This window comes from Papio anubis, chromosome X, assembly GCF_008728515.1.
Source record: "Papio anubis isolate 15944 chromosome X, Panubis1.0, whole genome shotgun sequence".
In the NCBI taxonomy this organism is placed as follows: Eukaryota; Metazoa; Chordata; class Mammalia; order Primates; family Cercopithecidae; genus Papio; species Papio anubis.
In genome coordinates this window covers 93,428,922-93,500,150 of record NC_044996.1, presented here as the reverse complement: position 1 = coordinate 93,500,150, position 71,229 = coordinate 93,428,922, and the positions used below count along the sequence as shown (strand labels likewise).

Sequence of the window (71,229 nt, the reverse complement as noted above, 5' to 3'; positions counted from 1 at the left end):
CGATTCCTCTAGGATCTAGAACTAGATGTACCATATGACCAACCATCCTAATTACTGGGTATATACCCAAAGGATTATAAAATTATGTGCCGCTCTAAAGACACATGCACACGCATATTTTATTGCAGCACTATTCACAATAGCAAAGACTGGAATCAACCCAAAACCAACAGTGACACAGATTGGATTAAGAAAAAAATGTGGCAATATATACACCATGGTAATACTATGCAGCCATAAAAGGATGAGTTTGTGTCCTTGTAGGGAATGGGTGGATGCAGCTGGAATCCATCATTTTAGCAAACTATCACAAGAACAACAGAAACCAAACACCGTGATGTTCTCACTCATGGTGGGTGGGAACTGAACAATGAGATCACTGAATTGTGGAAGGGGAACATCACACACCAAATTTTACTATGATAAAGGGAGGAATGTACCGGGAGTTATAACACCTGATGTAAATGACGAAGTTGATGGGTGCAGTAATAATTAACAAGGTACAAGCAGGCGATGTAATAAACCTGCACGTTGGTGCAATATGTAACTAAACTGGCAACAACACAAACAAACTTTAAAAAAAATAAAATAAAAAAAAAAAAGCCAAGCTGAAAAAATGCTAAAAAAAAAAAAAAAAAAAAGAAAATGCGCCACACATACACCATGGACTCACTATGCAACCACATAAAAGGATTGAGTTCATGTCCCTTGTAGGACATGGGTGCAGCTGGAAAACTATCATTCTTGAAGCAAACTATCACAAGAATAGAAAACCACCACCCAGATGTTCTCAATTAGGTGGAAATTGAAATAAATGAGATCACTTGGATTATGGTTGACTAATTACACACTGGATCCCATTGTGGGGAGGGGGGGAGGATAGCATTAGGAGATATACCTAATGTAAATGACAAGTTAATGGGTGCAGCACACCAACATGGCACATGTATACATATGAAACAAACCTGCACGTTGTGCACATGTACCCTAGAACTTAAAGTATAATTTTAAAAATTAAAATTTAAATAAAATAAATAAAAATGATTTAAAGTGGGAAGCAGGATTTCTTTTAGAAATACAAAAGAGAAAGCTTAGCAGTCCAAGTACATTAAAGGCGGCTTCATAGAGAAGATAAGACCTGAGCAGAGTAAGGGAGAGTAAATGGGAGTTACTCAAGTAAAGAAAGAGGGGTAAGCACATTCTAGGCAGAGAAGACAATATATATAGACAGGGAGGAATAAAATAGCATTGTGCGTGGATGAGAAGTATGAGCAGTCCTTGACAATAGAATGCAAAATGAAAGGTGGAAAGTGGTGGTGATTGAAACTAGAAAGATCACAGGAGGGTGGGAAAGAGAGAAAATTTTGTATGTCATGTTGAAAAGCTTGGAATATATCATACAGAGATATAAAACCAGTGGTAACTTTTGAGTGATGGGGTTCAGGACACACTACCCCAGAATATGGGGGTATTTAGAAAACAGCAGAAACAGGAAGGTAACTCTCACCTTCCCCCAATTCTTCTCTCCTGAAGCAGGTCATAAAACCCTCATTTGACAGGTGCTGTCTCTATGCCCAGAGGAAATGGACATCTGTATATCTCTAGAAACACAAGGTCATTGGCAGCAATCTGAACAAACAGGCATAGCTGAGTTCTCCCCAATTAACTATCATCAGATCATGCATTTTTATCCAACATACTTTTCCATCACTATCCACTTCTCCATCAAACCTAGAATAAATATACACAAGTTTTCCTGTTTCTTTGTGTTTTCCTTTCCCTATGTAAAACTTATATTAAATAAATGTATGCGCTTTTCAAAAAAAAAAAATGAGGTTTGGTGCTTCTCCCTCCCTGGCTCTTAATAACTTTTAAAGAAAGGTCAAATGTGTTTGCAGGAGATGTCGTGGCATTTTCCATAGGGATTGAGGCATCAGTTCTTCTCTCTGTGTTCCCACAAACTATTCCAAAAGACTTTAGTATTCAAGTTATATTGTTCTGTAGCACCGTAAAATAGGTATGTTATCATTACTTTTTTAAATGTTTTTGTATCAATGGTTTCATCTCGAAACGCCTGTTAGCTCTACGTGCCATATTTTGGGAAACACTTCCTTCAAGAAAAGAACAAAGCCTTTTATCTTGAACAATGAAAAAAATATATATTTTATATATTACCACAGATTTATATAAAAATGAGATTACCACTGAAGTCAGTATATGCAACACCAGTTCTACATTCAACGCTGTCAGAAGCATTTGCTCTGAGAAAGCGCAGACTGTGAACTTAGAACTTGAATCCCCATATCTGCTTTTTACTAGAGTCATTTATTGTAAATTTTATCAAAACTCTGACTCACCTTTTTAAAGGATTAAATGAGGTCAGAAAAAAACGAAACGTAGCTCAGAGAAGTGGCTAATGGATAACACATACTCCATAAATGCAAGTTATTATTATTCCTGTTTTTCTTAAAGAACTCAATAAATGTAGCTATTGTTGTAACTATACACAGCTTTGGTTAGTCAAACCATTCACAGTCACATACCACAGATCAAAATCATGTAGGCAGGCCTGGCATGGTGGCTCTCACGTGTTATCCCAGGACATTTGGAGGCCAAGGAGGGATGATCACTTGAGCCCAGGAGTTTAAGATCAGCCTGGGCAACATAGCAAGAACCCATCTCTTAAAAATCTTATGTAGGGAAATTAATAGAATGGCAACTTTTAACTTTCTGTGTACAGGGGTTAATATCAGTACAAAAAAAAAAAAGGAGCAGGTAGTTCTCAGAGTGACAGCATCATTAGAGGGATCATTGGAGGAAAGATGGCCACCTTATAAAGTTCAAAGGCATAGGAACCTAGATCTGCTCGTTCCGTCTTTAAGTAGGGTCCAAAGGTAAAAAGGAGATTCAATCTAGAAACAAAAGAACATGGCAAAGCCTATCCCCAAGTTATTCAGTCTTGCAGAGATTTCAGTTCCAGAGAATAGAAAGAGGACTTATACCCAGGAGGCGGAGCTTGCAGTGAGCCGAGATCGCGCCACTGCATTCCAGCCCGGGCGACAGAGCGAGATTCCGTCTCAAAAAAAAAAAAAAGAAAAGAAAAGAAAAGAAAAGAAAGAAAGAAAGAAAGAAAGAAAGAAAGAAAGAAAGAAAGAAAGAAAGAAAGAAAGAAAGAAAGAAAGAAAGAAAGAAAGAAAGAAAGAAAGAGGACTTATATCCCAATTCATTTCATGAAGCTAGTGTAACCTAGATACCAAAGTCCAACAAAGAGAATACAGACAGCCACGACTTACGATGCCTCCGCTTAAAAGTATTTGGCTTTATGATGGCAGATAAAAGAAATGCGTTCAGTGGAAACAGTACTTCGAATAACCATATAGCCATTATATTTTTCACTTCCAGGATAGTATTCAATAAATTACATGAGATATTCAAAGTTATGATAAAATAGACTGTGTGTTAGATGATTTTGCACAACCGTAGGCTAATGTAAGTATGCTGGGTACGTTTAAGGTAGGCTAAGCTAAGCTATGATGTTTGCTAAGTTAGGTGTACTGAATGCATTTTCAACTTACAAAATTTTCAATATATGATCGATTTATTGGGACATAATTCTATGATAACTTGAGAAGCATCTCTACATAAAATAAGAATATAGGCTAATGTCACTTCTGAGAACACACATACAAATCCTAAACAAATTAGTAATACATAGATTCGTCAAAAAGGATAATGTGTCATGACCCAATGTTCCCCCTAGGAATGCAACGTTGGTTTAAACATAGCAACTTACCAATGTAATTCACAATGTTAACAGATTAATAAAGGAAAAAGTCCTGTAATCATCTACATGGATGCATTACAAGTGCTTCATGAAACTCAACATATATTCAAGATAAATAGTCCTAACAAATGGAAAATAGAATGGAGTTTCCTATTCTAATAAAACAGATCTATTTTTAAAAGCATAGCAAGCATGGCAAGATGTTAAAAAAAAAAAATTTCCAATGCCTACTAGGCATATGAGAAAAATGGCCACAATTACTGGTTCTAATCAGCATTGTATTGGGTGGGCCTGTCCAATGTCGTAGAATAGGAAAAAGGAAAAAGGATACTGTTTGAAATGTCAAAAACAAGCTGTTGTTATTCAAAGATGATATGATTGTGTGTGTTGAAAATCAGAAAGGATCTAGAGATAAATTTGGAATAAGGATATTTAGCAAGTTTACTGCATAGAAAAACAATATACAAACATGATACCTGTTGGTTGAATGGAAGAAAAAAGTGTTTTCTCTGTTCTTGCCCTACAACCAGTAACATCAAAGACTTCTGTGACCAGATATGTGGGGGCTTTTCTCCACACACCAAGCAAGCAAACAGTTTTGCGGCATACACCAGCTGGGTATCCTCTCATTCAACTCCAATAGGATCTACCTGGAGATAGCATCAGATTGCATAGGTTGAGGGCTCAGTCCCGCAAGAGGACCCTGCCAATTGCCATGAGCCCTAAATTGTTTTACTGTGTTTCTGACCCACCAGCTATAAACTGAATTTCCCATGACTCCTACTCAAGTTCAATTAATTTACTAACGCATCTCACGACTCAGTGAAACATATACATTTATGGGTTGATTTAAACAGGATATTAGAAAGGATCCAGTTAAAGAGATGCATAGGATAAGGAATGGGTTAAGGGGCAGGGAGCCATGCCCCCTGTGGAAATGCTGTCCTCCATGTGCGGGGCTATCCAGAAGCTCTCTGAACCCTGTCCTTTTGGGTTTTCATGGAGGTTTCCATGATGCAGGTGTGATTGATTAAACCACTGGCTGGCTATTGGTAATCAACTTAACCTTCAGCCCTTCTCCCTTTCCTGAAGGTTTGGGGTGGGACTGAAAGTCCCAGCCCTCTAATCCCCCATCCCAAAGCTACCTAGGGGCTGCTAGGCAACAGTCAACTCATTAGCATACAAAAAGACATCACTTTGTGGAGATTCTAAAAATATTAAGAGTTGTACGCCAGTACAGAGGGTAGAGGACCAAATATTATTTATATATTTCATAATATCACAAGTGTGTATACCAATGTAATCAGAATACAAAATTTCAAAAATGATACTTTTCCTTTTTTTTTTCAAACAGTCTCACTCTGTCACCCAGGCTGGAGTTGCAGTGGCCTGAACATAACTACCCACATCCTCGACCTCCTGAGTTCAAGGGATCCTCTCAATGTAGCCTCAGAAGTAGCTGGGACTGAAGCTACATATATACATGCATACATTCATGCACTCATTCATTTATTTTGCAGAGAGCGGGTCTCACTATGTTGCCCAAGCTGGTGTCAGTTTCCTGAGCTCAAGAAATCCTCCTGCCTCAGCATCCCAAAGTGCTGTGATTACAGGCTTGAGCCACCACACCTGGCCACCATTTTCAATAGTATCAAATATTTGGGAATAAAATGAACAAAAAAATGTGCAAGACTTATTTGGAGAAAGCCGCAAAAGTTTATTTCAATATTTTTAAGTCAAATATCTTAGATAGAAACAGTTTGTGTTGTTTCAGCTTGTCTTCATTTAAACCTGTGGTGGCTTGTCACCTATAATAGAAACATAACAGGAGGGAATATTAGTAGCAGAACTGTATTCAGATGACATTAAAGGTATATGAAGGACACCAAAGTTTTGGTTTTATACCATGGACTAAAACCAGAAGCCTAAGAGTAACCCGATGGCTAACATTCAGTTAGACCTCTGTAGAGACTTTGAAGATAGGCTTCCAAGCATATACATTAGCAACATTTTTAAAACACCTTGTTTTCTGTAGTTCAAGGGAACCAAAACTGTTTAACTTCAAAACGCTTTAAATCAAGTGAACCTATTAAAAGGTGGCCCAAAGTGAAAAGCAAACACTGTGTACAGTTTTAATAAAAACATAACCAACACACAACAAACCTAAGAAACAAAAGGAATTTACAAACAATGTATAATGTAATATAATATTTTGCCTTGAAATAATACTCTGGATGTTCAACAAGTTCCTGGGAAACAGTTTATGTCACATTAGGAACTGCGTAAGTGCAGTGAATTGAAAGGCCAGTACTGCATTTGTTTTTTCTCTGTTGTGCAGAAGTGCAAAAATGTTGCTTGGGGCTAGTTTACCCACCTGTGTTCTTTAAGGTACAGTAGCCATTCTTTTTTTTTTTTTTCTCTTCACCAAAACATGTATAATTTTTATAATTAAAAATAAGCAATAAAAGTTACTCTTCAGAAATCTTGGAAATAATACGGCTCTTAGAACATCAAGTAATTAGAAACAAGCTAAATGTCTAATTACATGGGATTGGCTTAATAAATTATAGTACAGTACAGTAACCATTTTTGTCCAACATTTTTACCTATCATCCTGATGTCAATATGAAGAGTCCCTCTTTTTAAACTTGAAAATATTTCCATTGGTAAAATAAATTACATGGTCAGATTTGGTTTAATCTATCACTATTATTTTTGACATCAAAATGGGAAAGAGGCATATATCATGAGGAGTGGGGCAAAAAAAAGAAATGGAGGGAGAGGAAAATGGAAAAGGACAGTAAGACATCTGGAAAAGCCAAATATTTGTTTCTAAAAGTTGAGTGTTTTTGAGGGATAAGTGGGAAATTTCAGAAGTTTTTCCACAGTCTTTGTGATGTTTAGATATTCAGGTATTACTGTAATATATTAACTAATGTATGTGTTCCTAGAATATCAATCACTTCATTCATATTTTGAAAATATTAAAGTTCAAGAATGTATTCACTTTCGATTCTACCATATATTCAGTATCTGTTAGGGTCTTGTTCATATTCCATGTTGAGCTTTTTCCATTTTCTTTAAGAGTGTGCAAATTATTACTCTATTCATAGCTATTTTTCAAAAGAACAATCTTTTAAATGTATTACTTTTGGATTACATTTCCTTTTACTAATGATTCATACCTGTCTCTTATTAAGTACCTCTTTCCTTTTCCCTTAGATTTATTCTATTGCTCTTTATTATTTTCATTTTGTAATATTTTCCTTTCTCGTGTAATTTTCTATCTATTTTAACAAGATATTCATTTAAGACTATCTTCCTAAGAATAAAATTGAGGCTTGTTCAATGGGCTCCTGGAAATAATTGAAAACTATCTTTCAACATAAATAGTCTAATTGAATGGTTCAGCAGTGTAGAGTAAAAACATTTAGGTAATTTCTTCCACAAACATGGAATGCTTCCTATAAATTCAGAAGCTCTTCTAATTGACAGTCATCAATTTGGAAAATATGTGGAAAAGGTACTTTCATCAAGCAAGTTGCCTGCTCATTTTCTTAGGAACCACGATATCTCAACTCAGATATTAGAACTGGAGTGAAACTGATTGTTATGAAAAACAAATCGTATCTTTGTATTTTATCCAACAGAACATGAGGATGCAGAAATCAACTATAAAACAGATGTTAATACATCTGATTTGCATTTACTATTTTCAATAACAGCCGTGTTCTACAACCAAAGATGGTTGTAGAATTTATGGAATTAATCCAGAATCTCACAAATAATGTTAAAGTTGGTATTAGAATCTGCTTAAGGTGCTAGGATATTTCACACAAACTGGTATTACAAATGCATTATGTATTTGTTAAAATCAGAAATTAGAAAAAAATCTGAAAATTGTTAGTTGTTACGTATAATCAGAAGTAAGAATATACTTTCATATTTGATGATTCAATATGGCTTTGACCCAATTTGTGTCTGTATCTGATAGTGTTTAAGTCTTGCAGTCAGGCAATTGGGGTCTGAACAACCTTTCAAAGAAAGTCTGCATTTGAACTCTGATTTTAAGGGGATAGTAATGTTCTCTCTTATTATCAAAAGTACAATATTGTGGAAAACAGAAAGCACATAATTTTGCATCTTAATGGATAGCATACCTCCTTCTGGCATTTTAAATTCCTCTGAATTTGGCAGAATCTTCCCCTGGTCATCAGGACCATCTCCGCATTCATCCCCAGTCTTTGACTGAGATTGCTCCTGGAGATCAGCTTCCAGGTCAAGCACTTAAAAATACAAAGGTTAACTGCTCAACAAAATAAAAGAGGACACAAACAAATGGAAGAACATTCCATGCTCAAGGATAGGAAGAATCAATTGTGAAAATGGCCATACTGCCCAAGGTAATTTACAGATTCAATGCCATCCCCATCAAGCTACCAATGACTTTCTTCACAGAATTGGAAAAAACTATTTTAAAGTGCATATGGAACCAAAAAAGAGCCCGCATTGCCAAGACAATCCTAAGCCAAAAGAACAAAGCTGGAGGCATCACGCTACCTGACTTCAAACTATCAAACTATACTACAAGGCTACAGTAACCAAAACACCATCGTACTGGTACCAAAACAGAGATCTAGACCAATGGATCAGAACAGAGCCCTCAGAAATAATACCACACATCTACAACCATCTGATATTTGACAAATCTGACAAAAACAAGAAATAGGGAAAGGATTCCCTGTTTAATAAATGGTGCTGGGAACACTGGCTAGTCATATGTAGAAAGCTGAAACTAGATCCCTTCCTTACACCTTATACAAAAATTAATTCAAGCTGGATTAAACACTTAAATGTTAGACCTAAAACCATAAAAATCCTAGAAGAAAACCTAGGCAATACCATTCAGGATATAGGCATGGGCAAGGACTTCATGTCTAAAACACCAAAAGCAATGGCAACAAAAGCCAAAATTGACAAATGGGATCTAATTAAACCAAAGAGCTTCTGCACAGCAAAAGAAACTACCCTCAGAGTGAACAGGCAACCTACAGAATGGGAGAACATTTTTGCAATCTACTCATCTGACAAAGGGCTAATATCCAGAATCTACAAAGAACTCAAACAAATTTACAAGAAAAAAACGACCCCATCAAAAAGTGGACAAAGGATATGAACAGACACTTCTGAAAAGAAGACATTTATGCAACCAACAGACACATGAAAAAATGCTCATCATCACTGGTCATCAGAGAAATGCAAATCAAAACCACGAGATACAATCTCACACCAGTTAGAATGGCAATTATTTAAAAATCAGGAAACAACAGGAGCTGGAGAGGATGTGGAGAAAGAGGAACACTTTTACACTGTTGGTGGGATTGTAAACTAGTTCAACCATTGTGGAAGACAGTGTGGCAATTCCTCAAGGATCTAGAACTAGAAATACCATTTGACCCAGCCATCCCATTACTGGGTATATACCCAAAGAATTATAAATCATGCTGCTATAAAGACACATGCACATGTATGTTTATTGTGGCACTATTCACAATAGCAAAGACTTGGAACCAACCCAAATGTCCATCAATGATAGACTGGATTAAGAAAATGTGGCACATATACACCATGGAATACTATGCAGCCATAAAAAAGGATGAGTTCATGTTCTTTGTAGGGACATGGATGAAGCTGGAAACCATCATTCTTAGCAAACTATCGCAAGAACAGAAAACCAAACACCTCATGGTCTCACTCACAGGTGGAAATTGAACAATCAGAACACTTTGACACAGGAAGGGGAACATCACACACTGGGGCCTGTTGTGGGGTGGGGGGAGGGGAGAGGGATAGCATTAGGAGATATACCTAATATAAATGACAAGTTAATGGGTGCAGCACACCAACATGGCACATGTATACATATATAGCAAAACTGCATGTTGTGCACATGTATCCTAGAACTTAAAGTATAATAAAAAAAATACAAAGGTTATCAATTGAAGCAGGCAAACAAGAAAGATAAATAAGGAAATGATAATATTATTTTCCTCAGTGTTAGGAAATAAAAGGCTGCAGTCGACTGTGGTAATAAATGCGGTGCAAAGATGTCCCACCTTTGTTTTCCTGTATTATGAAATCTTATCTTAAATGACAATCTGAGGAAAAACCATACCACACTTACATTTCCTATACTTTACCATTGTGTATTATAAACAGTGAGTGTCAGCTATCTAGGAAACCTAAAGACTTCCCAGTGGATAGCATTTTAATCATAACTCAAACGTAATTTTCTGAAAGACTAGATGAAGGTATTGGTGAGCCTATGACAAATCTTACAGTCCTGACACTCATTACCTGTTGAGGTAACTTGGAAATTTTTTGGTTAAAATTAGTCAACCTTAGGTCCAAAGGCCCTATATGTAACTTTCCATAAACGAATCCCATTCACATAAAAGTAACAAATATAACAGCAAAATCGCTGTCTTCCACAAGAGTACAGGAACTTGAGTGAAAAAAAAATTAATGGGCATTGTTGACAGTCATATTCTGGAAACCCCTTAACAGTGAATTGCTAAAGTAATCCATTACCCAAATTCTGTCAATGTTTAACTTCAAAATGCTATCTGTTGAAGAAATAATTTCTGTTTTATGATAATCTTATCATACTTCGAGTTTTCTAATTATAAAAGTATATAAACAACTCTTTAAAAGCCCCTCAAAATCATACTAATATAGCTACCTGTATGCCAATGTCCTGAATTATCCAGATTTTACCAAACATACTGTCAAAAATACAGAGCAAGTGATCTCGTTGTTCAGTTCCCACCTATGAGTGAGAACATGCGGTGTTTGGTTTTCTGTTCTTGTGATAGTTTGCTAAGAATGATGGTTTCCAGCTGCATCCATGTCCCTACAAAGGACGCAAACTCATCATCACTTGGACTCAGGAAGGGGAACATCACACACCGGGGCCTATCATGGGGAGGAGGGAGGGGGGAGGGATTGCATTGGGAGTTATACCTGATGTAAATGACGAGTTGATGGGTGCAGCAGACTAACATGGCACAAGTATACATATGTAACAAACCTGCATGTTATGCACATGTACCCTACAACTTAAAGTATAATAATAATAAATAAATTTAAAAAAAAAAAATACAGAGCAAAGGAAAGAGTGGCTGTCATTCATTGAGGTCTTTTCTGGAGGTCTATCCTGCTTCACTGAACTTTGTTTTGTCCTGAGCCAATACTGAAGTACCTTACAGTACAGACACATTCGAGTATTAACATTTCAAGCAAAATCATTCACGTTTTCTAATGTGAATGGTAGGGAGAACATAAACGTTGGAATGAAATATGAATTCCTTCTCCATGAGTCAAGTGTTCTTGGTAAGCCTCCATTTCAGAGCCTCAGTTTTCTTATTTACAAAATAGGGCTAACATCCTTATACAAATGGGCTTTATTCAGGGTGTTACAAGGTAGGGTGACTTGGCATTCTACATGCTATTAAAGGGTGCATACAATACTGTGGACACCTCGGCTAAGAAGATCAGACAACATTCTAAGAAGATCAAAGTAAACTAGTGAAATAATGTACATTTTTGTACATCAAATTAAACAGTTTCATCTGATTTAGCAAGGACTGTATTTTCAAGCATACAAAATATATATATATATATATTTTTTTTTTTTTTTTTTTTTTTTTTTTGAGACGGGGTCTTGCTCTGTCGCCCAGGCTGGAGTGCAGTGGCCGGATCTCAGCTCACTGCAAGCTCCGCCTCCCAGGTTCACGCCATTCTCCTGCCTCAGCCTCCCGAGTAGCTGGGACTATAGGCGCCCGCCACCTCGCCCAGCTAGTTTTTTGTATTTTTTAGTAGAGACGGGGTTTCACCGTGTTAGCCAGGATGGTCTCGATCTCCTGACCTCGTGATCCGCCCGTCTCGGCCTCCCAAAGTGCTGGGATTACAGGCTTGAGCCACCGCGCCCTGCCCAAAATATATTTTAAAGGTAGGAGAAGATTCATTATATCCAGGGACTCTATGAAGCTGCAAACTATACTCTTCACTTGTCCAGCCAACTCTCAGCAAATGTTTGAGATCCTTTCCCAATGTTTTCTTTCCTCCTGTTACTGGTCATGGCATAAGGCATGACGCACACATAGGCCTCCTTCCCTCCCCATAGACATTCTTTCTTTCCCCTCCCAGTACCTTGAATCTCAGCTGCACCCTGATCTTCTTCTCTCTCCTGACCAGGTGTAGGATCCTGACTTTCAGTTAGTGGTTCCGCTTGCTGAGGCTCCGCATCACTGGGCTCCTGGAACGAGGGGTGTGTGTGTGTGTGTGTGTGTGTGTGTGTGTGCAGATAAAAAGTTTTGTTATCAATACATTTCAATAATATAAATATACAGAATACATAGATGTTTCTGATCATAAGTCTAAAGACATTTCTCCAACACTATTCCACATACTTATTTTTCATAAAGTTACTCTTCCCACAGAGAGGTTACTCTAAGACAGTTGCCCTCAAGGGCTTTGGAAGCTGTTTTAATCTATGTTAGGATGAATGTGTGTAATCTTTTGCAAATAAGCATGAGAAGAAAATCATGGGCAAAATCTGGGGAACACAAGATCATCCACCCAGACAACAGGAGAACTTACTCCTCTTGGATTAGTCTTTCCTTCATGAGATGCCATGAATTTTTTTTTTTTTTTTTTTTTAGACGGAGTCTCCCTCTGTCGCCCAGGCTGGAGTGCAGTGGCCGGATCTCAGCTCACTGCAAGCTCTGCCTCCACGGTTCACGCCATTCTCCTGCCTCAGCCTCCCGAGTAGCTGGGTTTACAGGCGCCCGCCACCTTGCCCGGCTAATTTTTTTTGTTTTGTTTTTGTATTTTTAGTAGAGACGGGATTTCACCGTGTTAGCCAGGATGGTCTCGATCTCCTGACCTCGTGATCTGCCCGTCTCAGCCTCCCAAAGTGCTGGGATTACAGGCTTGAGCCACCGCGCCAGGCCCCCATGATAATTTTTATCAGCATGGGACACCTTTATTGGTGTATCTATATTGGTTCAACAACAATTACAAAACAGTTTTGCAACAACACCAAGTTACAAAAATAACTTTCTGCTAATAGAAAACATCAAAGGTTAAGGCACTCACCAGCATAGGCCCAATCAGCTCAGGAGGTGGTACACTTCTCCTTGGTCTAGGCCTATATGTTGATCTTCCTCGCCAAATCATATTTCAAACTGCAAGCAGAATACTGTGAATTGGTAAATGTACTTGAAAAGACAGCTATATTTGACCACTTCCATGACCAAATGTTAACTTGTCGTTTTTTAAAAGTTTGTAAATACTTTCGAACTAAGTCTCAGGGCAAGTGTAAGTGTGTGTGCCTTATGAATGCTTGTGAAGCCATTAAGTTGGTCAAGCTAACTGAGCAATTTCTTAAGGCTCCTGGCAAAAGACACAGGATATTTCCGATAAGGTTTGGTTTCACAACTTAACTCTCCTCTGTGGAGACATTTGGGAAAATACAGCCAGAGAATTAAAACTGCAGTAACTACGGCTTTTGTCACACACCCATTTGCTAGGCCCATTTCCCCCCTAAAATCAAGTTTTGTTGGAACGCAGAGCCCCACCAACTCAAACCTCCACGGTGGAGTTGAGAAGCTGCCACACAGCGCTGGGCCCTCCTCACTGTACACCTCTGCCAGGCGCTCTACAGACCTCAGGGCCATGGTCGCCAACCCTCAGCGTTCCCAGTTCCCTTCCTTAATGCCCACCCTGCTCCTTCCCGGGTCGACACAAAGGAGCCTGGAATCTGTCCTCGGTCGAGGGTTCCAGGGACTCGGATACCTGCCCCAGCACCCCCAGCACTCGCCCCATTTTCACCTGACCCCTCTCAACTGTGCGGCCCATCTTCTTCCCTCATTCTGACCTCACCACAACAAGGCCCACGGCAGTGCCACCTCACGAGCAGAAGGACGAGCACCTTGAGACCCTTCGGCCTCTGAGGCCGTGGACCAATCTGTCCCACGCTCCGGATAGCCACTGGCTCCTCCTCACACTCACTCACACTTCAACTCTTGGGAGGAATGGCTTGTGGACCTACCGGCTGCGTCTCAGTAGGACAGAAAAAGTCCAGACAGCAGGAACGCGACCCTCACACTCTCACAGCTCCAGGGCGTTTACCACATGGGCAAAGGTGCAGAGGGGAAGACGCCCAGTGGACATGCGCAGTGAGGATGGTGCCTGCCTAGTGGGCTGTGGCGCCCCTCCTCGCCCCACCCCATCCCGCGCCGCGCAGTCCTCTGCCCTCTCCCAGGTTCCCACTGAAGACTTCGGAATGTGTCTTCTGTGGGCGGTTTCATATGCCTCCGGGACTCAAATACCACAAATAGTTTCCCCCTTCAAAGCTCACTCCATGTTCACTAGGTCCTCCTCCCCTCTATGGCCCTCCTTCCTCCCCTGTCTGGGACACCCACGATAGCAAGGCCATGGCTGTGTTGCCGCCTGTTAGGAGAAGAATGGCAACCTCAAGGACCTTCCCCAATCGGAGGACATAGACTGCGCCGCGGGCTCCTCCTCACACTCTCTCCCACTTCCACCCTGGGAGGACTGATCTTCGGACCTACCGGCTGACTCCTAGTCAGCAGCACAGAAGGAAGTCACGATGTCTCCTTGCACAGCTCTGCAGGGACACAAGGCAGACAGCAAGGCACATGGACAACAAGGGACTTGGGCAGCAAGGGGTGTGCATACTGAGTCAAGCACATGCAAGGCCAGCCGGGGTTTTCCCACTGTCCCCAGACTCGCATCCCTAAGATGTTTGTAGTAGAAGGAAAGGGACTAAGAGGCTTTGTTCCCTCTCTTGCCCTACAATTCTTATGCATCCAGAAACACTGGGGACAGTCCCATGTCACCATGAGTGGAGGATGTGTCTCAGAAAGACCTTTTGTGACAAATAAATTATATATATATATATATTTATATATTTATACACGCTTTTTTTTTTCATTTATATATGCACGGGTGCCTGCCATGTTGCAGGAAATATCTGGGATGCTGGAAATGTGAAGACCAAGGAGCCACACGTGGTATGTCCCATGGAGGCCACCACACTGTAGTGGGGCAGACAGACAGTTAAACAGAAGAGCAGTTGAACTGCAAAGGAGAAACATGGGGAACGGACCCACGGTAGTAAAGAACAATGAATGTAGTGGCCAAGAAGCAAGGGGGAAAACAACACAGTTTCTCAGGAAGATAATATTTCTCCATTGCCTTTGCACCTTTTTTGAAAATAAGTTTATCATGTCTGTGAACCTATTTCCGGACTCCATTCTGGTCTGTTGATTTTTCCCCAGTACCACGTTCTGGTTACTATAGAATTAACATGACTCTTGATATTAGGTAATGTGAGTTCCCCAAAGTTATAGTTCAGAATCGTTTTGGCTGTTCTGGTTCATTTTCCTTTCTATATAATTTTGAAAAATGACTCCAATGAAGTGGGTTGTATAAGTTCACGCAGTTTCACTTTGAAGGGCAGCAGATAAATATGTTAGTAGCTATAGAAGGACATGGGGGAAGAAGGTAAGTTCCCCCCTTAGGTTGGGGAATGATCCCATTTAGAAGGAGCAGCTGGTGGTTCAGGAGACAGAATGATCATTGCAGGAGCAAAGCCCCTGAGAAGGTGGGAGGTATGGGATCCTGAGCTGAGGTGGGGGGCTGGCTTCAGTTAGGAGCAATTGTATGCAGAAGGGCGGCAGAGAATGAATGCCAGGGCAAGCACAGGTAGACCCGGTTTGGAAAGCTCTAAGAGTTCCCAGCAGATCACTTCTCTCCTCTGAATGCATCATTACGGGAGGTCATTCAAATGGAGGAGAGTTTCTAGCATTGGGTGGGGGGGTGTTTATATAACTATAGAGAAAGTTTCTGTCATCTCAGAGAATACATCCATCATCATGAACAGAATATTCCTAGAAATATGAATGTTGAAGGTGAGCTTTCAGACAGGAATGGGGAACACGGTATTGGAAACATGTGGAAACACAGTCCTTGTAAGAAAGTGGCAGAGAATTTGGCTAGATTGCATTCTCTTAGATGCAGAGTAGAACTTGTAAGTGATGAAATTGCATATGTAGCTAAGAACATTTCTAAGCAAAGTATGGAAGTTGTGGCCTGGTTTCTCCTCGCTGCTGGTTGCAAAATGCAAGGGAGGAGAAATAAATCAATGACAGAATTGCTGAGCAAAAAGGAATCAGCCTTTGATTATTTAGAAGATTCTCAGCCTATCCAGATAGCAAGCTCTGGAAATAGGGCCAAGGGTGTAGCGGGACAACTGATTGCTAAAGAGATGAGGTATGTGAGTCATGGATCCAGTCAACCATCTCAGCAGAATGCAGGGAAGGAGATGCATTTATCCAGGAAAGATCTATGGAGGACCCAGGGACTGTTGGCATGGACGCCATGAATTGCATCAGAGGCCAACATGTTTTGAGGATTTTATACCAAAAGAAGCACAGCCAGCCTGGAATGAAAGGAACAGAAATGGGACAAAATAAAGGAAGAGTGACTTTGATGGGAGAGCTACAGATGCAGAGGTTGGCAAGCTGCCACTGCCTCTATAGGCCCAGACAGCAATGACCTGGGGAACAGGAATCCAGATGCCTCTTCCTGAGCTCCAGATGGCAGAGCCACCTCCTCAATTTCAGAAAACAGGGATTCTGCCCAGGGGTAAGGGAGCAGGGCTAACACTCAGGGCCAAGAGGGCAGAGCTGCCACCCTACTAGGCCCAGAGGACACAGCATCAAGCCAAAGAGGACCATTCTGAAGCCTTAAAATCTCTTAAAGTCTGAAACCTTGCTTGGATCCCATGACTCCTTCTCTCCTTCCATCTTCTCCATTTTGGAATGGGAGTGTTTCTCCTATGCCTGCACCTTCATGCTGTTTTGAAAGCAGATAACGTCTTGTCTGGTTTCACAAGTTCACAGATGAAAATAATTTAGCCCCAGAATACAACATACTCTGACTCTCACCCTTTCCTGATTTTCATGATATTTGAATGAGATTTGGGATTTAGAGTTGATGCTGGAAAGAATTAAGAGTTTCGAGGATGTTGAGATGAGATGAATGTATTTCAGATGTGAGAGAACATGAATTTGAGGTGCCAGATGGTGGACTTTTACATGTTAAATCATGTCCCCTTCATAAATTTATGCAGGCATAAATCATAGATATTGCATGTACTGTTCCAGACCACCACAGTAAAGCAAGTCACACACATTTTTTTATTTCCTAGTGTATATAAAAGTGATGTTCATAGTATGTTCTCACTCATAAGTGGGAACTAAGCTATGTGGATGCAAAGGCATAAGAATGATACAATGGACTTTGAGGACTCAGAGGAAAGGTTGGGAGGAGGCTGAGGGATGAAAGACTACAAATTGGGTTCATTGTATACTGCTCGGGTGATGGGTGCACCAAAATCTCACAAATCACCACTAAAGAACTTACTCATGTAACCAAATACCACCTGTTCCCCAAAAACCTATTGAAATAAAAAAAAATTTAAATAATAATAAAAATAAAATAAAAGTGATGTTTACACTACACTACAATCTGTTAACTGTGCAATAGTATTATGTCAAAAAATGTACATAACTTAATTGGAAAATACTGTATTGCTAAAACATGCGAAAGATAATCTGAGCCTTCAGTGAGTTGTAACTTTTGTGCTGGTGGAGGGTCTTGCCTGGATGTACATGGCTGCTGACTGATCAGGGTGCTGGTTGCTGAAAGTTGGGTGGCTGTGGCAATTTATTTTCTTTTTTATTTACTTTTTAACAAGCTAATACTACATGGAGGGCTGTGGCAATTTCTTAAAATAAGACAACAATGAAATTTGCTCCATTAATGTACTCTTCCTTTCAAGAACGATTTCTCTGTAGGAGGCAATGCTGCTTGATAGTATTTTACCTACAGTAGAACTCCTTTATAAATTGGAGTCAGATCTCTCAAATCCTGCCATTACCTAATCAACTCATCCTTTGCTGTCATTTCCACAGTGTTCACAGCATCTTCACTGGGAGTAGATTTCATCTCAAGAAACTACTTTCTTCATTCATCCGTAAAAAGCAACTCCTCACATGTTAAAGTTTTATCATGAGATGGCAGTAGTTGAGTCACCTCTTCACGTTCCACCCTTGTTCTCTTGCTATTTCCACCATGTTGGCAGGTACTTCATCCACTGGAGCTGTGAACCCCTCAAAACCAGCCATGAGGGAATACACGGTCTGCTGTCATTATGAGGAGCTTTCTCCGAACCTGTCACTTAGATCCAATTAGTCCATGGTGCCATTCAGTTCATCTATATGTTGCTGACTTTTTTCCATTGGTTCTGTCTGATTTGATTATGTATTTTAAAGCTTTGTAGTTGAGTTCTGTGCAAAAAAAGAGGTAATATAGCAGGTCTGAAACGACTATCCTTAGAAAGGCCAGCTTGCAAGACTGGCCCTTGCCTGGCATCTGTGAACTTGATTTCGGGAGGTTTCCCACCATTCTCCATCTGGTAAGAGCGGTTTACTCTTCCGAAATTGTTTGTTCAAGCAATGTGTTTTATGCTGGACACCAGCTTCCCTTCTAGGAATCTGAAATGTTGTTGCCTGCTAGGCAGAGAGTGCCTATGTGACCAGTCCCCAGTAGAAACCTGGGGCACTCAGTTTCTAATTAGCTTCCCTGGTAGATAACATTTTACACATGTTGTCATGATTCATTGCTGGAGAGACAAATTGTGTGACTCCATTGGGAAGTAACTCTTGGGAGCTTTTGCTGGTTCCCACCAGACTTTGCCCAGTAGGCTTTCCCCGTTACTGATTTAGCTCAGTATTCTTTTGCTGTAATAAGTCTTAGCCACGAGTACAACTATACATTGAGTCCTCATAGGCAATTACTGGAAGTGAGGGTGATCTTGGGGATCCCTGACACACTGGCAGCAACAGTGTGATTCACCAGCAAGACCCTGACTCACTAAAATATGATGAAAGCCTTCTTTGAATAAAGAATGAAGCAGCAGACCTGACAAAGCTGTAACACCTGGGAGACTGGATTTGCCCCTAATAGGAAGCAGCAGCCGAGCTGTTGTCTATTGCGAAAAATACATGTACTCACAGCATTTCACAGTAATCCCTCCAATGGCAAAAGAGTTGACCCACTGGATCCCTGAGCCACTGTTCTATGCTGAATAATGCAGGGTGTTGGGAGAAGGTGCGGCCAGGTGCTGACTTTGGCTTTTGTTTTCTCCTCCAGGCAGGAGGAGAAAGGACTCAAATGTTGCCAAAGCTGAACTTTGAATAGGCAAAAATCCTGAAAGTTTGATTGCGCTTTCCTCCAAGTAGGAGAGAAAAAAAAAAACAGTTTTCTGGGCTGGAGCAAAGACTTAGATAAAGGAAAAAAAAAAAAAAAAAAGGAGGGGGCAAATTGGCCATGTGCAGTGGCTCACACCTGTAATCCCAGCACTTTGGGAGTCTGAGGCAGGACTTGAAGCCAGGAGTTTGAGACCAGCCTGGACAACATAGCGAGACCTCACACCTACAAAATGTTAAAAATTAGCTGAGCATGGTGGCACCGATATGTAGTCTCAGCTACTCAGGAGGCTGAGGCGGGAGGGTCACTGGACTGCAGAAGGTCAAGGCTGCAGTGAGCTATTATCATGCCACTATACTCCAGCCTGGGTGAGAAAGCAAGACTTTGTCTCAAAAAAAAAATTCATTGGTGACTTAATAAAAGACCAATGATACTAATATTTTCTGAGCAAAATCATGAGAAGATGGTATCAATTTACTCAGATCCAGAGTCATAGGAAATGGGCAAAGGGGAAAGAGAGTGGAGTGTGGAGGGGAGGTGAAGGTGTGCAGGGCAGGGAGAGAGGTCTGCAGCAGACAGGGGCGAGGAATAATAGGGAAGAGCAGAAAGCAGAAGTTCAGAGATGTGAGAATAGAAGCTCACACTTCTGGATACTTATTCTAGACCAGATGCTTTTTTAGCATCTCTCTCTCTCTCTCTCTCTCTCTCTCTCTCTGTTTCTCTCTCTCTCTCTCTCTCTCTCCATATATATATAAATATATAATAAAAGACTATATTTTCAAATTATATATATATGTATACATAATCACAGTCACTTAGTGCTCATTAGTAACATTAGTGTTACTAATGTTATCATCTCTTAATATAGAACAGGAAACTGAGACACATTAAGAGACTAAGGAATTTGCCCAAAGTCACCTCGCCAGCAAGAGCAGAGTCAGATTGGTACCCAGGCTGGAGAGGGGTGTACAGACACATGCAATCCGACCCTGACATTCTGGAATGCGCTGCAGTGTGGAATGGTCCTCCAGATCACAAAACAAGTGAAAGTGTCCAGCAGCATTCATGAGATGACATTATCTGCGTGTGGATTGAACATGAAGTCTCTTGAGTGCATTCAATAATACGGGGTGACAAGTCAATACCAGGAAAGCACAAAGGCAGTCTCTGCTTTCTGTATGTGTTTGCTACCATGGATGTTAGCAGCAACATCTCTGTCACTGTTATTATGCGAAATAGCTTTGGTAAAATATTAAATAAAACAACAGATGTAGTAAAACACACTACTTATTCTCCAATCTCATAATTTTAAAAAAAAAAAAAAGCATAGAAAAAAAGTCTGGAAGGGAACATGCCACATATGAAGTGTTGTTCTCTAAGTGGGAAACTCTCAATCATTTTGAAACAACATTCCTTTCACTGTTTTACTTGCGTTTTCTTTGCTATTATTACTCAGCCACTGTTGCCATAATAATTTTTAAGATAGATGTTCTGAAGACTCATTCTTTTAGGTATCTTGAAGATTAGGGGTAAAAGGTGTTTTGATATCCTTATCAGAAGGAAAACCAGTCAGTGATCCTCGGGGGCGGCATTTAAAACAGAAGGAAGGTTTGGGGTAGGGTAGAGAGGGGCAGTGGGGGAGGCAGGGTGGTGTGGATGGAAGGTTAGCTGAAGACCCCAGGCATCCTGAAAAATGCCATAGTCGGTACATGTTGAAAGAAACCAAAACACCCGCATGTCTGTAAGAGGAGGCTGCTGTGCTATCGAGATGGATATCTTTATGACGTCTCTTTAGACCTTTCCTCTCCTTCAGCTCCAGCAACACAATTGGGTGGCTCTTGGCCCTGGCAAGGCGCTGCTGCTGGTGAGCTGTACTGAGGTCAAGGCCTGGCCCACCTGCAGCATTATCACTTCAGAGAGTGGCCTGGGACACCTATCTTGGTATCTGGAAGCCTACAGTTTCAGATCAGGGAAACGGAGAAAACACATAGTGCAATAGTTAGATTCAAAGCTCCCCCAATGACGCCATCAGTGCAAAGCAAGAGGCATGTATATGTTGTTGTGGTCATTAGTTTGGGATGAGCAGGGTTGGGTTGGGTTGGTCCCTGAAAGAAGAATTGGGGGAGTGAATGCCAATGTGATCTATAACATTACTAGTGCACAAGTGGCTAAGCTTCTGTTTCCTAGGTTTGTTCTTCAGCTAAAATGATGGAGTGCTCCACTACTGTGGTGAGAAGCTTCCCTGGCCTGAGGTGTGTGAAGGAACGACTGTACCTAGTGATGAGCATTCTGAAGATTCGCCAAAAGCTGTGACAAGGGGGCACTGAGCGCATAAATTATATTGCTGCAGTTATTTTCAACATAACACAATACTTCTGATTCAGGGTACAAGACACCAGTATGATGGTATGAAGGTCCCCCGGCCCTTATCACCCACACACCCAGAAAGCTCTTCAGCCCGGCTGTGCCTCATGCCATGGCACCTTCCGGAAGCTTTGAAGCCGACATCGAGATAAAGTTCCAGTGCCCTTCAGCCTCCTAATGCAGGTCAGCGTGGCTGCCCAGAAGCTGCCCACTGATCTGAATCAGTGCCAGGGGAACATGGGTGTGTGTGTAACAGAGAGGGAGGGCGCACCTGACATAGTGAGAGAAATTGACCAGGGCTTGCTCTGTCTTGCTTCTGACCTGAGGAGCTAACTGCCTTTGCTCATTCCCGCACGTAGGCCAAGCGAACTATGGGAGGAATTTAGTGTAGGGTTTAACTTCAAAGCAAGGATGATAATAGTCCCTTTAAGAACCCAGCCCAGAGGAGATGAGAAGGGTGTACACACAAGCGGCAATGTTGCATGAAAGGTTTATGGGAACACTGTGACCTGACCAAGGACAAAGACGTTTTGCAACCTCCCCGGGCTCCCGTTAACACTTAGATGTCTGTGGTCACCATTCTCCTCCTGACCTCACCCTTTCCTGATTCTCTCTTGCCCAATGTAAAAAGAAGCTTGAGATTCATCCCCCTTAAGATGGATCCACAAGACATTAATCCATCATCGTCTCAGCCTGCTGGCTGTCTGAAATAAACGGGGGGGTGCCAGGCACGGTGGCTCACGCCTGTAATCCCAGCACTTTGGGAGGCCCAGGTGGGCGGATCACGAAGTCAGGAGATCGAGACCGTCCTGGCTAACACGGTGAAACCCCGTCTCTACTAAAAATACAAAAAAATTAGCTAGGCATGGTGGCGGGCGCCTGTAGTCCCAGCTACTCTGGAGGCTGAGGCAGGAGAATGGCGTGAACCCGGGAGGCGGAGCTTGCAGTGAGCCGAGATGGCGCCACTGCACTCCAGCCTGCAGCCTGGGCGACAGAGCAAGACTCTGTCTAAAAAAAAAAAAAAAAAAAAAAAAAAAGACTTCATTTGTTGAACAGTCATTTGCCAAACCCCAACTATGTTCTAGGTACTGTGCTGAGTGTCTGGGGCATACGATAAAAAAAAAAACCCATCCCTGCCCTCGTGGAGTTTATGTCAAATTGTAGGATAATGGTCAATCTACTGATCCCACACATAAAATGCAAAAATTCCTGCCAGACATCAAGTAATATCCTACCACTTCATGTACATTGTAAGACTCGTACAGCTGTATACTTCCATTTCGTTTCTCCCCAGCTTTCTGCTATGGTTGTCTCACATTGTATTTCTACCTATGTCAGAACCCCACAATACATTGTTACTATTTGACAGTCAATTTTCTTTCTTTCTTTTTTTTATTTTAGACGGAGTCTTGCTCTATCGCCAGACTGCAGTGCAGTGGCGCAATCTCAGCTCACTGCAACCTCCGCCTCCCAGGTTCAAGCGATTCCCCTGCCTCAGCCTCCCAAGCAGCTGGGATTACAAGCACGCGCCAACACACCGGCTAATTTTTTGTACTTTAGTAGAGACGGGGTTTCACCACGTTGCCAATATGGTCTCAATCTCCTGACGTGATCCACCCGCCTTGTCCTCCCAAAGTACTGGGATTACAGGCGTGAACCACCCCACCTGGGTCAATTTTCTTTTAAAGAGATTAGCTACAAGAAAAAAATCTCGACTGAGCATGATGACTCACACCTGTAATCTCAACACTTTGAGAGGCTGAGGCAGGAGGATTGCTTGAGCCCAGAGGTTTGAGAGAAGCCTGGGCAACATAGGGAGACCTTTTTTCTAAACGAGAAAATTAAATTTTTTTTTTTAATCGGCCGTTCGCTTCTGTAATCCCAGCACTTTGGGAGGCCGAGGCGGGTGGATTGCCTGAGCTCAGGAGTTCATGACCAGGCTGGGCAACATGGTGAAACCCCGTCTCTACTAAAATACAAAAAAATTAGCCAGGCGTGGAGGCGTGCGCCTATAGTCACAGTTACTCAGTAGGCTAAGGCAGGAGAATCCCTTGAAACCGGAAGGCAGAGGTTGCAGTGAGCCGAGATCATGCCACTGCACTCCAGCTTGGGGACAGAGGGAAACTCCATCTCCAAAAAAAAAAATCATGTACTTTCCCACAATTGTTCCATGTCCAGCACTGTGAAGTTCTGTGTGTAGATCCAAATTTCCTTCTATTTTCCTTCTGACCCAAGAACTTCCTTTAACATGTTTTGTAGGACAAATCTGTTGACAATGACTTTTCCCCCCATTTTTGTTTGTTTACCTGTTTGTGTAAACATGTTTATGTCACCTTCATTTAAAAAAATTGTTTGTGCTGATTAGAAAGTTCTGGGTTGCACAGATTCGATGAGAAGTCTGATGGATGACTTTAAATTTGTTCCTCTGTATGTAGTGTGTCTTCTTTTCTTTTCTTTTTCTGCCAGGGCATTGGTGTTGGGGTTTGAATCAATCTTTTCAGTAGCTGAACTGGCCTTCAGTTGTGTTGTTGCTGTAGTTCTTTTCAATATAACACAATACTTCAGATTCAGGGTACAAGATACCAGCATGCAAAAATCAATTGTATTTCTTCTTTGTTTTTGTTTTATAAATTGGCATAATAATTGTACATATATATATACATATATAAGTAGTGATATTTTCATACATATAATGTATAGTGATCAAAGCAGAGTAATTAGCATATGGATTGTCTCAAACGTTCATCATTTCTTTGTGTTGGGAATATTCAATGTCCTCCTAGCTATTTGAAACTATACAATATATTATTTGTTTAACTTTTCTAGACAGAGTCTTGCTCTGTCACCCAGGTTGGAGTGCAGTGGCGCAATCTCAGTTCACTGCAACCTCCACTTCCCAGGCTCTAGCGATTCTCCTGTCTCAGACTCCTGAGTAGCTGGGATCACAGGCAACCGCCACCACGCCTGGCTAATTTTTGTATTTTTAGTAGAGACGGTGTTTCGCCATGTTGACCAGGCTGGTCTCAAACTCCTGACCTCAGATGATCCGCCCACCTCAGTCTCCCAAAGTGCGGGGATTACAGGTGTGAGCCACCACGCCCGGCCTATATAATATATTGTTGTTAATTATAGTCATCCTACAATGCTGTGGAACACTGTAACTTCTCCTATCAAGCTGTAATTTTGTATCCTTTAACAAATCTCTCCCTATCCCCACCACCCCTTACCCTTTCCAGCCTCTAGTATCCTCTGTTCTACTTTTTATTGCTATGAGATTAGCATTTTTTAGCTTCCACATATGAGTGACAGCATGTGGTGTTTAAGATCCTTTGAAAGGGAGTGAAGCAGAGGCAGCTAAATTGGAGGCTGAAGCAGCTGGTCGTGCTGTGCTGAGGCTCCGTGGCAGAGACCAAGAGCTGACGCTCAGGTCTGTTCCTGGCTTATTTCACTTAACATAAAGTCCTCCACTTCCACCCAGGATTGCTGAGAATGACGGAATTTCATTCTTTTTTAGGGCTGAAAAGTATTACATTGTATACGTGTACCACATTTTCTTCATCCATTCATCTAGACTGATTCCATAGTGTGGCTATTGTGCATAGTGCTGTAATCAATGTGGGAGTGCAGACGTCTCTTTGATATGCTGATTTCCTTTCCCTTGAATAAATGCCCAGTAGTGGGATTGCTGGATCATATGGTGGTTCTATTGTAGTTTTTGGAGGAACCTCCCTTTTGTTCTCCATGGTGTCTCTACTAGTTTAAATTCTCACCAATAGGGTATGACAGTTCCTTTTTCTCTGCATCCTTGCCAGTGTTTGTTATTTTCTGTCTTTTTGAGAATAGGCATTCTAGCTGGGTGAGATTGCCAGCATTTGTTTGTTTGTTTTGTCTTTTTGATAACAGGTATTGTAACTGTGTGAGATGATAACTCGTTGTGGTTTTACTATTATTTCTTTTCTTTTCTGGAGACAGGGTCCCACTATGTCGCCCAGACTGGTCTTGAACTCCTGGCCTCAACTGATCCTCCCACTTCAGCCTTTGAGAAGCTGGGATTACAGGAGTAAGCCATTGTGCCCAGCCTAAATATGGGATTTTAGGCATTAAGCAGGGACAGGTGTTTGGGTGAGCGTAGCTAAGGAGCTGGGTTCTTCAGTCAGAGAGCATCCCACCAGGCACTGATTAAACCTGGACTGTGTTCAGAGTGCTGGAGAAAATGCCGGAGATGCGACACTGGAGTCCTGTGGTCCTGCGGGAGTGCACACTCTGAGGTCTCCTAGGTGTTTGTTGCAGGGAACATTGTGCCCAAGGCCTCTGTGTTCCCTGTCTTGGTTCCCTCAACTGTTTCTGTGTCCGCATCTCAGGGTGTGCGCACTATGGTTTTGTGGGCTTCTGGGTCCAGGGTGTGAGGTCCGTGAGGTAATCGGGTTTCTACATCACAGGTTCTAAAGTTGCTCACATGCACGTGGGTCTGAATTTTAGAATCTGACGTCTCTGAGCAGGTTGAGTGTCTGTGTCCTCCTTCACTGAGTTCTCGGAGGGGTCTGAGTTCTGCGAACTGTTCAGTGTTGTGTGTCCAGGGTTGAGGTCTCTGAGCTGCTCGATCCTGGGTTGTTATCTGGGTTTTCTATGTCGTTGGGGTCTCTTGGGCTTTGTGACCCACCTGTGAGGTCCCTGGGTATCTGAGTGTGTCCAGGGTAGGATGTTTCAGAGCTGGTAGGAGATGTATGTTTTGGAGGGAGGCCTGGTCTGTCTTTGGTTCTGTGTTCCAGGGATTGAAACGTCTAAGCTGTTTGGGAGATCATCTCCAGCATGAGAGACACTGTCACACAGCAAAGTTCAGACATGAGATGTTCGTGGCCTTCTCCTGATATTTGGGTCTCACCCTGTACAGTCAGTGAGAGGTTGTCTCGAGTTGACTTTCTCAGACTCGTCCACTCCAGCCTGCCACAGCCAGGCTTACTTATCTAGACCCCTGAGTTTACACGGCCAGCTTCCTTCACAGCCACCCCTGGGGTTGGAGTCATGCGACCGCTTTGAGAGTCACAGGTCCCCATCAGCACCACTTGTGGAGATCTCACTGTGGGGAGGAGTTTCTTCTGTGTCTCTGACAAAAGACACAGAGCAGGGACCCTCTCTCTCGGGGATGAACAGGACCTGCCCATGTGTTCCTGGGTCATGTAGTCTGTCTCCTGCTAGATGTCACTGACACCCAGAAAATAACCTGGACACAATGTCCCTCTTGCAGCTCTCCAGAACACACGCGTCAAACCCGAGATCCGCTGTGCCCTGGTGGGATTGCAAGAGCCTCTAGCTGTTTGGATCTTTTTTCCAGAGCTTAACTTCACCTTTACATGATGAGGATCTACAGAGTGGCATCTCAGCCCTTTCCTGCAAACACACAGAGCTTCTGAATGCAGAATTCAGGGCTAGGGAAGGGAGGGGATGCTGGTAGAGGCCATCTGTGGCCAGGAGGAGGCGTGGGCCTGAGACCGTCTCAGCTGGAATGTAGGAGTAATGGGCACAGACCATTCAAGAGAAATGTGTGTTGTGCTGAAGAAAGTAGAAACTACCCCCAGAATGTCCCCTCTGTCTCTAAGACATGCATGGTTTAATTCTGTTATTTTGTGAGGCTCTTTGCACCATGACGCAAGGATGCATAGAGGGCTCTGTCACACGGGGGAGAATGAGACCCTGAATGGTCTCACAGTCTAGTGGGGGAGGCAGATGTGTTCCTTCAGGCAATAAATATGTAAGAAGGTTTTCTACGTGCCAGGCACTTCTTGAGGTGTGGGGATACCTCAGGGAATCAAATCAACAGAAATCCCTGCCCTGGATCTGACATTCCCCAAAGAAGATGTGGTAGGTGGCAGACAGCAAACCCTCCACAAGGGAATCCAGGAAATGTTACAAGTTATGAACCAAAACGTACCCAAGATAGGTCTCAATCAATTTAGAAGTTTATTTTGCTAAGGTTAAGGACGTGCCCCTGACACAACCTCAGGAGGTCCTGACGAAACATCCCCAAAGTCGTCAGGGTACAGCTTCGGTTTATACACTTTAGGGAGACATAAGACATCAATCAATGCATGTATGACGTACACTGGTTCATTCTGAAAAGGCGGGACAACTACAAGTTGGTGGGCGTGGGGGGGTGGGGTCTTACAGGTCATAAGTGGATTCAAAGATTTTCTGATTGGCAATTGCTTGAGTTTATCTAAAGACCTCCAATCCATAGGAGGGAGTGTCTGGGTTAAGATCAGGGGTTTTGGAGACCAAGTTTCTTATTATGCCAATGAAGTCCCGAGGTAGCAGGCTTCAGAGGGAATAGACTGTAAATATTTCTTATCAGACCTTAAAAGTTGCTGGACTCTTAGCTAATTCTCTCCTAGACCAGGAAAAAGACTTGGAAAAGGAAAGGGATTCTCTACAGAATGTAGACTTCCTCACAAGAGATGGTTTTGTAGGCCTATTTCAAAATGTGTCGAAGAAATATATTGTTGGGTGAAATACTTTGACTTCTTTCAGGGCCTATTTGTCATGTGATGCTATACTAGTCAGGCTGGAACTTGGTGTCTTATTGCCACAGTCTTAAGATCTCTGCCTTAACATAAATGCTGGTCAGTTGTGCCTGAATTCCATAGGGAGAAGCGTGTAATGACGCATGTCTGACCCACCCTTCCCATCATGGCCTGAACTACTTTTTCAGGCTAGCTTTGGTGTAGCTTTGGCTGAGAGGGTCCATTCAGATGATTGGGGAGTGGGGCTTAGAATTTTATTTTTAGTTTACAAAAGTGACGGGGGCTGTGTTAAAAGGAAAAATATATACAGATCATGGAACAGGGACTGGGAATAGGGGAAGGAACTGGGTGGGCTGTAGGTTAATTATAACACAGAGTGACCACGATAGGCTGGGTTGAGAAGGTGACAGTTTGACAAAGATGTGAAGGGGGAGGAGTCAGTCAAGTAGATATCTGTGGTGAAGGCCTTCCAAACAGAAGGAACAGTTGGAAAAAAGTCAGAGGCTGAATCGGTCTGACACGGCACAGATGCCACAAGGACACCTGCGCACCGTCAGGAAGCTGAACAGAAGGCTGGAGGTGCCACGGTGACAGGGACTTGATCCTGTTGGGCCAGGTATGCTTCTGCTCTGCCAGTGACACGGAAAGGGACAACGAAGGGCCACAGATGCCAAAAGCATATCTGTGCAGCCTGTAGAGTTCAGGCGACAGAGGGACCTGGGCAGGAGCAGTCAGAACCAGGATGACTTGGGCAATGAGCTAGGACAGGCAAGGGGGCTGGCGCAGCCCACCCCGACTTGACGTGCTAATCTGGGTGTTCATGACCTTGTTGCCGTGGACATCTGTGTTGTAGCAACAGAACCACATCCTCGATTAGGAGGCTTGAACCCAGTCAACAATCCTCTTTCCCTACAGACCCTGGGGGAGGCCCACATGCACTTGCCCTAGGGTACTCTGAGAGTTTGGTGAACCCATCGCTGCTGTCCCACTAGGAGGCCACAACTGAGCCTGATGGAGTAACATACTGGCCGAGACATATTTAAAAATTTTGGCAGGGTGCAGTGGCTCACGCCTGCAATCCCAGCAGTTTGGGAGGGTGAGGCAGGCAGATCACTTGAGGTCAGCAGTTCGAGAACAGCCTGACCAACATGGTGAAACACTGTCTCTACAAAAAATACAAAAAAATTTTCCGGGTGCAGTGGCGTGCTCCTGTAATCCCAGCTACTTGGGTGGCTGAGGCAGGAGAATCGCTTGAACCCAGGAGGTGGAGATTGCAGTGAGCTGAGATTGTGCCACTGCACTCCAGCCTGGGCAATAGAGTGAGTCTCTGTCTCAAATAAATAAATAAATAAATAAATAAATAAATAAATAAATAATTTTGTAGCCTCTTTTATTAGGAGTTCTGGAATTAGGGAAGAGAGGAAAGTTATAACCCTCCTCCCTGACTCCAGGGGAAGAGAATCTCATTGCACAGATGTCCTCTGTTCACTCGATTCTCCTGGAGCATTTCTAATGCACACAGAGCTGCTACAATCATAACCATTACTGACCAAGTACGCTGGGTGAAATTCCTTTATTAACCGAATAAACTTGTTCTGAGTGCTGACCGGACACTCTGGGGACAGGGGGATGCTTTCCACTGTATCCTTGCTGGCAGATGACCCCCACACTGGGGTGGGGATGGTAAGGAGAGTCATGGCAGAATTCAACCCACAGTCTCCTAGGAGCACACCTGTGTGTTACCCTCACCTGAGGGATGTGTGTGCGCAAGGGTTGGGTCAGGACAGACTCTTCAGAAGAGGGGAGGTTTTGCGGCAGGCACTTTGATTCTGCACAGCTTACAGTCCAGAGAGCCGAAGAACAGGAGGAACCAGATTCCCATTCTCAGTCTGTTGATTTCCACACCACATTTGGAGTCTGATCAACTCCACAGCTGTGCTGCAGCCACTAACGCTGCCTCTGCTCTGTTTGCCTCTAGATTCTTCTTGTCTGTTAAATAAAGTGAGGCTGACGGAGACGTAATTTAGGGCAGGGGTGGATTGCAAGTGTCTCTGTGATAGGGCAAAGCGCCTCCTGGGGGAGAGCTAGAGGCTAAACTCAACTGGTAGCTGTGAGGCAAGGGACTCCAGGGCAGGTCCTGTGGACTGTGTTAGAACTTTTCAGGGTGGCTTTGCCCTGCCAGGGGCCTGGATCTCACAGGTGGACATGGTGTTGGGACCAGGCTGACTGTCCCATCACGGAATAATATCTGCAGCTCAGCAAGGGGAGCATAAGCAAAGTACGTTGTCGTGAGTTTAAAGATGCCTGGCTTTGGAGTCTGACAGAGCCCGCATGTGAGTCCCAGATCCAGCCTTTTCTGCCTCAGTGCCCTGACCTCTTTCAGCTTGGTTCCTTATCTGTAGATGGGAGTTTAATACTTACCTCTCTGGGTCTTTGGGAAATCAACACTGTACGTGAGTAGCACACAGTAGGTCCTCAACAGCCAGGCTCCAGGAAGAGCCATTCACACTGTGCCATGTTAGGGGTACATCAGTGTGCAGGCCAGCGTGCTGGGACAGTGGGAGTCCAGTCTACCCTCCAGCCAGGCTTGGGGCTTGGGCTGATGGTGGCAGGACCAGTGCCATTCCCACCTTTTCTCTTTCATTGTCCACATGTCCAAAGTAGATGCTCCCGTTCATAATCAGGTATGCCCATGCTGGGAATCGAAATAACATGCTGTAGTGAACAAAGTTAATCCTCACATGCCACTCTGTGGCAAGAAGAACCAGATGTGAGGCAGGTCCTCAGCCTGCATCCCTTCATACCAAACCTGGGGCCACAATTCCAACTTCCATATTCACACATAATGATGAGTCCATAGAAATAAAGGGGAGATCTATGTTGTGTATCTTCAATTTTTTTCGTTTTATTGTATATATTTGAAGTATAAAACATGCTGCTATACACACACAGTGAAGGTTGCTATAGTCAGGCAAATGAACCTGTCACCTTCCTCAGTTACCTTCCTGCATCCTATTTTTGCAAGTAAACTTTTCCCAAAAACCCTACTCTCATGTGACATTCCAGTTGGTTGGCCCATTGGGGGAATTTTCATGAATCCCCATCATGTACTATTCAGTAAAAATATCGAACCCACTAAGCGTGCCTTTTCATCCAGTTGCTCCCTAGGTGAAGTGGAATTTGCTCTCCTTCACTTGAGAGCTGAAGGCAAGGAGGAATCAGGCAGAGGGGGAGGGAGCAAGTGCAGGCCAGACAGAGGGAAGGGCAGGTGTGAGGCGGTGGACAGAGAGAGCAAGAGAATGAGTGCGCATGCTAGACAGTCCATAAGCATTGGTCGACTGATGAACAGAAAGAGGTTTAGAATGTGGAATACTGACTGATGAACAGAAAGAGGTCTAGAATGTGGAATACTGAGGGTGGGTGCAGCAGGAGGAGGGGTCTGCTACGGAGGATGCATTTGCGGGTAGCCGGGGCCTGATGTCCCTAGTCCAGAAGGCTGGACTTTATCCTAAGGGCAGCAGGCAGCCCTGGTAGAGTTTGAAAAGGTTTGACATGACCAGATAAGGAGTTAAGAAAGTTGCCTCACACACTGGCACTGAGAATGCGTGGGAAGGGGTCAAGACTGGTGGCAAGAGGATGAGCTATGATTTGTTGGTGGTATATACCCAAAGGATTATAAATCATTCTACTATAATGACACATGCACACGTATGTTTACTGCAGCACTATTTATAATAGCAAAGACTGCGAACCAACCCAAATGTCCATCAATGATAGACTGGATAAAGAAAATGTGGCACATATTCACCATGGAATACTATGCAGCCATAAAAAACAATGAGTTCACGTTCATTCTCAGCAAACTAACACAGGAACAGAAAATCAAACACCACATGTTCTCACTCATAAGTGGGAGTTGAACAATGAGAACACATGGACACAGGGAGGGGAACATCACACAGCAGGGCCTATCAGGGGGTAGCGGGGGCAAGAGGAGGGAGAGCATTATAACAAATACCTAATGCATGTGGGGCTTAAAACCTACATGATGGGTTGATGGGTGCAGCAAACAACCATGGCACAAGTATACCTATGTAACAAACCTGCACGTTCTGCAAGTATATCCCAGAACTTTAAGTATAATAAATAAATTTTTTTAAAAAAGTTTAAAAAAAAAAAAAAAAAGATCTCACTTAGAAAGACCCAGGAGGTCGAACTGGCCAGGCTTAGTCACTGTGGGGGTGGTGAGAGACAGGCAGCAATCAAGGATGGCTTTCAAGATCTTTGGCCCAAGCTGCTGGGTGGAACGTGGTGCCTGTCACTGAGTCCGGCAGCACAGGAGGAGGGGCAGGCATGCCGAGAGTGGGGATGGGTGGGTTCATTTTGGGACATGCTGAGTAGTACTTGCTATGGGACTCAGCAACTTATAACTTGAATGACTTTGTGCCTACTGTGCCTCATCTGTAATAGGAGATGATCTAATCCCTTTGTGCCTACCGTGCCTCATCTGTAATAGGAGAATAAGAATAATTAGAAAAAATGACTAATTTGTTTCATTTGTTGAGTCTAGGAGACAGTTCTTTTATACCGCAGAGTGGTATTTTCTTGTCAGGTCCTCCTAAAATGGGAATGTCTCAACTTGCCCATACAGTGGCTTGATTTTTATCTATCTGCTTTGGGTATCACCACCATTCAGCATGTATTGCCAATACTAAAAAAAAAAAAAAAAAAAAAACCACACACACCATAAATTCAAAGTAACTGGTGTTTATTATCACGTGTGTGCCACATTGGCCTATCAGCCTGTCCCTCAGACAAACATACTTCTTCCTTCAAATCCTCTAATCTTCCTCTTGAAGCCCACCTCTCCTTCCAGGGGCTGGGGTAGGGCCTTTGGGACCCAGGTTCTCTAACACACTCTTCTCTGGGAAGTCGTTTCCAACTGCCTAGGATGCTGGATGGGAGGAGGTGAGTGCAACGGGCCTGTGGGGTTGTCAGTTGGCACAGGAAATCTATAGATTCAGGGAGAGGTGGATTTGGAAATGACAGTGTATGGCTGCACAGCATGAAGGGGATGAAGTCACAGACACCTGGATTTAAATCGAGACTCCACCATTTTTTAAATATCTTCTGTGACTTTGGGAAGGTTACTTAACCTCTCTGAGGCCAGTTACTTAATTTGTAAAATGAAATGATGATAATATTCTGGGATAATGGTTCATGTTTCCTTCCTTCACTTAAACCACAAAAACATTACTTTTTGAAAACTATAAACTCTGTTCACAGGGTGTCTTCTTCCAGGGTTAAAAAGCAATCTACTATCCATGTATCTGCTAGGACAAACACTGCTGCATGTCGCTTGACTCCTGACAAATGCCACGGCAAAGAAATCTCTGCACACTTTCGTGTTCTGGGAAATCGTTGACCACAAAGGACCAGTATTATCCATGGGACTTATATAAGGGATGCCGTCTGTCCACTCTGTGCCATGACTTCCAGATCGCTGACCCAACCACTCCTTGTTCTTTTTTCTCAGGAATGATTCACTTAGACGGGAGGTCTGTCCTCCTGAAAGTAGCTAGGCACAGAGAGAAACATTCCCTGTTCAGCTGGCTGAGACTTCCGCTGATTACAAAAACAACCCCTGCCCCATAAATCTCCCCACTAAAACCGGTCTACTCCTTCCTATGAAAGTAAAAGACACACACTCCCCCACCCCCACCCCCCACGCTTACTGCGACAGTGTGATTTCCACTTCTGGGGCGCTCTCCCTACGGCAGTAGCCTGAATCATTTCAATGTCTTGAATTGTTTAGTTTTTGTCTTTAAAGGGTGCATGTACTGCTCATGCAAAAACAGTAAATAATGAAAAAGAAACGGCAGGGCAGAGGCGCACCCTAGCGTAAACCTCCCAGCCAATCATAGGAGAAATCGGCCTCCTCCCATGCCTCCAGCCCAGTTCCCTCGTCGCCTGCCCATGAAGTCACGTCCGCTTCCTGGAGTCTCTCCCATAGCCTCCGGAAGCATTCGTCCAGTTCACGAGACACGCTCCCGAGAGGGTCGCTCCAGGAACGCCGCGGCACACCTCCGGAAAGGGCGGCCTGCACGCCTTCTCCTGTCGCAGCCGAGCTGGGCGGAGGGGTTCGCGACAAAACACCCAGCCGCTCTCACATAGATACCCATTCGCTCCCTCTCCCGGCTCCCGGCCGGCTCGCGGCAGCCAATCGAAGGTCCAGTTTCTGGCCACCGTCGCATCCATGTGACGCTAGCTCAACCCCACCGACACCAGCTTCCGCGCTGTGGCCGGTCTAGCCTACCGGTGGGCGGCTCCTCCTGGTTGTCTTAACCCTTCAATTCCGAGCCGGCCGCGCTGCGTTTCCAGGGCAGAGGAAACGAGGCGCCGCGCTGGCGCCTGGACGGCGGGAACCAGCTCCGGAGCGAGAACGCGCGTGAGAGAGCCCGAGAGAGACGGAGAGCGAGCGAGCGCGCGGGAGAGACTGAGAGCGGGGTCGGGGGTGTGAGAGAGACTTTCAGAGAGACAGAGCGAGAGGCCCAGACCGAGGCTGTCCCTAGCACAGGCCAGGGTGTCTTGGGACTCGAATCCCTGGGTTGGGCCGGCCGGCAGCGGGGCTTTCGGAGGAAGCGGGTGGTTTTCCCCGTCGTCCATATCTCCCCAGTATGGGAATGGCGGTCGCGCACTCTGGGGGTGGCGTCGTTCTCTTTCCCTGCTTGGGGGTGGCTTTTTTCAGCGGAGAAAGAGGATCCCGAGACGCCCCGGGCATTCGTAGCCGGCCGGGCTACACTTGGGCTAGGATCAGTGTTCAACGGGTCCAGAAATCACCGTGTCCTTGGCATCACCTCCCTCCCCACCTCCTCTCCCACCACACAGCAGGAGACACAGTGACTGGAGGGTTTTCAAGGAGGACTGCATTGCCCCTATTGAAACAAACTGTCCGACAAACCCTTTCTCGGACGTGTGACAGAGAGACGGTCATGATGTGACATATGAGTAGACATGCGTTTAATGGGCGCTGTGATTGCTGCATTCGTGCGCAATGAATGGTCCAGGCCATTTGTGTCCAGTAGCCGCACAAGCTGCAGGGTTTCGTGTTTGGAGAAGGAGGGCCTCTCCGCCGTCCACCTTGCTGGAGTACAGGCGACCTGGGCAGTAACCCTCTGCGCCATCAGAAATGTGGTGCTCTGAGTAGCCACAGATTTCCATCTGCATCTCCAATACCATTTCCCTCTACTGACATATCCCTGTTGGGTGCGTTGGATTTGTGCGTGGGTGTGAGGGTAATTTGGTGTGTTTGCTCGCAAAAGGAAAAGCGAATGGCCTTGCTGGCTGAGCTTATCAGGGCACTAACAGTGGAGAGGGAAAGGACTACGGTATTCTTAGGAGCAGAATCTCAACAACTCCCTGTAAAACGGGCCCTGTGTCTTAACCTGGAATGCTTTGGCATTTAATAAAATTTCCCGTGAATGCTTTTCATAGGGAAGCAGTTTTTACTGTTTCTGGTTGGACAGTGGTTACATTTCAAATCGTAGTTCAGAATTTGTGAAATACCCAAATTAAATCTCTACATGGCAGTAATCCATTTCCTTTCCTTAGTGTGTGGTTGGAAGATTAATTTGAGATAAGTGTTCAGTTCTGGGCTGGGCATTCGTGCCTGGCAGGGGAAACTTAGGTTCTTTAAGGGAGGGGCCTGATGTGCTAAAATGAAATCTATACCGTGTTTAGCCGCTTATGAGAATATGAAACTAAGGAGAGCCGCAGGTAAGTAGATGTCAGTTAATGCGAATTAAAATGGGTGACAATATAAAGAGAGATTGGTGTCACAAATAGTGAAGTGACTTGTATTTCAGCAGACCTCAGTGAGAAATGGTCACCACCACTCCCTAGGTGTGTGACCTTGAGTGAGTTGCTTAACCTCTCTGATCCTGTTACCTCATCTGCAACTGGGGATGATAATATATATCATAGCATGCCCTGGGAGAAGCTGTTCCTGACTACCTGGGCTATGGTGGTTTTGACTTCCTCTGTGTCAGAAGTACCCCTGTCTCATGCCTGCCATAGTTGTCTTTTTGTTTTGTTTTGTGATTTCAGGTGGTCTTACTCTGTCACCCTGGCTGGACTGCATTGGCCTCAACCTCCTGAGTTCAAGTGATCGTTTCACCTCAGCCTTCCTAGTAGCTGGGACCATAGGTGTGCAGCATCATGCCTGGCTAATTTTTAGAATACTTTTGTGGAGATGGTGGTCTCACCCTGTTGCTCAGGCTGACCTCAAACTCCTGGGCTGAAGCAGTCCTCCCACCTCAGCCTCCCAAAGTGCTTGGATTAGAGGCGTGAGCCACCATTCCTGGCTCCTTGAACAATATTTTATTCCTCAGATTGAGATGTGTCCTTGGGATGGGGCTGCATTTGATAATTCACTGAAGGCACCACTGAATGGAGTGGACCCTCAGTAAATACCTGGAGGAATGTGACCTGGCCAGTGAGGTTATTTTCTTTTGTAGGTGAAAGGTGTAACAGTCACTCGGCCTACACCCACAGTATCGACCTTGTGAACCCAGCGACCTGACTGCCTTGGGTGAGTCTAGGTAAGCTCCATTCTCGCCAGAGCTGACTTGCTGCTTGTCTTCTCTTGCTGCTCTGGTCACTCCCACTCCTCTTGGTCCCTCCCCTGTGCCCGTCCCTGGACTCCCTGTTGTACTCCCGCTGCTTTTCTGTGTACTCAGCTGCTGGGAGACCCCTGATGCCAGCACCACGCTTCACTGCTGTCTTCATTTTCTTCTTTGTTTCTTAAAAATGGGCATTGCTGGCTTTACTGAGTACCTGTTCTTTTTTTTACAAAGCTGCTAAGAATTGTATCTCTTCCACTCCAGACCCAGTAGGGTAGAGATTATCTGTGTAGGCATAAAAAATGTAGAACGTCTGCAAGTTGTGTGTAGGACAGACTCTTTCCTCAATCTGTGTGGCGTTGTGTGGCTAGGAGGTAGATTCCTTTGCCATGACATGGCGCAAGACTAGGAGCACAGTTTTCAGCACCCAGAGAACTTGCACAGATCTTACTCATTTTGCTGTAGGATTTTGCCACTTCTAGAAAAAAGTCCTTGTGGCCGGGCGTGGTGGCTCATGCCTGTAATCTCAGCACTTTGGGAAGCCTATGTGGGCAGATCACAGGGTCAGGAGTTCGAGACCAGCCTGGCCAACATGGTGAAACCCCGTCTCTACTAAAAATACAACTATGAGCCGGGTGTGGTGGTGGGTGCCTGTAATCCCAGCTAAACCGGAGGCTGAGGCAGGAGAATTGCTTTAAACTGGGAGACGGAGGTTGCAGTGAGCCGAGATCACGACACTGAACTCCAGCCTGGGCAACATAGTGAGACTCTGTCTCAAAAAAAAAAAAAGAATCCATATTTAATTGGGATTATTAAACGAAATCCGTGTCTTTAAACTGAAATAAGTGCACTTTATTATCTCATATTATTGAGGAAGATTGAAAAAAACATCACATGGGATTGGCTTAATTTTGAAAAGAAACACAAAGCTCTTCCTGGCGCTCATCTTCAGGGTGTAGTCTAGATTCACTTGCTTAGCTGTTCTCTTATTCTGCACAGGAGAATTGAGGTGAATGAGAGTGGGGAGTGTGAGAGGTACGTTTGGTGCAGCATTTCTGGCATGGGAACAGAACTGGCCAGGAGAAGGTGACGGTAAGGAGTAGCAGCATTGCACCCGATCCCCGGGCAGCTGTGGACACGCAGGCCAGCCCCTAGGACTCTACTGTCTGAACTTTTCCCTCAGGATTACTTTCTCACTTAGGTGTCAGGAGAGGCTGAACACCCAGAGACGCAATGCCACCAAGGGTGTGTGCATCTGCAGTCAGGGAGACCTGGGAAGGAATTCTGTCCCTGAGTGGTTGTGTGATCTGAGGGAAGTTACTTGACCTCTCCATGCAGGAATTTCTGCCTTTGCAACATGGGAAAATATGGATCTGCAGGGTTGACTTGACATACTTGGTGAGATGTTTATCACGGGTCCCACATCCTCCTTGTTTCATTTGATATTTGTAAATGTCCACTGGGCTCAAGGCTCTATGATGGGTGAACAAGACAAAGTCCCCGGCTTCTCTCAGCCCCTGGGCTAGTGGGTTGACAGAGAAATAACCATCTGTTGACAGCTGAGTGGGATTGGGGCTGGGACAGGGGAAATACAGGGCATTTTAGGAGCTTGAAGAAGGCCTCCTGGGGGAAATGCTATCTCAGCTGGGTCCTGCAGGGTGAATTAGAGGTCAAAGTCTTGCCAGGAGCCATTGCAGTCCCCAACTGTCCATCGTCATCCCATTCTACCTGCTGAGGTGGTGAGTTGCCTTTCTGATCAGGCCTGACTGATGAGGGATTTTTCTTTACTCACAGCTGAAAGAGACGTCTTGATCTGGTGACATTGTGGGAATGTTTTTTGAGGGCCCAATAGTGTGTAGTGGTTAGGGACACTAGCTCTGATTCTAGGCAGGCTTCCAACCCAGTTCTCTCCATGGCAATCATATAACCTTGAGAAAATTGTCATCCTCACCTGTGAAGTGGGTTTTTATTTTTCATACTAACAATACCAAACTGAGAGGGGTGTGTTTGTGAGTATGTGTGTGTGTGTTCAGCACATATTCGAACTGTTTCTGATATGGTTCTGTCTTTCTTACCCCAGTGTGTGCTGATAGCCACGATTTGGTAAATAAACATTCAGAGGACCAGTATCCTCTGAAGAAAACTGGTGAATTCTTGGTTTCCACGTTCGTCAAAAGAATAGAGCCTGGAAGGCTGATCTAAAGTTTCCATTTAGCATTTAATGTCAATTTTTGGTTGCATTCATCCAAGATGTATTTATCAAAACAATACAGAGAGATACCCTTACTGCAAAATATGCCATTGGGTTTTTTCACTTAACCTACAGCAAGATTGACTTTTCCCTCAGGAGTACAGTTCTGTGAGCTTTGACACAGGCATACATTCTTGTCGCCGCCACCACCACAGTCAGGATCCAGAACAGTCCCATCACCCCAGGGTGCTCCCAGGAACTGCCCCACTGCGGTTACCCCTTCTTCATCCATCATCCCTGGTGTAAAGTGATCTATTTCCTTCCCTCTCGGTTTGTCTTGGGGAGAGTGTTACGTCAATGACACCAAACAGTTTGTGGCCTTGTGAGGCGGGCTTCCTTCTTTTGGCCCGACGAACATCTTGGATGAGTGTCAGATGCCTCTGTCATAGGCTGTTCTTTTTTCACGAAAGCAGTTTCGCTGTGTGGAAGACCACAGGTGTTCAGCCATCCTTCTACTGAATGACATTTTCCTCACTCCAGTGTGGGGCAGTTTTGCGTCGAGCTGCTTTTACAATTCAGTGCAGGCTTTTCTGTGAACCTAAGTTTTCATTTCTCTAGGGTAGATACCAAGGAGTGGGATGGCTGGGTCCTATGGTCAACATCTGTTTGACTTACAAGAAACTGCCAAACTCCTTCTCAAAGTTGCTGTGCCATTTCGCCCTCCCAATTGCAAAGTGTGAGAGCTCCAGTCGCCCAACATGTTCTCCTTGCTTGGCCTTGCCAGTCTTCACGGTGTTAATTTGCATTCCCCTAATGCTGAATGATGTTAAATACGGTTTCTTGTGCTCCCGTTCAAGTTTTTCCCCCATTTTCTAGTGGGGTGTTGATTTTCTTATTGTGGAGTTTTGAAAATGCGCCATGTATTTTGGATATAAGATCTGTCAGGTCGGTGATTCTCAAACATTTCCTCCTAGTGGTGCAACTTCGATTTTCATTCTCTGAACACACTGGCTCTTACACAGCCAAAGTTGTGTTGTGTTGTGTTGTGTTGTGTTGTGTTGTGTTCTATTCTATTCTATTCTATTCTATTCTATTCTATTCTATTTGTCTAGAGACAGGGGCTCACTATGTCGCCCAGACTGGAGGGCAGTGGCTCGATCTCGGCTCACTGCAAACTCGGCCTCCTGGGTCGAGCAATTCTCCTGCCTCAGCCTCCCCAGTAGCTGGGGACTACAGGCATGTGCCACCACGCCAGTTAATTTTTGTATTTTTTGGTAGAGACGGGGTTTCACCATGTTGGCCAGGCTGGCCTCGAACAACTGAACTCAAGTAACCTGCCCACCTTGGCCTCCCGAAGCGTTGGGATTACAGGCGGGAGCCACCGCGCCCGGCCAGAGCCAGAGTTTTAAATTTTGCCAAACTCCTATTCATCCATCTTTCCTTTCCATGGATCATGCATCTCAGGTCATGTCCTAGCCTCACCTCACAAAGATGTCTTCCTACGGTTTCTCCCAAAAGTCTTAGTATTGAACTTCGGTTTGTAGGTCTCTGAACCCTTTTTCCTTAATTGCATGTAAAGGTTGAGGTTGAGGTGCTTCTTTTTGCATAAGGATAGGCCACCTCATGCGTTGAAAAGCTTATCCCTTCTCCCTTGGATTCCCTCTCACACCCTTGTCAAAACTTATTGGACACATTTCTATGGATGGATTGATTCATGGACTCTATTTTATTCCATGGATCTACTCGTCTACCCCTGTAAGCCAGCAATCTCGATTATTACAGCTTTAGAGCAAATCTGAAAATCTGATAATATGATCTCTCTAAATCCCTTCTGCTTTTTGAAACATCAGATATTCTACGTGAATTGTAGAATCTGCTTGTTTATACATGCAAATGTCCCTCAAGGATTCTGATAGGCAGGGACTGCATTCATTCTCCAGATCAAATTGGGGACAATGGACTTTTAACCTTTTGGGGTCTTTAAATATGGGAACACATTGTTTCTCTCCATTTAACTAAATCTTCTTTGATTTCTTCATTACCGTATAATAGTTTTGGGCATGCAGACCCCTTCCTTGTATTTTCGCTCTATACATAGCCATTTCATTGTGTTTGTAGCTTTTGTAAAACAGTATTATTTCTTAAATTTAGGTTTCCAGTTACTCATAGGATTGTTTTCTGTGTGTTGAGTTTCTCTCCTGTATCGCTGCTAAGCTCTCATTAATGAGCACTAAGCTCTTATTAGCTCTGAGAGTCTGGAGGAGATTCATTGGTTGTTTCATGTAGACGATCACAGGATATATGAAAAGGAGTACTTTGGTTTCTTGCTTTCTCCGACGTGTGCCATGACTCTTCTGGCATTATAGCACTGACCAGGCCTCCAGCGTGACGTTGAATAGCTGTGGTGAGAGTGGACGTCCTTGCCTGGTTCGCATCCTTAGGCAGAAAGCATCCAGTCGTTGACCATTAAGTGGCTTGTTAGTTGTAGGTTTGACTGTACACGCCCTTTTTCAGGTTGAAGAAGTTGTCTTGTGTTCCTAGTGTGCTACAGCTTTTATATCACCAGTGGACTTGGAATCTTATTGAATGGTTTTTCTGCATAGCTTGATGTGATCCTGTCATTTTTGTTCTTCATCTGATCTCTCAATCTGTGGATTACATTGATTGATTTTCAGGTGTGGGAAGAACAACCCTTGCATTCCTGCTATAAAACCCACTTGATGGTGGCTTATTATTCTTCTCACATACTGCTGAATTCCAATTACTAAGTTTTGTTGAATACTTTGGTGCCTGTATTAGGAAAGAATACTGGTCTGTCCTTTTCTTGGTATCCCTGCGGTGCTGGCCTCATAAAATCAGCGGGGCACATTGCCTCTGCTTTGTTTCCTAGAAGAAGTTGGGTAAGTTGGTGATATTTGTTCATTAAACGTTTGGTAGAATTGGCCAGTGAAACTGTTGCGGCCCAGAGATCTTTTTGCAAATGTGTTTGCCTGTGAATTCGACTTCTTTAAAACATACAGGACTGTGACACAGTTCAGTGTTTGAAATCCATCCTGTGTGAGTTTCCATAGCTTGTGGTTTTCAAGTATGTGCTACATTTCCTCTGACCTGTGGAATATGAATCTGTAGAGTCGTGTGTGTTCTTACCATATTGACCCTTTTATGTTTTCTGGGTCTGGAGTGCAGTCTCTTCTTGCATTCCTGATAACTGGTAACTTGTTTCTTTGCCCTCTTTTTTCCCAGCCCGTCCTGCCACGGGTGTATCAATTTCATTGATCACTTCAGAGAACCAGCTTTTGGATTAATTGAATTCATCTATGTGTTTTTCTCTTTGAAGTCTCCTGGGAGTTTTTGCTTCTGTTATTTAGTAAAATAAATTCTTATCCACACTCAGAATTTGGAAACGATTTCCATAGGCATGAGCAGCCCTTTTGACTAGATGCAAACTCAGTGGTCGGGAAGGTGAACATACAAAAGGGTGTGTCCCCATGGTGCAAATGCTTACAGTTGAGTAAAAGTCTCCCTTGTGAATGGATGAAAAATGAACGCTCATGGGCAGGGCATCTGTGAGTCACGCCTTGATTATTCTACAAATGATGCTTGGGAAGGGGTTGGAAAGTGTCAGCAGGGAATTGACATCGTCGAACTGCATCGCAGCCTTTTGCACTCCGTGTCACGTGGATGCATTAGTTGGTATCATTTCTAAATCCTTTATTAGATGGCATTAATATTCTAAGCTGGTGACATGTATGATCTCACGTCATCCTCAGAAGAAGCCTAGGACAGGGTCTCTGTATAATCTCCATTCTACACACAGGAAGTGGAGGGACAGAGAGGTTGAGTAAGATGAATAATCATGTGTTTTCTTCTGGTCTTATCACCTTGTGTTGCAGTCTGGGTTCTGCCCGCACACATTCCTCGCTACCTCCTTCGTGTCTGAGAATCTCCAGCTTCACCTCCTTTTCTGGACCCAAGGGCCTGGCGGGGCTTCCAGCTGGGACCAGACCTCCATGGATCCACTCCAGAAACGGAATCCAGCATCACCTTCCAAATCTTCCCTGATGACAGCTGCAGAGACTTCCCAGGAAGATCCAGCGTCCTCTCAGCCTTCTTACTCAGAACAGCCGATGATGGGCCTCAGTAACCTGAGCCCCAGTCCTGGCCCCAGCCAGGCCGTGCCTCTCCCAGAGGGGCTGCTCCACCAGCGGTACAGAGAGGAGAAGACGCTGGAAGAGCGGCAGTGGGAGAGGCTGGAGTTCCTTCAGAGGAAGAAAGCGTTCCTGCGGCACGTGAGGAGGAGACACCGCGATCACATGGCCCCCTATGCTGTTGGGAGGGAAGCCAGAGTCTCCCCGTTAGGTGACCGAGGTCAGAATCGATTCCGATGTGAATGTCGATACTGCCAGAGCCACAGGCCAAATCTTTCTGGGATCCCTGGGGAGAGTAACAGGGCCCCACAACCCTCCTCCTGGGAGACGCTGGTGCAGGGCCTCAGTGGCTTGACCCTCAGCCTAGGCACCAACCAGCCCGGGCCTCTGCCCGAAGCAGCACTCCAACCACAGGAGACAGAGGAGAAGCGCCAGCGAGAGAGGCAGCAGGAGAGCAAAATGATGTTTCAGAGGCTGCTGAAGCAGTGGTTAGAGGAAAACTGAGACGTGCACCCACATGGGATGGAGACCCAAAGGGACTGCCGTGTTGGCAGCGCCTGGGTGTGGGCCCATTTTGGGGACCAAACACCAAGCTGTGGTCGGATGAGTGCCAGGACCTGTGTGCCGGGACACGTGGGAATCCTCCCAGCATGATGCTTGACCGACCCCAGGAAGGTCCTCATCTTTCGTTCCTGTCATTCTCGGATGGCTGTGAGGCATTCCTTGGCAAGGGACGCTGCATACCAGCGGTCCTCGCCGCATCTCACGTGGCTCCCGTGATGCATGTTGTTGCTTTCCCACCCGGGATCTCCATCTCTCTTCCCTTCCTGCTGTCAGTAAGAGATCACATGTCTGTGTAGTGTGAATGCCTTGTCGCTGTCCTGTGCTTTTGCACCATTGAGTTGACTGCCTCTGAGAAGCAGCACTAGGCCTGTTGAATTGCAATGTGCTGCCCTGAGATCCAGTTTCAAGAATGGGCAGCTAAACGCAGTGTGGGAAAGGGATGTGGAATGAGAACTTGGTGGTTCACCGCTGTACTGTTTGTGTAATCATTTATGTATGTGGTAAGCTACATGTATGTAAATATTGCAATACCCCTAACAGCCGAGTAGTATTCTCCCTTGCAGGAATTTCTGACGGGGTTCTTCATCATCAGTACCAAATAAATATATGTAGGAATGGAAAATGGGTGTAGAATTCAGGTTTGTTCCTCAGTATTGGTTGGTTTCTCATTAGATCTGAGCTGACTACCTTGAAATCTCCCCAAGCAGGGGATCCGGGTTTATTGAGGGAAGCTCTACGCTGTGGAGACTGGGAACGGGGGAGGGAGGGCACCAGAGAACACAGCCCAGTCACTGTTTGAGCCCTGCAGCGGGACCAGCATCCAGACCGGCGAGGCAGGGCCATGACTTCGAAGAGAGGCTTCCTGTGCACAGGAGACGTGGAAGCAGAGTGCACCACCCACGGTGAGAGCCCTGCGTGTTGGTGCTGGTGCCCTGGCTTAGGGGCTGCGGCGCCATTGCTTGTTGTGTGGTGGGCCCAGGTGGCTGAACCTGAGCAACAGTTTGCACCTGCTTTGTCAGAACCAGAGCATCCTTGGGTTCTTCCACCATCTTATTGGGATTTAGACATGTGTGTCTTTTAATTTCAGGAGGCACAAATGATTAAATCTCTCTCTTTTTTTTAACCTCTGCAGAATCCTGAGATGTGAACCTAGCCAGTACCCGTGTGACTCCTCTGAACTGAAAACAAATTCTGCTTTGTGTCAGTCTGTTTTAGGTAGTCCCCAGAGCTGTCTTGCTGCAAAAGTCTGTGCGTCTCCTGCCGACAGAAGTGGCTTGAAAACAGGTAAGTGTCTTAGGTTCTGATGCTGAGATCTCATGAGAGAGTTGACAGTTGAACTGACCTAGCTCCAGGGGAGAAGGGAAAAAACAGCAGGGCTATTCCTTCTTGAAACACAAAGGCCTAAATGCAGACCGGTAAATCTCGGAGGGCTTCAGAGGGGTTCGGGTTTCAAAGGGGTTCAAGGCGTTGCCCTTTGGCTGATGTTTCCTAGGGTTCTGACGGTATTTTCCCCATTTCTGTATGTCAGCTGCCTTCCTCCACTCCCACACACCCATCCTCTAGCAACATTTTCAGTTCCACTTTATGAATTTGGAAAGCAGAACACCAGAGAAGTTAGGGAACTAGCCCACGGTGGCACAGGCAGTAAGAGGTAGAACAAGCATCCGAACCAGCACCCGAACCTAGGCAGGCTGGGATCGGAGCTGGCCCCCTTCAGCAGTTCACCTCTGTGAAGGCTGTGGGTGAAGTGCCTAGAGCCGGGCTTTGGTGCTCATTTCATAGCTGGTAGCACCAGGTCTTGGTGAGATCCATTGCTGAATCCTCCACACAGTGCCGTGGGCCAGGTACAATCATCCCCACCTTGCGGAGAGTTTGTGCAGGTCCTAAGGTGGTGGCCAGAGATGCATGCATTTGTCTGACTCCCCAGCCACTCAGATGCTCTCTGCGGACCTTCTCAGTCAGCCCAGTAAGCACACCAGGTCCGTGCTGCCAGTGACAGTCATCATTTCAGCAATCATCAGGGTTTCCATTTTCTCACCTTGCCTCTCTCCCTTCTGGGCTACGTCGACTGTCGTGGTGGGGAGGTGAGGAGTAGTTGCAGAGGTAGCCCTGCTCCGGGGGATTGAGCGATTCATCAGGGAGAGAGAGCTGACCCCATCTTAGTCTGTGTCCTTCCGCTATATCATGAAATACAACGGGCTGGGTGCTCTGGATTGGATATGGTGTGTTTATCCCCACCAAGAGTCAGGTTGAAGTTGAATCCCCAGTGCTGCAGTGTTGGGAGGTGGGTCCTAGTGGGAGGTGTTTGGGTCATGGCAGGGATCCCTCATGAATGATTCAGTGTCCTGTGATGCCATCCTGCTGGGCTGAGTTCTTACTCTCACAGGTATGAATTAGTTTGCAGGAGAGTGGATTGTTCACAAGATTCTGGCCTCCCTGGATTCTCTCTCCCTTCCTTCTTTCCAAGTGATCTCGTTGCACACGCCAGCTCCTCTTCCACTTTCCACCATGAGTTGAAGCAGCCCGAGGCCCTCACCAGATGCAGTTGCCCAAAAATGAATGTTTCAGCCAGCAGAATTGTGAGCCAGATAAACCAATTGTTTCTTTTAATTTAAAAGGTGTATTTATATGAATTGTTTTTAGAGACAGGGTGATGCTCTGTTGCCGACGAGAGTGGAGTGGCACGATCATGGCTCACTACAGCCTTGAACTCAGGTGGGATGCTCCCACCTGAGCCTCCCAGGTAGCTCAAGGATGTACTGCCATGCCAGGCTAATCTTTAAATGTTCTGTAGAGATAGTGTCTGGCCGTGTTGCCCAGGCAGATCTCGAACTTCAGGCCTGAAGTGATCCTCCCACCTTGGCCTCTCAGAGTCCTGGGATTAACAGGAACGAGCCACCGTGCCTGGCTTCCAGTTTTCTTTAGAAATGAGCCAGTCTCAGGTATTCTGTTATAGCAAAGCAAAATGAACCAAGACAGCTGGCAATTTGTAATGGAAACAAATTTATTTCTCATGACCCTGGATGCTGGGAAGTCCAAAACGAAGGTACCGGTATCTGGTATCTGGTGAGAGTCTTCTTGGTATTTCCTCACGTGGCAAAAGGTGGAAGGACAAGCCGGGAAGAATGTTATGTCCTCACATAGCAGACGAGGAAAAGAGAGAGCAAGCCGACTTCTGCAAGCTCTTTTCATAGCAGCATTCATTCACTCACGAGGGCTCTGCCGTGATGGCCTGAACACCTGCTGTTATTCCACACCTCCCAACACTGTTGCGGTGGGGATTAATTTCACTGTGAGTTTTGGAGGGAACACAAATATTGAAACGCTAGCAGGCACGCATTGTTGTGTCAGAGAACGGGTGTTTGATCCTGTGCGGTCCCAGTCCCAGGAGATGAAAGGAGTGAGAAGGATCTGAGTTGGAAAAACCAGACATCAGGGGCTTGCTCAGGGAGGTCACAGATGCACAGTGCCACAGGGTCTCCAGGAACAGGCATGGAAAATGGGTGGGTGGCGGTAACTGAGGCACTCGGCACACCCTCCACATCCTCACTTCCAGGTCTTTGTCCCTGTACCTGCGTGTTGGGGGTGGATGGGACTTGGGGGTCATGTCTGAGACACCATACTATCCCAAGTTACAGACTAGGATCTGCAGTCCTGTGATGTCCACAGGTGTCCAGCATGCGACATTTCAGAGTAGAGACCAAACCAAAAGCACCAGCAGGCGAGAAAGATTGGGACAGGGAAAGGTGCAAATGCAGTGATCACGTGGGACATCGGAGTAGACCCAGAGAATGTAAGGAAATAGAAAGACTACATTAAAAATTTTCCCACTAGGGACAGTCTAGGCTCCAGTGCCTCGTTGGTGAAGTCTATCCAACATTTACAAAATACATAATACCAGCCCTTCACAGATTCTTTCAGAATGTAGAGGAGGAGGGAACATTTCCCAACTCATCCTCTGAAAATTGTATTACCCTGCAACTAAAGGCAGACAGAGGCTGGGCGTGGTGGCTCACGCATGTAACCCCAAGATGTTGGGAATCCGAGGCGGGCGGACCACCTGAGGTCAGGAGTTTGTGACCAGCCTGGCCAACATGGTGAAACCCCGACTCTACTAAAAATACACAAATTAGCCGAGTATAGTGGTGGGCACCTGTATTCCCAGCTACTCGGGAGGCAGAGGCAGAGGCAGATGCAGAGGCAGGAGAATTGCTTGAACCTGGGAGGCACAGGTTGCAGTGAGCCCAGATCGCACCACTGCACTCCAGCTTGGGCAACAGGCGAGATTTCTCTCAAAAGCAATAATAATAATAATAATAATAATAATAATAACAGCAATGCCAGACAGAGACAGCAGAAGAATACCATAAACCAATATCCATCATGAATATGCATACGAAAATCCCCAAGAAAATATTAGCAAACCCCAATCCAGCGACACATACAGTGGGTTACACAACATGACCAAGTGACATTTATTCTAGGAATGCATTCAAATTTCAGTTAAGGTAATCCACCCTGTTAATATAATAGAGGACAGGAACTATATCATCATCTTCATAGACAGAGAAAAATATTTGACAGTATCTGATAAAACCATGTCAGCACAAAGATACGTGCTCAGATGTTCACTGCAGCATTTTGCAGGAAGGCCCCAGAGTGGAAACAAGCCAAATGTCTACCAATCAGTAAAGGGATAAAGAAGTGGTATATCCATACAGCCGAACGTTACTGAGCCATGACAAGGAACACGCTACTGATGCACGCTACAGCGTGTTTGCGCCTCCAAGACATTATGCTAACTGACAAATGTCAGACACAGAAGACCACTTACTGCACAAGTCAGTTTATAGGAAATGCCCAGAGAGGCAGCTCTACAGAGAGAGAAAAGAGCTTACTGGTTGCCTGGGTGGGCCTGGAGGTAAAGTAATGGGGATTGACTGCTGCTAGTGGGTACCAGGGATCTTTCTGGGGTGATGGAAGTATTCTGAAACTGGATGGTGGTGAGGGCTGCAAAACTGTGTACATTTACTTAATCTCTCCGTATTATTCCCTTTAGGTACGTGAAAGTTTGTGGCAAGCAAATTAAACCTTAGTAAAACCATTTAAAACATGTAGTGCAAACGTGACCGTAAGTCGTGGAGGAAAGGGTATGCAGTCATTTTTTCTATAACAGTAAGCAATATCCCCTTTCTTTTCCTATTCCACGTCCTGCCTACATGTCCTGCCTGGTCGCCTGGCTCCTCCACGTGCACCTGATGCTCCAGCCAGATAGACTGTGCACACCTGGGCAGAGGCAGTGCTGGTGAGTGCACGTCTACGTGTGTGTCTGTGTACGGTGTGCGCACGTTCCTGGTTCCTGCGCAGGCAGCCTGTGGGTGCGTGCACTAGTGACTGTCAATCCTCTGTCTGTGGGCAGGCTCCCATAATCCATGCTACATCCTGAATTCCACTGCCGGTTTTTCTGTTCACCAATCTCAAGGACCTGGCTTCAGTTTCCCTGGTAACCAACCTCAGCCCTTAGCTTCAACCTCTGAGCACAGGAAGACAGCCAGAGTGGGGAGGGGTGGTGTCTCACCCACAGGGCCCCTGCCGGAGCTGAGCACCCCAATGGGATGAGTGGCAGCACGGTTACCAAGACAACAGAACTCTCGACCCCTTTCCACCTGCAAGGCTCTTCTTTCTCCCTCTCCTGGGCCTGCCGAGTATCAGGTCAGAAAGGGAAAGCTGTGGCATAACCACCCTCCTAAGTCCTTGAAATTGCTCTGACGTGGCTGTAGAATAAATATGTGAAAAGATGCTCTTGAAGGCGAGGCAACCCCTACATTTTTTTCCAATTCATTAACTACAAACAAGGCTATGGAGTCCAAGGTTATATTTAAGAAAACAGGGCAGGTGAAGGGCAGGTGAGCTTATGTCTCTCAACATCAGCTGTGCATCAGGTCTCTCGTGGAGCGTTTGTCCACGAGCGGATGCCGGACCCAATCCCCAGAGAGTCTGACTTAGTGGGTGTGGCATGTGGCCCCAGCGTGAGTATCATTTTGTAACTCCTCTTATGAAAGCCGAGGTGGCAGCTGCAGAAACGGAACCATCCTCATAGGAAGTAAAGCATATCTGAAACACAAGGTCCCTCGTCAAAGGGAAAGCAGGACGTCTTTGTTCCCTGCTATGCTGGCAGTTTCTAGGGCTAATAGGTTTCCCGGGCTAAGGAAAGGTCAAAAACATTCAAAGTAGCTTGAGTGCTTGTTTTACAGCTGACACTGTGCTCGCTTTCCTCTATAGTCCTGAAATCAAAATTTTCATGTTAACATGCTGCATTTGCCAATGAAATATATTATTGTTTCTGGTGAGGGTCTCCTATGCTCGAGTTATTTTTTTTTAAACTTTCCACACATCCTCTTTATTATTATTATTATTGTTATTATTATGTGTGTGTGTGATAAGAACACTTAGCCAAAGATCTACTCTTTTAGTAAATTTGAAGTATACAGTAGTGTTTTTAGCTGTAGGCATTATGCTATATAGTAGATCTCTAAAACTTCTTTATCTTGCATAACTGAAACTTTGCAACTTTGACCATCAACCCTCCACTCCCTGCCCCAACCAGCCCCTGGCAACCACCATTCTACTCTCTGTTTATATAAGTTTAATTATTTTAGATTCCACATATAGGTGAGGTCGCACAGTATGTGTCTGGCATATTCACTTAGCATAATGTTCTCAAGGTCCATCCACGTTGTCACAAATGTCAGAATTTCCTTCTTTTTAAGGCTGAATAATATTCCATTGTATGTATATACCACATTTTCTTTATTCATCCATCAATGAACACTTAGGTTGTTTTTATATCCTGGTTATTACGAATAGTGCTGCAAAGAACATGAGGGAGTATCTGGACTATAAATACCCAGAGTGAGATTACTAGATCATATGGTAGTTATTTTCAAGGTGAGTAAAACACTGCATAGATACGTTCACGAGACGTTGCACAATCATTCCTTGAATCTAGAGATGGCTCAGATTTGTATTAGCTGATGTGGATGAATCAGCTCCCAGGCTTACTTATTAAGTGTGTTGAGATGCATTTTCACATTTTATTATAATTAGTGATATCAGATGAATCCTTCTGCTTAAAGGGCCATATAGGACTAGGAGATGTACGATGAAAAATACAATTCAGCAGTCCCTTGTTTCATGTGCACCCGTGGAGACCCACCTCCGCAAACTTCTGGTTTTTTTCTTCAGCTATTTCTTCTGAATATTAACCTCTGTGTCTCTAAATGATGGGCTCCTACTGCTATGTCTCGATTTAGGGATTTGGAGGTTATCTGTTGAGTTCTCAGAGGAAATGAGCATTTCGGTCTCTGAGATACCTTACAGGGCCTGGGTCTGCTCTTTGGCCTTCCCTGTGGGGGCCACCCAAGCCCGGGCCTGGGCCTCCACTCGGATGCCTGTAGAGAGTCTCTGCCAATAAGAAGCCTTCATGGGAGACTCTTTGCTCATCTGTGGCAATGTGGAGGTCCTGGTTGGCTTTTTCCAGAGCCTTGCAGCAGGGTCACAGGGTGATCCTCAGCCAACCTGGCATTATTGCTAGGTTCTGGGGTTCAGGAACCGAGTGGATGGTGGTGCCAACCCGTGAGACACGGGACACAGTTGGGGGTTCACCCGCTGATTTGTTGGGCTTGTGGGATATCTGAGTGGACATGCTCCTTAAACCATGCCCTGTGGGGGCTCTGGGGCTCAGCTGGGGTTTTCCTGGTGGAGTTCGTGATGCAGGAATCCATCAGCACACAAGCGGAGAAGGACGGAACCAAGTCTGGGTGGCCACGTGGGCACCCAGGGTCACCTACAGAATGAGGAGTGTCCAGGGCAAAGGTCGCAAGCCAGGAAATAACATTTTTGAGATGCTCGAAGTAAAAGGACCAACGAGGAGACTCAGAAGTAATGGCCTCGGGGTAGGAGGAAAGCCAGGGGCGGCTTCACAGAATCTGAGAAGCAGAGTGTATTGGAAAAAGGAACGTGAACTGTGGTCAGGACAGCACTGGGTGCTTTGATTTAGCATTGCAGAACTAGTTGGAGATTTCAGCTGGGGAACGTTGCGTGGCTGTGGGGCTCACTGAGGAGGAAGCAGGAAGAGGTAACCAGTAACTCTGCTGCTGTGGTCGATGGGTTCGAGAAGCTTGGCTTGAAAAGATTCAGTGACCCGGGCTAGGAGAAGCAGAGGGCTGAGGACTTGCCAGGGTGTGCTGTCTTCTCCTCCCCAAACACGTGAGAGGAAAATCGTGAGGTGCAGGTGCCAGAAATCCGTGACAAGAGTCTCGAGGCCCGGTAATAGATGGCCCAGGCAGACAGGTATATGAGCCTCGTGGTGTTTCTCTGAAGTTGAGGATAGAGGAGCAGCGGTTTCAAAGCAGCGGTGGGGTTGCAGGAAGGCTTCCACCACCACTCTCCTTCCTCTTTCTTATCGCCGTGACCCATGGTGGTATGGCCCGTGAGATACCTCATCTTCCATGAAAACGGCCTAAATGGATGGTGTCCACAGAGATTGTAAGAGTACTTAAGTCGGTAGAGTGTGCAATCGGGCGGGCAGGTGTTGGGAATATGTGAAAGGTGGCATCAGAGGGAGGAGGAGTCCCGCTGGGGGAACACAGAGCAGTCTTGCGATGAGAGTGGTGGACCTATGGGGCTTGGAGTTGGGGTGATGGAAGGGGCTGGGTACATGGGGGCACTTGGTCTGGAGATTCACACCAAATGCCTGGTGTGAGGGGGTTTCTTTGCTTGGGACCACAGAAGCATGAGGAGCCATCAGAAGCCAGAAGACGTTGTTTGTGTCTGTGGCCCTGGCTAGGATGGATTTCCAGCCTCTGTAAACCTAAGCCCTATCGTGAGAGTGGCTTCAAAGTGTTATGCCTCGTGGTGAGGAGGCTGTGCTTTTGGGCCCTTCCAGGGAGGATCAGAGAGACTTAGCCACAGGGTGACACAACAGAACTCCCCTGGGAGTTCTCCATGGGAACTGCGAGGGGCCCCGTGTTCCGGGATTTTTTGCAAACGCAAGGAGAGCCCCGAGTCTGGAGGTTTAGGTATCTCGCAGCGAGCTACCTGTACCAGGCCGCCATAAATAATGGTGGGGTGTGTTCCCCAGTGAAGGAGCAGTGTGCAATCCAAGAAAGATTCCAGCCATCGCTACCTGGCCACAGCCTAGGTGCCATCGAGAACTGAAGATCTTTGTCAAGGACACCCGTCGTTGCTCCCTAAACTCTCTTTGGGTGGTGGGGGGGTCTCCGGGTGTCTACCTGGGTGGTACCCCCTATAAGAAAAGGGGACCACATGGGGCGTGAATGTGACAAGAGGAGAAGCAAGCCCTTCCTCCAAATTGACCCCTTTAGAGATCCCAGGATGAGACACAAGGGCCCTGGGAGCCTCTCTGGGTCTGGTTCCTGGTGTGCATTTGCCAGACTCTTCGGCCTCAGAGCGCTGCTGGGGCGTGAAGAAGAAGTGCTGTAGAACTCACGATTTTCTTAGCGTCAAGAGCCCAATCAGGATCTGGAAGTGGTGGCGTGGCCTCGGAGTTCCAGGTACTTGAGAGGCTGAGGTGGGAGGATGGCTTGAGCCGAGGAGTTCAAGGCTGTAGTGATCTATGTTTGCACCACTGCACTCCAGCCTGGGTGACAGAGCAAGACCTTATCTCAAAAAAACAAAAAGAACCGAATCAGGCAATGCGTATATAAATGTTTTGTAAATATTACAGCTCCATGTGAAGTAAGAGTGCTATTACTGATTTTGTTTTTGCTGCCTAACTGTGGTGGCTGCTTCTATTAGTAACCGAGTTCTGTTATTAAATGAAAACACTCAAAGGGGCCCAAGACAGCTGACTCACCCCGGGGTGGAGAAGCGAGACCTGCCGAAAGGGCCGTGCCAGTGCACGAGGGTGCGTGGCGTCTGTGAAAACTCAGGAGGTTCCGCCCTGGAGAATGAGTTTCTGCCAGGATACAACGATAGGAGACAATTCTTGGTCTGTCAGGAGCCACTGAAATTCTCCCCTGTACCTGTCAACTCTTGGGAGGAAACTGGCATCGTGTACATTTGAAAGAAATAAGAAGGAAAAAAGCCCTCCTTTTAATAAGAAATTTTGGCTTGCTACATCTCCTCCAGACGTCATTCTCTGGCTGTAGAAACATTTTTTCACTCCACCCTCCAGGGCTCAGGCCCTGGGAAGTGGGGTCTATCTTAATAAAGAACACTGGAGCCCGGCATGGCTGGGGATGTCAGTGATGGCCCCCAAGGAGGTCCTGCTCACCTCGGTGACACTCTCATTGGCTGTTCCACTGTACGTGTCTGTCTGGTTTTCTCCTCTTTCTGTACTCTGTTTGGGGAGGGTCTATTTATGGGGAGTTAATATCATCCCAGATGATTAAAGAAGAGGTGGCAGCCATGCACACTGGTGCACACCTGTAATCCCAATCATTTGGGAGGCTGAGGCTGGAGGATGCTTGAGCCCAGCAGTTTGAGACCAGCCTGGGCAACATAATGAGACCTCATCTCTACAAAGAATAAACACATTAGCCGGCTATGGTCGTGCAAGGTTGTACTCGCAGCTACTGGGGTGGTTGAGGTGGGAGGATCTCTTGAGCCCAGGAGTTTGAAGCTTCAGTGAGCTACTGTCGTGCTACTATACTCCATCCTAGGTGACAGAAAAAAAGACAAAGAAAAGAGAAAGAAAGAAAAGAAGGGGGAAAAAAACACCCTTCTTTTTATAAGAATCTTTGGCTTACTGCTTTTCCTCTAGGCGTCCTTTCCTGGCTCTGGAGAGTTTTTGACTCCAAGCTCCACGGCCCAGGCCCTGGGAAATGGGGTCTGTCCTAATAAAGGATAGTAGAGCCTGGCCTTGCATGGGGAGGGGAACGACAGCTTCTCTATTCTGTGTGTCTGTCAGATTCTCTGCTCTTTCTGTGTCCTGTTTAGGGAGTCTGCTTATGAGGGGTTAAAATTGTCCTGGGTTACAGTATGGAAGACAAGTACGTCCCATTCCCTTGCTACTGTGGACTGATAAGACGGTGTGCAGAGGAGGAGTCGGAGGGAATGGTATGCAGAGAGCACGAACTCACTCAAGTCCCTCACACCCCACAAGCACATTGGCTTATTTATTCTCTCTGACTGATGTGACGTTTATCTTGCTTGTCCACCCTCTGGACTGGATAGTAAGGGGAAACAAACCCACTGGATTTTCATCTAATCTGGTGTCATCTGATGCTGTCATGTCACCGGTCCATTTGTAGAAATGCTCAATCTGTTTTGGTGAAAATGATCAGTCTCTTGGATTGCCACCCCACCTCCCTACTCCTGTCCAAGATGGGGAAGGGGCATATATGGCTTTTGAGTCTCCATGGTGATGTGGGAAGGGGCCTTTGACACTGGATGTTGACTACAGTGTCCTCGGTCGTTTTTGAGGGAGGCCTCACTCTTGTCCCCAAGTCCTGCTGGCGATGCTGCCCTGCTCATCCATGTGTGAGGCTGGTGTAGCTTGCATTTTTGTCTCTCTCATCTTGATCAGGACCTTGTGCTCCTTGGCTGACTTGACCTGAGCCCACCTGTGCTGGCATCTGCAGACCCTTCTGAGTCTGGGCCTCATCCTCTCCCTGACCCCTGGCCAGTGCTGTCCACTCCACAGCCTCAGCTGCAGGGTCTCCTAGCTCCTATCTGGCTTATGCTTGCTTCATGGTAGCACCGCTGGGTTTTGAATCAGCCAGTTCCACATTCCCCTGTCAGAGAATGTCGAGCGCTGAGGTCTCCCAAAACAGCAGGAACCCAGATCAGCTCTACAAAGTGAAATTCCTCAACTCCAGACATCCCTCTGCCCGAAGAGGCTACTGGGCCATTCTGCAAAATGAGCCCCAAATTTGCATGAGGTAAAACCCTCTTTTACTCGAAGCTTCACTCCACTCCCTTGTCACACCTTCCTCCTCTGAGATGTCTGACTCTGTCACTGCCTCTGGGGACCTCCTACCGCCCCTGTGACCAGAACAAGACACGTTCTTTGGCTTGTCTTTCATGTTCACCTCAGGCTTGCCCTATTATATCCAGGTCAAGAAGGTCACACAGTTGGGAATTTGTCCTTTTTCAGAACAACAGTAGAATGTGTTTCCAAGGGCCTGAGCCACAGAGCTTGGATTCAAAAAATGTGTCCAGAGCCAGGAAAGGACACCTAGGGAAAAAGCAGTAAGCCAAAGGTTTACTGCTTCTTACTTATGAGAAGAAGGGGAGATTGTTCCCTCTTGTTTCTCTTTTTTCTTTTTATTTTCGAGACACCATCTCGCTCTGTCACCAAGGCTGGACTATAGTGGCACGATCATAGCTCACTGCAGCCTCAAAATCCTGGTTTCAAGAGATCCTTCCACCTCAGCCACCCCAAAATACAGATTAGGGACAAAGGCCCTATTGATGGGAGTTGAGGAGGCCGTGGCCTCAGAACTCCAGGCAGTTTTTGTTGAAGGGCAGCACATGCTGTGCCAGCAGCTGCTGAAGGACATGTGGGGAGAGGGTGGGGTTTTCCTCCTTTGCTTGTAGAGTGCTCCAACGTAGAGGGGGCAGTTGATGACTTCGAAGAGAGGAGGGATCACTGCAGGAGCAAAGCCCCTGAGAAGGTGGGAGGTATGGCATCCTGAGCTGAGGGTGAGGGCTGGCTTGTTAGGAGCACTGTATGCTCAAGGGCGGCAGAGAATGCCAGGGCAGGCACGGGTAGAGCGGGCTTGGGAAACTCTTAAGAGTTGCCAGTGGGTTGCTTCTGTCTTCTCAGTGAATCCTTAGGATAAGCCACTGAAATGGAAGAGGGTTCCTAGCATACTTGGGGAGTATGTTAGCATTAGAGGGAGGATGACAGTGAAAGTGAGAAGCAATCTCTCTTGGTCATGGAGAAAGGTACAGGAATTCGTAAGGCGTTAAGGTTTTTCTCATCAGTGCTCAGCTCCTGTGAGGCAGGGCGCCCATCCTTTACTGCACATCATGGAGGGGCGCAGTCTCTCCTGAGGACAAGGGCATGAAGGTGGGCAGGAGGAGACCCCTGAGGACGGATAGGTTCTGGCAGTGGCCTGGTCAGCCCCTGGGGTCGCTGAGATGGCTAGGGAGGATCGGTGGAGTAAGGGCTGCGGGGAGGACAGGGGGTCTGCCACGTGGGAAGCGTTTTCAAAGGTTGGCTGGGTGGGAGGAGAATGGGCCTGGGAGTGTCACACGTCTGGAACGCGGGGCGGCTGAGCAGTCGCGTCCCTCAGCCGTCAGCTGCCAACAGCAGCGAAGGAAGCCTGCGGCTAAACCCGAGGAGACTGGAGCCGACCTCCCCCGGTTCCGACGGGGAGGCGCAGAGCTCGTCAATCCCAGGCCAGCCGCGCCCTCCGTACTGCGTTTTTGTGGTGGCGCAGGAACTTTCTGCGCGGTTGCTATGGTTCCGAGGGCGGGACTAGTGGGGTGGTGTTTGTTGCCGCTGGAAGTTACTGGGCAGTTGCTATGGTTGCGAGGGCGGGTGTCGGGGAGGCTTTTGTGCAGGGTTGAGTCCGTTTTCCTTGTTCGCCGGAGCCATTGCGGCCCGTTCCAGTACCCTCTCTGGTCGTCGGTCTCCTCCTGCTTTTCCGCCCACGTGGAGCTCTCCCGTGTTGGTGCCGAAAAGCAGCGAAGATTATGGAATTTCCTCTGCGGTTGGCGGCGTTCGGTTTCTTTGGCCGGCAGGTGGCAGTGTTGCACTGTGGAGTGGCTGTGCTCGCCTTCCGCCCCGCCCTTCGCGAGCGAAAAAACGCTGCGCAGCTTTTTCCGAGGGAAGAGGTCTTTTTTTTTTTTTTTTTCGGTTCCCTGGCGTCTGAACCCACTGGTCCTGGAGCCTGAGTTCCTGCCTTCTGGGGGGGTCCCTCGCTGAAACTCAGCACTGGTGAACAAAGCCCTTTTGCTTTTCAAATCGGCCTGTCTCCCGCGCGCGTCCCTTAGCAACCTTTTTTCTGCTGCTCTGAATGGTCTTGTCATTCTTTCCCCCACGTCGTTCTGGAAAACGTGGACTTTCATCAATGTATTCTTTCATTAGGGAGGGTGTTCAGTCTTGCTGGAGAACATGCGAGGCGAGATAACGCAGAATAAAGAGAACAAATCTTAGCCACCGTCCTATCACTGAGCGGTGGCCATTCATTATGCTTTGTGAAATTTCCTTAGAGGCTTTTTCATCCATAAAGGTACATTTTCCACATACTGACATTCCTACTTACGTCACGACTTCAACATCCTTATTTTATAACTCGGTTTCACATTTTTCAAAAATGGTTTTTGTGATTTTCGTCTTTTTGATTGAAATAATGCAAACGTTTTCTGGAATGTTCAGTTTTCCTGTGAAACTGCAGTGCACAATTCATTAACTCGTGATCCAAAGACTGCTGTCACCGTGTTCTCTTATGAGGGCAGGAGCTGTGGTCTGTGTGTGTTCCAGTCTTTTGTCCTCAGTACTTGCAAGGGCACTTAGAAATTACTGGGTGCCTAATAAACATTGTGAAATAAAATAATATTTATATTTCCCGTCATTTTTCTTCATACATGTAGAAACAATCTTTTCATAGCAGTAGAGGAGAGATAAAATATAGTGAAGAAAACTATCCACAGTTCCATCAACATGCCATCATCACTAATCATATTTTTTATTTCCTTAGCGGCTTTTCATCTATAAAGGTACATTTTAAACATACTGAGATTGATGTTTGCATCATTTCTTTCAAAACAGTTTAAACTATTCTATTTAGAATTAAGATGTCCCACAAATTATTTCAAAAATACTTGAAAATTTTTTATTCATGTCTTTTGCTAATACAATGTGTAGTATAGAAGAACAACAACAAAAAAATTAACAATTAAGCTGGATAACAGAAATAACCCTGACCCCCTATTTCAAAGGTTAATATCAGAACGTGATCATTATAAGGACAGGAACTATATTTGTTTTGCTTTGTTTTTGCTCACCAATTTATTTTCAGCACATTACCAGAACAGGTCTAGCTTTGTCTTGTCAATATAGACATTTGTTGAATACAAATACAAGTGCCTAGTTTCTTTTTTTTTTTTTAGTTTTTTTATTATTATTATACTTTAAGTTCTAGGGTACATGTGCACAACGTGCAGGTTTGTTACATATGTATACATGTGCCATGTTGGTGTGCTGCAGCCATTAACTCATTATTTACATTAGGTATATCTCCTAATGCTATCCCTCCCCCCTCCTCCCACCCCACGACAGGCCCCAGTGTGTGATGTTCCCCTTCCTGTGTCCAAGTGTTCTCATTGTTCAGTTCTCACCTATGAATGTGAACATGTGGTGTTTGGTTTTCTTTCCTTGTGATAGTTTGCTGAGAATGATGGTTTCCAGCTTCATCCGTGTCCCTACAAAGGACATGAACTCATGCTTTTTTTATGGCTGCATAGTATTCCATGGTGTATATGTGCCATATTTTCTTAATCCAGTCTATCATTGGTGGGTTGGTTCCAAGTCTTTGCTATTGTGAATAGTGTCACAGTAAACATACGTGTGTATGTGTCTTTATAGCAGCATGATTTATAATCCTTTGGGTATATACTCAGTATTGGGATGGCAGGGTCAAATGGTATTTCTAGTTCTAGATCCTTGAGGAATCACCACACTGTCTTCCACAGCGGTTGAACTAGTTTACAGTCCCACCAACAGTGTAAAAGTGTTCCTATTTCTCCACATCCTCTCCAGCACCTGTTGTTTCCTTTTTAATGATCGCCATTCTAACCGGCATGAGATGGTATCTCATTGTGGTTTTGATTTGCACTTCTCTCATGGCCAGTGATGATGAGCATTTTTGCATGTGTCTGTTGACAAGTGCCTAATTTCTTCCAGGTGATTAAAAAAAAAAATAGGCCAGGAGTTGTGGCTCAGGCCTGTAATCCCAGCGCTTTGGGAGGCCAAGGCAGGAGGATTGCTTGATCCCAGGAGTTGGAGGCCAGCCTGGGCAACATAGTGCAACCCTGTCTCCACAAAACATAAACGATAATATTGGCAGGCTGTGGTGGCGTGTACCTATAGTCCTAGCTTTTGGGAGCCACAGGGGGCTGAAGTGGGAGGGTCGTTTAAGCCCAGGAGGTCAAGGCTGCAGTGAGCCTTGATTGCACCACTGAACTCCAACCTGGGCGACAGAACAGAGACCCTGTCTCAAAAAAAAAAGAAAAAAAAAGGTATCATTTCATAATATTTAGATCCTACTCTTTGAACAATTTCCTACATGGTTTATTTTTTCTTTCCATTTTGCATTATTTCTGTGAGCAGTGACTGCCATGATTTTTAAAAAATGTTTTGCTGGCTCTTTTACACACTTCCCCAGTGTGTCTTTTATTCTTATACTGGGGACAGGAAAGCATTCTGCAAGCCAGTGTGTAATCTAGAGTCTGATAGACCAGGGACAACAGACTCCACCTCTGTGTGCCTGTTTCCACAAGAGTAGATTAAGGGTGGTAACAGCATTTGCTTCAGGGGGTGATGTTCATCATAAATAGCCCAACAGGTTCTTGGCTTGGGTCCTGGCAGTTGTAGATGTCATATTACTGTTGTTATCTCTAATATTTTCTATTACATGTGTAGTAAGTTTTTTTTTTTTTTTTTTTTTTTTTGAGACAGAGTCTCCCTCTGTCACTCAGGCTGGGGTGCAGTGGCACGATCTCGGCTCACTGCAACCTCTGCCTCCCAGGTTCAAGCGATTCTCATGCCTTACCCTCCCGAGTAGCTGGGATTACAGGTGTGTGCTACCACGCGTGGCTGATTTTTGTCTTTTTAGTAGAGACAGGGTTTTGCAATGTTGGCCAGGCTGGTCTCGAACTCCTGGCGTCAAACGATACACCTGCCTCAACCTCCCAAAGTGTTGGGATTACAGGCATGAACCACAGCGCCCAACCGGATTTTTAAGCCAGAGTTTTTTTTAGAGTGCATGTAGTAAAATCTAGTCTTGAAATTTAGTTATAGCTGCTATGTGTTCTTTCATTTCCCGTTTTTGCCTTCTGGTAGAAAATGCACTCTAGTAATCACTAGGGAAATTCATGCAAGGAAATGTGTAGGAGGAAAGCACATTGATACATTCCTCAAAGACATTCCCTCCATAAAATGTAAAGAATATTTTTGTACATATCTATTTTTCACTATCTCTGATTATTATTTATGGAGTTTCACTCTTGTCACCCAGGCTGGAGTGCAATGGCGCAATCTCGGCTCACTGCAACCTCCGCCTCCTGGGTTCAAGCAGTTCTCCTCCGCAGCCTCCCGAGTACCTGGGATTACAGGTGCCCACCACCACGCCCAGCTAATTTTTGTATTTTTAGTAGAGACAGGGTTTTACCATGTTGGCCAGGCTGGTCTTGAACGCCTGACCTCAGGTGATCCACCCGCCTCGGTCTCCCAAAGTGCTGGGATTACAGACGTGAGCCACTGCACCTGGTCACCCTGAGCTCCTTGACCTGTATCATTTAGCACACCTTTTGGTAGGACCAGGAGATCCCTGAGCCTGGTTTGACAAGGCCACCATAAATGAGGATTTAGGTAATGCTCCTAGAAATAACACCTGCTCAGGATATGTAAAAGTCCCAGAAATAGGATAGTGTCTTTTAAAGGCTATCCCTGAAGTTTACTCCCTTACAATTACTAGAGAAGAACCCAATCCTGTTGATAAAGGCAGGATGAACCTGTCTCTAACTATAGAGACCAATTAGATACTACCATCAGGAATGCTAGAGGTTGGGCATTAATGCTGATACCGCCAGGGAGTTCTCCACCTTTTTTGTTAATGGCCCTAAGCCTGAAAAATCAGCTGCTGTTCAGAAGCAGAAAATAGGCGGGCAGGTCATACCCATCCATGAGTTACAACACTCAGCTCAGTATTTTGAAGAAAGTATGATAAATGAGGAGAAAACTGCACGCACAGTCTTATGGTCCTCAACTTCACCTGAGGGAAACACAAGGGCCTCTACAAATACAACACAGCTAGACAAGCATGTGTGCCAATGCTGTGGTTTAAAATTTCGGTATTCTATGGAAACAACAGGGTTTCATACCTGCTGCTGGTACTGGTATTAAGTGTGGTGAGCAAGATTGAGCTTTACTAGAAACCTTGCTCCAGGAATTGGCTGTAAGTGTAGTCAAAGCTCCTACTAGGAAATAAACCTGTGAAACAAAAGGAAAGTCCTTGGCTGGTATGCTAAACAATTAGCTCTCATTCAAATTCAGCAAACTAGTGATGGTCTGGTTCCTCCAGACCACTTACTTACTTATTTATTTATTTATTTATTTATTTATTTATTTATTTATTTATAATTTAAGTTCTGGGTTACATGTGCAGAATGTGCAGTTTTATTACATAGGTATACACGTGCCATGGTGGTTTGCTGCACCCACCAACCCATCACCTACATTAGGTATTTCTCCTAATGCTCTCCCTTCCCCAGCCCCCTACCCCCCAACAGGCCCCAGTGCGTGATGTTCCCCACCCTCTGTCCATGTGTTCTCATTGTTCAACTCCCACTTATGAGTGAGAATATTCGGTGTTTGGTTTCCTGATCTTGTGATAGTTTGCTGAGAATGATGGTTTTCAGCTTCATCCATGTCCCTGCAAAGGACAGGAACTCATCCTTTTTTATGACTGCATAGTATTCCATATGTGCCACATTTTCTTTATCCAGTCTATCATTGATGGGCATTTGGGTAGGTTCCAAGTCTTTGCTATTGTGAATAGTGCCGCAATAAACATATGTGTGCATGTGTCTTTATCATAGAATGATTTATAATCCTTTGGGTATATGCCCAGTAATGGGATTACTGGGTCATATGGTATTTCTAGTTCTAGATCCTTGAGGAATCGCCACATTGTCTTCCACAATGGTTGAACTAATTTACGGTCCCACCAACAGTGTAAAAGCATTCCTATTTCTCCACATCCTCTCCAGCATCTGTTTCCTGACTTTTTAATGATTGCCATTCTAACTTGTGTGAAATGGTGTCTCATTGTGGTTTTGATTTGCATTTCTCTAATGACCAGTGATGATGAGCATTTTTTCATATGTCTGTTGGCTGCATAAATGTCTTCTTTTGAGAAGTGTCTGTTCATATCCTTTGCCCATTTTTTTATGGGGTTGCTTTTTTCTTGTAAATTTGTTTGAGTTCTTTGTAGATTCTAGATATTAGCCCTTTGTCAGATGAGTAGATTGCAAAAATTTTCTCCCATTCTGTAGGTTGCCTGTTCACTCTGATGATAGTTTCTTTTGCTGTGCAGAAACTCTTTAGTTTAATTAGATCTCATTTGTCAATTTTGGCTTTTGTTGCCATTGCTTTTGATGTTTTAGACATGAAACATCATGCCTTTGCCCATGCCTACGTCCTGAATGGTATTGCCCAGGTTTTCTTCTAGGATTTTTATGCTCCTAGGTCTTACGTTTAAGTCTTTGATCCATCTTGAGTTAATTTTTGTATAAGGTGTAAAGAAGGGATCCAGTTTCAGTTTTCTGCATATGGCTAGCCAGTTTTCCCAACGTCATTTATTAAAGAGGGAATGTTTTCCCCATTGCTTGTGTCAGGTTTGTCAAAGATCAAATTGTGGTAGATGTGTGGTGTTATTTCTAAGGGAGGCCTCCGTTCTATTCCATTGGTCTATATATCTGTTCTGGTACCAGTATCATGCTGTTTTGGTTATTGTGGCCTTGTAGTAAAGTTTGAAGTCAGGTAGCGTGATGCCTCCAGCTTTGTTCTTCTTGCCCAGGATTGTCTTGGCTATGCAGGCTCTGTTTTGATTCCATGTGAAGTTGAAAGTAGTTTTTTTCCAATTCTGTGAAGAAAGTCAGTGGTAGCTTGATGACGATAGCATTGAATATAAATTACTTTGGGCAGTATGGCCATTTTCACGGTATTGATTTTTCCTATCCATGAGCATGGCATTTTTTTCCATTTGTTTGTGTCCTCTCTTATTTCCTTGAGCAGTGGTTCGTAGTTCTCCTTGAAGAGCCTCCAGACCACTTCTATGAAATCTTGGGAAAACTGCGGTCACAAGCATTCGATTCTATAAAAGAGATAAGGGAGAATGGCAGTTCCTCAAAAAATTAAACATAGAATTACAATATAATCCAGCAATCCCACTTCTTGGTATATACCCAAAAGAACTGCAGTCAGGGACATGACCAGATATTTGTACACCCATTTTCATAGCAGCATTATTCTCAATAGCCAAAATGTGGAAGCAACCCAAGTGTCCATTGACAGATGAATAGATACACAAAATGTAGTATATAAATACAATGGAGTATTATTCAGCCTTAAAAAGGAATGGCATTCTGACACATGCTACAACATTAAAAAACCTTGAAGTCATACTAAGTGAAATAAGGCAGTCACAAAGACAAACATTATATAATTTCACTTATATGAGGTATTTAGAGTAGTCACATTCATACAGACAGGGAGTAGAACAGTGGTTGCCAGGGGCTGGAAGGAGGGGGGAATATGGAGCTATGGTACAGTGGGGACAGAGTTTCAGTTTTGCAAGATGAAAAGAGTTCTGGAGATGGATGGTGGTGGTGCCTGCAGAACAATGTTAATGTACTCAATGGAACTGAACTGTATACTTAAAAATTGTTAAAATAGTAAATTTTATGTTATGTATATTTTACTACAGTAAAATAAGATATTGGAAGAAACCCAATGTTCCCTCCTATCAGATGGGCAATGGAGATACCAAGACTGCTGTTTGGCCTCTCCAGTCTGAATTGGAGCTTGATGAAAAATGTGTAGGCTATGATCCATTATAGTAAACAAACTTGAAAACTCCTCTGGGCCAACACTGGTGGGGAATTTTATTTGAGTAGCAGATGACGTCCCCAGGGTATGTTCCACCTGCAACACTTTGTAATCCTGGACAAACTGTAAATGTGGGACATGGACAGGAATCACAGCTCCAGGGACCTTTTGAAGATTTACAGATGGACTTCATACAACTCCCTGCATCACAACACATTTAATCTCCTTAATTCCCTTGCTCTAAGGCAACAGCTCTTGCTATGACTTTTAAGAAAATTAGAATTTATACTTCCTATCTGGAGAATCTCTACTTACTCATTTTACTGACATTATAATTAAGAAACTTTGTAAGGTGTTTCCTGTTAGCCAAAAATTATACTATCACTACCAACTTGTATCCTCACTCTGCTATTTCTGTTTTCTCTCCTTGTTCTCCCCATTTCCTGCTCCCTTTCTCCTATGCCGTTACTCAATACCCCAAATCTTTCTCATTTTCTTGCTCAGGCTTGTGAAGCTAATGTCACCTATTGGCTCTGCTCACCTTTTCCTGACAATTGTATTTTACAACTCCTCCATTTCCTACCCTGGAAGAAATCTCTCCACCAGTACTGCTGCCATTTGAGGCACATTCCCATACAAACTGGACCTCTGACAACTCTCCAAAATGAACACACCCTACCCAGGATACGCACCAAAGGAGATGAACTTGTTTTTATCCAAAGGAAGTATTTGTTTGTAATCATAAATTTGTGGGCCTAAGCTACTGCAAAGGAAACCGGCTAGGTTTTAGCCCAAATGAAGGTGGTGGGTATCTTGGGTTTAGCCCCAACACCAGCTGCACCCAGGAAAGCTACATGATAAATTGTGACAATTGTTTCCCACCCCCCCCCGCCACCGGAGAATACCCAAGCGATTCATACTTTGTTGTGGGTTCACTGGCTTTTTAATTTTATTTTTTAAATTTTTTAACCAGCCAATTGAATAGTCATGTTATCTTACCCATTTCTTTCTCCCTTTCTGATTATACATTTGGATAGAGTTTTGACAACTTATCACCGTTTTAGAAGTAGAGTAAAACTCTCACTCCTGGACAGAACAGTCCATTGTCAGGAGTGAGAACATCCCTCTGTAAAACAGCCATTCTCTCCAGGAGATGAACAGGAACTGTCTGAAGAAGCTAAAAGACTTGGAATGATTTTAGATGTGTTCTCCCCCAACAGGGACAGGTCTCAGTTTGCAGGCTTTTCTGGCCAAGCAGCTCTGCGGGTTACTGAAGAAGCTCAACCCAATGCCTGAGTTTTCCATGCTCTCATTCACGAAGCCAACCAAGTCACCAGTGATGTCACGAAAAATATTAACAGAATCACTCAAGAAATACCAGAACTCCAGAGGCTGTTTTCCATCATCAGCTAGCATTAGCCCTCATCCCGGCAGATCTAGGAGATGGATGTACTTGTGCAGTTGTCAATGACGACTGCTGTACATATATCCCCCAACACCCTTCTGATGTCTTTTTGATGAATCGCCACCTAGTCCTGATCTCTGGGACCTCTGGGTTATCATTGAGTGGCTGAGAATATGACTTTTTCCCTTGAATTCCCAACAGGGATACAGTCCTGGGGATGCACTGCTTTTCCAAGAAATACTGATAATTTTTTTTTTTTTTTATTCTCATAGGAATACTCCTCATGAAGTCTATCCAATCACATCTAGTTAAGACCAGCAGCATTCTCCTGTCCAAATGGATGATCCATGCTACGACTAAGAAACAGAAGACCAAATAACAAACTGCTCCTCAGATCTACTATGGAGGCCTTCTTGGCTTGATTCCTGAATATGATATATCTTTATAATTTTGTTTTCTCTCCAAAAAAGAATATGCTGGCAATGAAAGGAATTCATCTTGTCTAAGAGGAGAGACTGGAAAACTAATTTATTTTGAGTTAGGGTCTCACTCTGTCGCCCAGGCTGGAGTGCAGTGGTGCAATCTCGGCTCACTGCAACCTCTGCCTCCTGGGTTCAAGTGATTCTCGTGCCTCAGCCTCCCAAGTAGCTGGGACTACAGTCACGTGGCACCATACCTGGCCAATTTTTGTATTTGTAGTAGATATGGGGTTTCACCATGTTGGCCCAGCTGGTCTCAAACTCTTGACCTCAAGTGATCCTCCCACCTTGGCCTCCCATAGTGCTGGGATTTGTTTTAATTTTTTATTTTATTTTTATTTTTTATTATTTTATTTTATTTTATTTTATTTTTGAGGCGAATACCGTAGCCAGGCTGGAGTGCGGTGTGCCGATCTGCGGCTCACTGCAAGCTCCACCTCCGGGTTCAGCCATTCTCCGCCTCAGCCTCGGTAGCTGGGACTACAGGCGCCGCCACCCGCGCCCGGCTAAATTTTTTGTATTTTTAGTAGAGGCGGGGTTTCTGTTAGCTAGCCAGGATGGTCGATCTCCTGACCTCCTGATCCACCGCCTCGGCCTCCCAGTGCTGGGATTACAGGCGTGAGCCACCGGCGCCCGGCCTGTTTTAATTTTTAAAAATTAGCCAGGTATGGCTGGGCGTGGTGGCTCTCACCTGTAATCCCAGCACTTTGGGAGGCTGAGGCAGGCGGATTATGAGGTTAGGAGATGGAGACTATCCTGGCCAATATGGTGAAAACCGTCTCTACTAAAACAAAAAATGAGCTAGGTGGTGGCATGCACCTGTAATCCCAGCTACTGCGGGGAGGCTGTGGGCATAGAATGCTTGAACCGAGAACAGGATTACAGTGAGCGAGGGTCTGTCACTACACTGCAACCCCTGGTGACTGAGCCAGACTCTGTCTCAAAAAAAAAAAAGAAAAAAAAAGCCAGGTATGATTCCAGCTACTTGGGAGGCTGAGGTGGGAGGAGCTCTTCAGCCCAGGAGATCGAGGCTGCAGTGAGCCATGATTGCACCACTGCACTCAGCCTAGGTGATAGAGACCCTGTCTCAAAAAAAAAAAAAAAAAGGCCAGATACCGTGGCTCATGCCTGTAATCCTAGCACTTTGGGAGGCCGAGGTGGGTGGACTGCCTGAGCTCAGGCATTTGAGACCAGCCTGGGCCACATGGTGAAACCCCGTCTCTACTAAAATCTGGATGTGAGGCATAGTGGCGTGCCTGTAATCCCAGCTACTCGAGAGGGTTGAGGCAGGAGAAATGCTTGAACCCAGAGGCCGGAGGTTGCAGTGTGGCTGAGATCAGCGCCCTGCACTCAGCCTGGGTGACAGAGTGAGACTCTGTGTCTCAAAAAAAAAAAAAAAAAAAAAGAGGAAATCTGTCCCTTAAGTCATCATAGGGTTCACATTATACAAATATCTTTAGCATCACACACCTGAGCATTGATGTCTCTTTAAGTAGCAGTTTTCTCATCTGTTAGACAGGAATAATTATATTAACCAGTAACCAACTCCAGAGGTTTCTATGATCAATGAGACTAATAGTACACGTAAAGGACTCAGGATAGTACCCAACGCATAGTATATGCTCAATAAATCTTATCCACATGATTTGAAATAGATAAGAATACAGTCTCTGGAATCATAATTTTAGGGAGAATAAAGATTTTCTTTACATCTTTTTTCTTTTTTTTTTTCGAGATAAGGTCTCACTCTGTTGCCCAAGCTGGAGTGCCATGGTGTGATCACAGCTCACTGTAGCCTCAAACTACTGGGCTCAAGCAATCCTCCCACTTCAGCCTCTTGAGTAGCTGGAACCACACCTGGCTAATTAAAAAAATTTTTTTGTAGAGACAGGGTCCCTACATCTTTAAAATACAAACAAAGGGTATCTGTGCCAAAATAATACAACCTAAGATGCCACTGGGAAACAATTATAGGAAAAACTGTGTTTTGCTATTTGGAAAAGATATTGAAAAACTCACTAAATTGAAAAAACGAATTCAAATTTCTATCGAGTTTGGTTTTCAGTGATGCTGCAGTCTATGCACTTATATACCTATTATTATTTTTTTGAGACAGAGTCTCTGTTGCCCAGGCTGGAGTGCAGTGGTGCGATCTCAGCTCACTGCAACCTCTGCCACCCGAGTTCAAGCGATTCTCCTGCCTCAGCCTCCCAAGTAGCTGGGATTACAGGTGCCTGCCACAGCGCCCAGCTAATTATTTGTAGTTTTAGTTGAGACGGGGTTTCACCATCTTGGCCAGGCTGGTCTTGAACTCCTGACCATGTGGTCCACCTGCTTCGGCCTCCCAAAGTGCTAGGATTACAGGCGTGAGCCACCGTGCTCGGCCCTTATATAACTATTTAGTTAAGACACAGGCTAATCTATTTAATGAGGCAGCAAAAATATACTAGCTTTAACAAAAGATAGAAGTTTATCTTCAAAGAGTCTTTTGATTAAGCCAAAGGCCAGTAAGTAACTTGACAGTGCTGGAGACCTAAGCAGAGTGATTACTTGGTAGTGGCTGCTACTCCTATGGATGGCTGTACTTACTCATTTTCATAACTTCATTTCTCTCCAGTCTTCCTTCCTTTCATGTGTGGGTGACTGAGCACAGAGGAAATCTTAGAAATCACGTAGACCAGTGGATTTCAAAGTTTTTGTTAAAGTAAAAGCATGTTTCTTGAAAAAAAAAAATCCAATGCATAAAAGAAAAAAGAGGAGCTGTTATGCTGGGAACAGGGGCACTCTCACCACACCCCTCCCTGGATGCTGCTGCAGGCCCAGAGAAGCAAAGTGACTCAAATAGGTAAGGCTGGCAGGGCAGGAACTATTAATAGAAAGGAAGTTCTCTTGAGGCCTGGCCCAGGGCCCTGCATGAGGCCCTGTGAGAGGAAGTTAATATTAGTGAAGAACTGCTTGTCCAAATCAAATCGCAGCTTTATGGTAAAGAAGCTGTCTGCATAAATTAACTCTGATTTGTGTACAGTAGTGTTTACAGTGAGCCCCCTCCCGCTTTTTGGAAAGAAGTATGTGATTTTTTTCAGTTATGTGAGGCATGCCTAAAGTAGCTTCAGAAGTATTAGCTAGACACGGAGAAAGACCACTGCAGTCAGATGAGCCTTGGCTCGCATATGGTGCTTCCAGTCAAGTGATGGTGTCCCTGACTCCAATGACACGTTGGGAATTAGGCCCCCAAGTTCATATTTAATGTATTTTTCTTTATGCCCCCAGTACGTCATTACATGACTGTATCAATGCAGCAAGCTAGGCTGACTGTAGCTTCTTACCACTTGGCCAGATAACCTTAGCATGCCATCCAGAATCTCAGTTCTATGAATTGACTTGATTTAGGGCAGTGTCCTGTGGAAGACAGCCAATATATTGAAAGCTAATTAAAATACAGAATAAAAGCTCCATCTCTATCAAGGCAATTCTAGGCTACAACTTACTCAATTAAGCTTCAGTGAGATTATTATTATTTTTGGAGACGGAGTCTCACTCTGTTGCCCAGGCAGGAGTGCAGTAGTGTGATCTTGGCTCACGGCAACCTCCACCTCCTGGGTTCAAGTGATTCGCCTGCCTCAGCCTCCCGAGTAGCTGGGATTATAGGTGCGCACCTCCATGCCAAGCTAATTTTGTATTTTTAGTAGAGATGAGTTTTCAACATGTTAGGCTGGTCTCAAACTCTCGACCTCAGGTGATCTGCCCGCCTCAGCCTCCCAAAGTGCTGGGATTACAGGCCTGAGCCCCTGCGCTGGCCGGTTTCAGTGAGATTTTTATGGAATTAAGGAGAGTGTTTTACATGCAAAGCCCTGAATTCTTTCCTGAATATCATAAACAAGTAAAATTACCTTCTGTAAGTGAATTGACCTAACCGATGCAAGACAGTTAGACATTTAAGAAATGTTAATGACAAAGGCAAATGCTCACTACAAAGTGTGAAACGAAAAAATCATGTAGAAAATCGGTGCTATATTATAATCCAGGGCTATGGAAAGATTGACTCTACATGTATAAGGAAAACTGACGGGAAATGTAAATGTAAGTTTAATTCACAATGTTTATTAGGCACCCAGTAAGTTCTAAGTAGTCTTCCAGATGCTGAGGACAAAAGACTGGAACACATACACCACAGCTCCTGCCCTCGTAACACGGTGACAGCTGTCTTTGGGTATTGAGTTAATGAATTGTGCACTCGAGTTTTACAGGAGCTTTCAACATTCCAGAAAACGTTTGCATTATTATTTAAATTAAAACCATGAAAGTTACAAAAAGAATTTTTCAAAAATGTGAAACCGAGTTTAAAAAGGATGTTGAAGTCGCGACGCAAGTGGGAATCTCAGTATGTGGAAAATGCACCTTTATGGATGAAAAACCCTCTAAGGAAATATCACAAAGCATAATGAATGGTCACCCTTGTGTGATGCGACAGTGGCTAATATCCGTTTTCTTTATTCTGCATTATCTCGCCTCCCAGTGTTCTCCAGTAAGGGTGAACGCTGTCCCTAATGAAAGAATACATTGATGGGCCGGTCGCGGTGGCTCACGCCTGTAACTCCAGCACTGTGGGAGGCTGAGGTGGGTGGATCACCTGAGGTCAGGAGTTCAAAACCGGCCTGGCCAACATGGTGAAACCTCGTCTGTACTAAAAATACAAAAATTAGCCGGATGTGGTGGCACATGCCTGTAATTCCAGCTACTGAAGAGGCTGAGGCAGGAGAATGACTTGAACCCAGGAGGCGGAGGTTGCAGTGAGCCTCGCCAACACTGCACCCCAACCTGGGGTCTCAAAAAAAAAAAAAACAAACAAAAACCAAACATTGATGAAGGTCCACCAGGCGCCACGACGGCGTAGGGGAAAAGAAGGGCGAAACCATTCAGCACAGCAGAATGAGGGTTGCTAAAGGAAGCGGGCAGCCTCGCGGGAGACAGGCCGATTTGAAAAGC

The 71,229-nt window shown here is 45.0% G+C and overlaps 2 protein-coding genes and 2 long non-coding RNA genes across 12 annotated transcripts; 2 read left to right on the top strand and 2 right to left on the bottom strand.

The window, feature by feature from the left end:
* Positions 1-5,477: 5,477 nt before the first annotated feature.
* On the bottom strand, positions 5,478-17,205 carry XAGE3 (X antigen family member 3). Its single transcript, XM_003917744.5, has 5 exons — positions 13,899-17,205; positions 12,944-13,032; positions 11,996-12,101; positions 7,945-8,070; positions 5,478-5,592 (listed from the first exon to the last, which is right to left on the bottom strand). The coding sequence occupies exons 2-5, from the start codon at positions 13,022-13,024 to the stop codon at positions 5,570-5,572; spliced, it is 336 nt and encodes a 111-aa protein (XP_003917793.1). The 5' UTR covers positions 13,025-13,032; positions 13,899-17,205; the 3' UTR covers positions 5,478-5,569.
* A 15,575-nt stretch (positions 17,206-32,780) lies between these two features.
* LOC110742158 lies at positions 32,781-34,048 on the bottom strand. The gene is made up of 2 exons (XR_002519575.2): positions 33,765-34,048; positions 32,781-33,607 (listed from the first exon to the last, which is right to left on the bottom strand). It is a non-coding gene; the product is annotated as an uncharacterized LOC110742158 (long non-coding RNA).
* Positions 34,049-34,275: 227 nt separating this feature from the next.
* FAM156B (family with sequence similarity 156 member B) lies at positions 34,276-44,175 on the top strand. 9 transcript variants are annotated; one of them, XM_031660851.1, is made up of 4 exons: positions 34,501-35,295; positions 36,136-36,234; positions 36,546-36,629; positions 42,735-44,175. In XM_031660851.1, the coding sequence occupies exon 4, from the start codon at positions 42,852-42,854 to the stop codon at positions 43,491-43,493; it is 642 nt and encodes a 213-aa protein (XP_031516711.1). In that variant the 5' UTR covers positions 34,501-35,295; positions 36,136-36,234; positions 36,546-36,629; positions 42,735-42,851; the 3' UTR covers positions 43,494-44,175. The 9 variants fall into 9 exon arrangements, with proteins under 9 accessions (XP_031516717.1, XP_031516713.1, XP_031516711.1 ...); XM_031660850.1 differs by having other exon boundaries at positions 34,501-35,805; XM_031660857.1 differs by lacking the exons at positions 34,501-35,295; positions 36,136-36,234 and adding an exon at positions 34,276-34,477 and having other exon boundaries at positions 36,546-36,619.
* A 3,627-nt stretch (positions 44,176-47,802) lies between these two features.
* On the top strand, positions 47,803-66,272 carry LOC116272040. Its single transcript, XR_004180773.1, has 2 exons — positions 47,803-56,201; positions 66,037-66,272. It is a non-coding gene; the product is annotated as an uncharacterized LOC116272040 (long non-coding RNA).
* The last annotated feature ends 4,957 nt before the right edge of the window (positions 66,273-71,229 follow it).

What these genes read in the sequence shown, in the direction of transcription:
- FAM156B (XM_031660857.1), top strand. Translation starts at nt 42,852, where the DNA reads ATGGATCCACTCCAGAAACGGAATCCAGCATCACCTTCCAAATCTTCC.
- XAGE3 (XM_003917744.5), bottom strand. Translation starts at nt 13,024, where the DNA reads ATGATTTGGCGAGGAAGATCAACATATAGGCCTAGACCAAGGAGAAGT. An exon ending in AGCTGATTGGGCCTATGCTG is followed by an intron (nt 12,102 to 12,943) that starts GTGAGTGCCTTA and finishes CCCTCGTTCCAG; the next exon opens with GAGCCCAGTGATGCGGAGCC. An exon ending in GGGTGCAGCTGAGATTCAAG is followed by an intron (nt 8,071 to 11,995) that starts GTACTGGGAGGG and finishes TGTATTTTTAAG; the next exon opens with TGCTTGACCTGGAAGCTGAT.